Source organism: Myotis nattereri (assembly GCF_964212035.1).
Source record: "Myotis nattereri genome assembly, chromosome: 5".
Taxonomy (NCBI): domain Eukaryota; kingdom Metazoa; phylum Chordata; class Mammalia; order Chiroptera; family Vespertilionidae; genus Myotis; species Myotis nattereri.
In genome coordinates, this window is record NC_138080.1 from 106,669,370 (window position 1) to 106,740,188 (window position 70,819).

Sequence of the window (70,819 nt, forward strand, 5' to 3'; positions counted from 1 at the left end):
GCGGGGAGCGGGCGGGATTTAATCATCCACCAGGGCTGCTGCCTCTGTTGTCGCCACAAGGTGTCGCTGTTGAACACTGGTCTTGCACAGCCCTGTAGACACTTGCGGACTGTAGTAACTCAGCCTGGCTGGTCAGACCCTTCCTGCTGATGTCACAGTTGTGTCTCATCCTTGGCACCAATTTTCAACACTCTTGGGGGCACATCCTATATACTCAGCTCTTCCTTCTAAAGCACCACCCCAAGCCAGGGTGGCTGCACCCAAGAAGCTTTTAGCCACATGAATTCAGCTCTTTCTGTGGACTCAGACGCCCCTTTCTCTACTGGCGAATTCTTCTTCAAGGAGATTACTAGCAGCCCCAGGTCAGGAACCCGCCCCCCCAGCGGCCCTCCCCATCTCCCCCCCCACCCCTCCCACCCCCCGTCCCCTCCAGTGAGATTTCCTAATTTCAAATATCAGCAAGCAGGGCCTGGGGGTTCCAATACCTTTCTTCCTGGATTACCATGGTATATTTCGTTTTGGAAAAAAAAAATCTGTTTAACCCAAATGTAGCCAATTTTTTTTCAATAAAAGCCAGAATTTCTTATTTTTATGTGAAATTCCTAGATCTTAAAAATACTGAAAGAGCCAAAATTTGTCAACTACCAAAAAAACAATCACTATTAATAAATCATTTATTTATGTCATACGAACACACATCGTGTGTGTGTGTGTGTGTGTGTGTGCGTGCGCGCTTTTCCAACTTCTGAAGCCAGTTTTTTCCCTATTATCAATGAGAAAATAAAAATGGCTCTGCAGCAGACAGATCGCGATGTTCCCATCTGAACACAAAAGAGACTCAATGCTCACAGAATACAAACTGAGCCCGATGGTGTGGGGCTCAGACGGGGCCATGCTGCATCTGCTTCAAACAAGACAGAGACAAAGAGATTCAGATGCTACAAAACCTCTAAACCTCCTCCTTGAGTCATGTGAATGGGCGCCACTTTTGTGCTGCCTCCAAAATAAAATGCATTAATATACCCAGTGGCCGCCTTGCCCTTGCTCTTGAGCGATATCCAGAACCCGTTCCGTAATCCGGCTTAGGATCATCCCCGGCGGCCAAGATTCTCCAAGACCCTCCCACAGCCCAGCCCCACCTGGTGGCTCCTCTGGGGCGCATTCTCCCTTACAGCAGCGAGCCAAGTAAACCTACCTTCTGACTATGGTGGTCCCCCTGGTGGCCTTTGACATCAGCATGTCTTCAGCAGCCTTTCATCCCAGTCACTAGAGATGTCCACACCCTTTTTAATGGCTGCCTGGTGGTGCACTGTGGGATGGCAACGTCTAGGTTATTTTCATTTTTTCAATATTCCACATATTTCCCTTATCACGGTGTGTCATCACACTCTGTGACTAGTCTGCTTTACTGTATCACTGTTATCTGTTTGCTGTGTTGTAACTTTGCTTGTTTCCTGTCTTCCCCCGAGGACCATGAGCTCCATGAGGGATCCCACCCCATACCCCAAAGCCTGATACGAGCTCAGTGATCGGTGAACAGAATCAAACGGGGGAAAAAAACACTTGCTCGCCCTAGCTGGTTTGGCTCAGTGGATAGAGCATCGGCCTGCCGGCTCAAGGGTCCCAGGTTTGATTCCGGTCAAGGGCATGTACCTTGGTTGTGGGCACATCCCCAGTGGGGAGTGTGCAAGAGGCAGCTGATCGGTGTTTCTCTCTCATCGATGTTTCTAACTCTCTATCCCTCTCCCTTCCTCTCTGTAAAAAATCAATAAAATATATTTTTTTAAAAAATGCTTGCTCATCACCAAAGGGAAGAACAAGATGAGCAGAGCACCTTGCGCAATCCAGAGCGTGTCTGGATCACTGGCAAAGTCGGGGACACGGGCTCTGGAAGGAAGCCGCAGCCCCCGCGAGAAGGGAGTGAACTGCTGGCCTGGGCTGGCTGGCCGCCTGCACCGGGACTTCTGGGGTCTATGAATAGCCTTCACACAGGGCAGCCCGGCAGCGCTTGAGGTCCTGGGACCAGAACCAGCGATCGACTAATAAGGACAGCAATGTGGTTGGGCCTGGGAGACACCAGCCCTGGGACGGAGGCTTCCCCCAGAGCCCTGGCCGCAGCTCTGAAACAGACTGAGCCGGCATTCGGCCTCGGGGCTCAGGGACCGAGGAGCACTGAGACCTGCCAGGGCTCCCCCCTCTCATAAGCCCAGAGTCCCCTGACTCTGCTGGGAAACAGAACTCAAGAAGAGGTCACTGACAGCTCAGCAGGAGCAGGCCCCTTGTGGAGCTGGATCTGGGGACTCCAGGGCCAGGGCCCGGGATGCTGAGTTTGGGAGGGAAGACTCTCTTTGGAACTGGGCTGGAGTAGACTCTTCCTGGCAAGTCAGGAGCCAGGATTAAAACGTGGGAAAGGGATTTGGAAAAACCTGGGCGCCAGGTTCAGATTTTGAGAGAACTCTTTAAGGAATTCATTAGGAGAAGCAATTTGAAAAACTTTTGAAAGCCTCTTATTTTTTTAAGCCTCCTGTTCAAGCCAGGAAGAGAGAGCTGGACCATGCTGGCACCGGCCTCCAAGCTGCGAGAAATCATGTTTGTCATTTAAGGCCCCGCCCACGGTATTTTGTTTTGGTGGCTGGACCTGCTGGTAAATGATGGAGCTGAGACTCACACCCGGGAGACCTGCCCGTCTGGCCCGGGACACAGGACAGCCCACAGTTATCTTTTGTTGCTTTCCTCCCCCTGCTTGCTCCTCGGTGGAAGTCCCTCTGCTATGCTCCTTAAGGACCCAGTTGGAGGGTGCCATCTGCTTACTCCCAGGACACTTTCTAGCACTTGCCCTGCAGGGACTGGCGGGGAAACTCACATGGGGGCCAACATCGAGAGAACACACTAATTCACGGGGCTATCAGGGGGCCTGGATGCTGAATGGCAGAGAGAGGGTTTAAATTCTTCCCACCCTGTGTGAGCTCACCAGAGCTGGGCAAATGGTGCAGGAGCAGCCAGCTGGGGAGGGCGAGGCAGCAGGGGGCAGGGGCTGGCCTCCCTCCCCACATGCAGGCCTACAGGGCTCTAGGACTCCCCCTCCCCCTCATTTCTCTACCACCAGGCCAGGCACCGCCCCCTCTGCCAGCACCCTGGGAGTGGGAGGGAGCTGCATGGCTTCCTGACGGGTGCAGGTGCAGCTTAGAGGAAGGTCCAGCTGCTCTACCTACAGGTCAAGGTCCCCCAGGAAAGACCCAGGCAGGGTCTGGGCAGAGGAGGGGGAGGCTCAGAACTTCCTTGCTTGGCCCTGTGATACTGTGATTTATAGTAACACTAGAGGCCCGGTGCACAAAATTTGTGCAGGAAGGGGGGGTGTCCCTCAGCCCAGCCTGCACCTTCTCCAATCTGGGATCCCTCTCACAATCCAGGACTGCTGGCTCCCAACCACTCACCTGCCTGCCTGCCTGCCTGATTGCCCTTAACCACTTCTGCCTGTCAGCTTGATCACCCCCTAAACACTCCCCTGCCAGCCTGATCGATGCCTAACTGCTCCCCCTGCTGGCCCGATTGCCCCTAACTGCCCTCCCCTGCTGGCCCGGTCACCCCTAACTTCTCTCCCTTGACAGCCTGGTCGCCCCTAACTGCACTCCCCTGCAGGCCTGGGTCCCCCCAAACTCTCCTCTCCTGCAGGCCTGAGTCTCCCCAAACTGTCCTCCCCTGCTGGTCATCTTGTGTCCACATGGGGGTGGCCATCTTGTGTGTTGGAGTGATGGTCAATTTGCATATTACCTCTTTATTATATAGGATATATATATGTATTTGGTCTTCATCCCTGTTTCTGACTCAGCATCCAAAACCTCGAGAATTTCCTAAGTGTTAAGAGCAAAGAGGTGTCATAACAAGCCCCTTTCAACCACGAAGAATTCATGCTAATGAAGGCACTTTTGGAAAGCCCCCAAGGGTGGGGGTTGCTTGCCAGAGAACCAACCACATGATTTAGAGATTTGGATCTCTCAGTCCCACCGTCTGGCCTCTAGGTCCCAGGGACTGGAGGTTGAACTAACTGTCAATGGCCAATGGCTTAATCAGTTGTGACTTTGTAAAAACAAAAAGAACAGGGTGTGGAGAGCTTTGGGCCGGTGGACATGCGGAGATTTGGGGCGAGGGCATGGAAGCGCCTCACCCTTTCTTATAGCGGGCCTGATGTGTCTCTTCCACCCAGCTGCTCCTTTATGATAAACCAGTGACCTAGTGAGTAAACCTTCCTCTGAGTTCTGTGAGGCGCTCTAGCAAAGTAGTCCAACCGGATGAGGGGTCCTGGGAGCCTCAGATCTGCAGCCGGGTCAGTCAGAAGCAGGGTGGCAATCTGACCTCACCCATGGCATCTGAAGTGGCCGAGGCAGTTGTGTAGGACTGAGTAGCTGTGGGGTCTGGTGCTACCTCCAGGTGGCAAGTGTCAGAATTGAGTGGACCTGTATGGCACCAGCTGATGTCAAAGAATTGCTTGGTGATGTGTGGAAGCACATGGTAGCCATGAAGTAAAAGAGAAGCTGTGAGGAGGCAAGGACTCCCCCAAGCCTCCTAGAAGGACCTCTCTTCCTAGAATCTTCCCCCCTTTACTCCCTTAAGCTCTCCCAAAATTTCCTGTCCGCCCCTGAGCTCCAGGCTCCATCTGGTCTTAGGCAGAGCTTTCAGGTCTTTGAAAGGCCATTGGACTGTGTACTTGACACATGAGCTTAGTGAGCAGCAAGGTCCCCTGGCCACCAAAGAGCAGGGGCAGGGGCGGGAGTCAGAGACATGTTTGGTATGTAGTAATAATAAGATACCCAGCACGACAGGGCGTGGCTTAGACAGATGAAATATTGATGTGATATTACTAAGTGATCATAGTAGCAGACATTTATCGCATTTTTGCACAGTACGAACCACACCCTAAAAGCTTTAACTAAAATATCCTGCTTAATGTTCATAGGAAGCCCAGAGAACAGACGTGATTTCTTTATCTCAGACCAGGAAACAGACTCTGCGTCGTTGGAGGATTTCTCAAGGTCACACACCTAAGTGGATTCACACCCAGATCTGCAGGCTCCAAAGCCACTGATGCCCAGCAAGAGGGAGTCCAACCTAGGAGCCTAAATGCTATAGGCTCACTACAGCACTATAGCACTATCGGCTTATGAGGAAGGCCTGTGTCAGGCCTTCCCCTGGAGTGTGGGCAGGACCTCTGACTTGATTCTAACCAATGGAATACCTCAAGACTAAGTGGCTATCACTTCTGTGATTAGATTACAAACGATTCTGACTTTGGTCTTGCTGGCAGATTCTCTGCCTTGCTGGCTGTGATGAAGCAAGACGCCTTGTTGGGGAGAATCGGGTCCAAAGGGATTGAGGCTGACTTCTAGCCAGTAGTCCCTGAGGAACTCTTGACCCAAAGGAACTGAATTCTGTCGATGCAATAGGCTCACTTCAGTCACTATAATGGAAAAGATGACGTTCAAAAGAGCAGGAGAAGCAGCAGACTAGCGAGAATACACCTCCAGGCAAGCAGGTAAGGCCAAGAGCAAGGAAAGGATGCAGCTTGGAAAGCCCAACAAAGAAAGAGGGGTCAGTGAAGGGAGCACAGGTCCTGGGGTTGTAAGGTGAACGCTCCTCAAATTACCCATTAATCTGTTATAAGGCCAATACAAATGCCATTAGTGCTCGGGAGAAGATCTGAACAAATTAATTAAAATTAATTAGGAAGAAAAAATGAGTAGCCAAGAAAATGTTCAAGAAATGGAATAAGGCAAATATGGGTTGCTCTGTGTCCTTACAGAAACAACAACAAAAACCCCACCCTCTTCCATTAAAAAAATAAATAAATTAAGCTCGCTCTAATGGCTTTGTGTCCCTGGTAACCAAAAATATCCTGATCAAAACAAGTAGCTGATAATATAAGGAAAATACTCAACTCTACTGAGAAACAAAACATTACAAACTACAACACAGAGATATTCATTTTCACCTACCAAACTGGAGAATATTTAACAGATTGTTGTGTGCTCAGCGTTGGTGAGGGGGTGGGAAGAGTACCATTCACACACTGTCGCTGAACGTATACATTTGTTCAAGTTTTGGGAAAGCGTTTATCTACTAGTATTAATCTATTTGCTCTTACATATAGGAATATCACCTTGAAGAATTTCCCAAAGGAAATCTTGGACCAGGCCATAAAGATACAAGGTCAAGGATGATGAAGTTCATGGTTTATATTGGTGAGAAAACTAGAAATACCCCTAGGTGATCAGCAGCAGGAGGCTAGTTACATAAGTGGGACACCACTTCGGACAGGGGCCCAGGACTCCTGGCTCCTGGCAGTCACCCACTGTGTCGGGCCTTCCCCTGGAGTGTGGGCGGGACCTCTGACTTGCTTCTAACCAATGGAATACCTCAAGACTGAGTGGCTATCACTTCTGTGATTAGATTACAAACGGTTCTGACTTTGGTCTTGCTGGCAGATTCTCTGCCTTGCTGGCTGTGATGAAGCAAGACGCCATGTTGGGGAGAATCGGGTCCAAAGGGATTGAGGTTGACTTCTAGCCAATAGTCCCTGAGGAACTCTCAACCCAAAGGAACTGAATCCTGCCGAGGACTAAGTGAACTTGGAAGTGGTCCTTCCTCATGAGCCAACAGAAGAGAAGTCAGCCCTGCCCACGCCTTGCCCAGTGGGAGACCTTGAGCAAAGGACCCAGCGAAGCTCCACCCAGGCTTCTGACTCACAGAAACTTCCAGATAATAACTGTGTGTTGATTTCAGCCACTAGGTTTGTGATAACTAATACAGAAACAATGACACTGTTCAGAAGGATCAAGCTAAATCTCTCTTTGTATCAACACGGGGAAATATCCATGTTACTCTTATGTTTTTTTTTTTAAAAAAAAATAATAAAAACTAGGTGGCAGAATAGTATGTGTGATATAATCCCGTTTTTACAAATAAATGCCTAAAATATTTTTATGCTTCGATAAAAGTCTAGAAAGAGGTATAGATCAAATTATTCATAAGCTTATCTCTGGAAGAAGATTTCAGGAAACTTACCCCATACGGTTTGAATTTTGACAACAAGCGTTATTACTTTTCAAATCAATAAAAAATAAAGTATTTCATTTAGAAAAAAAAATAATAGTTAAAATTCCAAAGAGCCCAACAGAACATCTTGTCATCTGCGGTAGGTGCTACTTAGCGGCAACCCCACACTCCCATGGTAGCCCTCTTCTCCTCTGCCTGCCTTCCACTGAGGAGGCTGGAAGGGTGACGCTGGCGCTGCGCAAGCCTCCCTGGTAGCCAGCGATGGCCACGGGGTAGGTAGGTCTGGGCCAATGAGACATAAGTAGAAACCTGCTTAGGGTTTCCGTCCGCCCCCTTCCTATTTGCCCCCTCAGAGCACCCACCTTGTGGGAAGAGGTCGGAATAAGACCAGGTGACATTGTATGAAAGTGAAGGTGCACTCATCTAAGAGGCTCTGAGCAGGGACATGTGACCCAGCCGAGAACTGACAGCTGAGCTTCCAGAGAAAGCAATACCTACGCTTGGCAGGAGAGACAAGGGGAAGAGTGTCTGAATGGAGGAAAATTAGGGCACAGACCCTCAAGGGCAGCAAACTGGGGACAGGGCCATCCATTCTGCACATCCTACGATTTCCTCCTGGAAGCAGGATGTGTTCAGCAAGGTGGGTGTGTCATGATCTCCCAATGAAAATGTTGGGAAGTCGGCGTTTCCAGGGTTTGCTCGACAGCCCTACAGCCTCTGCACTCAATTTCCTTGTGGTTCTGGTGGCTTTTCCCTCATGGTCACAGCATGGCTGCCTCAGCGGCAGATCAACAGGAGGAAGTCCTGGAGCAGGCAGGCAGGGCAGCACCTAGCCATGCCCCTCTGCCTCTCCGTGGAGGGAAACTTTCCACGCCCCCTAAAGACTTCCCCTTCGTCTCATTGGCCACACTGGGTCACATGACAATGCTTTCTATCACAGACTTTGGGAAAACAAGTATCTGACTCTCCAGCCTTTACAGGGGGTGAAAGGCCAGGAGAAAGGGTGGGAAAGCACTGTGGCCGACACAGCAGCTCTCTCTGCCCCCCGCCGGGACCAGGGCCAAGCTCTTGCCTGAGTCCCAGTCTCACCTCTTGACTCTCATGTCAAAACTCCTTGCCTCCTGGGAACTCCAACTGAGGACCCAGCCAGGCTCCCTGGGGGCCAGCCCAGCATGACTCCTAGACCTGGCTTTTCCTTTATTCTGAGTTACTGGTCTTGAACTTGAGTCCCAGTCTGGGCTGCCTATCAGTCATCAGATTCGCCAGCTGCTCTAAATCATCTTTCCCATCGTTGCTTTAGGAGCTGTGAATAGCTCCTTTCTGTGCATTATTAGCCTTCTCCAGAGAAACAGGACCAATAGGATGTGTGTACAGAGGGAAAGAGGTTTATTTTAAGGAACTGGCTCATGCCCTTAAGGAGGCTGACAAGTCCAAAGTCCACAGGGTGGTCTGTCTGGCCGGAGACCCAGGCTGAATGCATCGTTGCCGACTCCGGTTTCCCGCAGAACAGTCTGTTCCGCCAGTGGAGGGGCCAGGAGGGCCCAGTGCGGAGAGGCAGGGGCTTTGGAGCTGGTATCCTGGTCACGTGAATCCCCCAGGTAGCGGAGGGACCTTGGAGAAACTCTGACTTCTGGGCCCCAGTGTCCTCATCTGTAACCCGGGGGAAATAACAGCATTTACCGTACAGGGCTGTGGTGAGGATGATTTGAAATGAGGCACACACAGGCCCCAGCACAGCACACAGAAGATGGTAGGTAGTTCGACACATCATGTTCCTTCGTATCTTGTGAGCCAGAACTGGGCATCACATCATCTGAAGACACTGAGGAGAGAGCCAAGTCTGGGCTCTGCAGAGGCACCCTGAGGGGCCGGGGGGGGGGGGGGGGGAGGTGTGGGGGCGCACAAACCTGCTGCAACAACAATCTGGGGCACCCAGCCCTGAGGCCTTTCCAATGTCTCTCGGAAGACTCAGAGCACGTGATAGCAGGAAGTCCTGCAGCCCACACACCCCAGCCACAGGCGCATGTGCCCCACCACAGACCCAGAGTCACCCTCCAGAGCCCAGGGCACGGACAAGAAATAGCTGGTGATGAAAACCAGCGGGCTTCCACTGGGATTCTTCGCAGACCACTTTAGAAATGCTATCAATCTCCCCCCCCCCGCCCCCCCCCCCAATTTTAAGCTGTTAACTTGGCCAGGATTACTCACCCAACAAAAGCACGTGTGTGTGTGTGTGTGTGTGTGTGTGTGTGTGTGTGTGTTTTCTATTCTGGTCAAAAAGTGGCTTGGGTTTCCTCAGAATGAGAAGCTTCTTCTGGCTTCCTTCGAAAGATAGTTCTTATCACACATTCAGGGCAAGAGGGAGCTTGAGGCCATCAGAACCCAAGCCCTCTTGCAGGGTGGGGAGCCTATTAGCAATGACTTCTTACATGTGATCCAAGTGCTTAGTAGTTTTCAAAGGTTTTTAGATCTAGTACAGAACCGGAAACTTTCAGAGCTGGAAACGGTCGCCAATGTCATCCCAATCTGTTGGGTGACCAGCTATGAACTGCCTCCGGCAATAACTCCCCTCACGGTGGATGGAGGTGATCACCCCCCATTAAAACCCTCCAGTAGCTCCATTTCATTTCGGATGAAATCCACAGGCCTCACCATGGCCTTGCATCAATACCAACCATGGTCTGCCTCTCCCACACACTCCGCCATGGTGACCTTCTCATGTTCCTCGCCGAGGCCACGCCTGTCCCTACCTTGAGGCATCTGCACTTACTGTTCCTTCTACATGGGTTGCTGCTCCCTTTCTCTTCATATTCCTGACTCAGTCAGAGCCACATGCTCAGAAAAACCTTCCCAACTGTTTTCAAGCCGCCAGTCATCCTCAATTACATGACCCTACTTGCTTTCCTTGCAGCAATTCTGAAATTATAAACTAACTGAAGTTATCTGGCTTATCATTTTCCTCATCCCTCTAGCATGTCAGATCCTGTTCATCACTGTATCTCAGAGTTAACCCAGTGCCTGACACATAGTAGGTCCAATAGACATGTGTTGAGGGAATAAGTGAATTGAATATCCATTTCTTTTTTCATCTGAGTCCCATCCAAACTTTTTAAGGGCGGGCATCACTGTTATATTTATCTCTTGGTCAAGGAAATGGATTCAGAGGGATGAATCGATCCCCTCTAAGGCCCTTTATCTAGTTATCCATTGCTTTGTAACAAATCACCCCAAAAATTACTGGCTTAGAGCAAGGGCATGCCATTTCTCTCAGTACTGTGGGTTGCCTGGGTGCTTCTTCTGCTGGTCTTGCCTGTGCTCACCCATGCGGCTCAGACAGCCGGGCCATCTGGCCACCTGGCCCCATGTGGCCCCTCCTCCCAGCCTTCTTCACAGCCCGGTGGGCTCAGGGCATTGTTCCAAGAGAGTGGGAGCTGAAGCGCCAGGCCCCTCTGAGGCCTAACCTGGGAAGTGGCCCAGCATCCCTTCCACTGGGTTCTATCAGTCAAAGCAAAGCACAGGGCAAGCCCAGGCCAGGGGAGGAGCCGCAGACTCCACTGCTGCCGGGAGGTGCTGTCTGTCGCACTGCACAAGGGCTTGGGCCACACTGTGTGGCCACCTTTGAAAACCTACCACAGCGAGTAAGTGCCGGAACCAGCTTGACTCAGTACGGAAAAACAAAGGGCTGTGATTAGCCGACAACATCGAATGACTCCAGAAACCCAAATAGCCTACAACAAATTTATCTCTCACCCACATTACATGTCCACTGGGGGCGGGGGGCGGGGTTTGGGACTTTGCTCTGGGACCCAAGGTGACAGAGTAGCCTCTCCTGGGACATCGCCTGAACAGAGAAAAGGGACACGGCAAACACTGACTGTCCCAGAGCCTCTGCGCGGAAGTGACACAATCACCCCCACCAACACACCGTCAGACCATCCTCTCTCTGGGAGGGGCACTGAACAGGCATGAACAGTACTCGCCCCCCCCCACCCCCACCCCCCACACACCAGGAGGCCAGGTTCCTCTTCAATCCTTTTAAAAAGCACTCTTTACAGAGCCACATCATCTCCGCTGTTCCGACCGCTGTTCCACGTGCTGCTGTCTCACCTGCTTCCTCCGCCCAGCATGCCCTTCACCGAGACCAAGGTCATGCAGCTTCCCTCCTCCAGGAGACACCTCCCAGCCTTCCCAGCCGCCCAGCCTAAAATCCTGCCATAGACCCCATGCTCATCAGACCACAATCCCTTCATGTCTTTTAAGCCCCCGAATGGTCCAGGCTGTGTCACGTTCTGTGCCTGCCTCCACTCTTCCCTCTGCCTCTACGCCCTTCCCTTCTTCTCCACCCTGTGGCTCCCCTTTTAAGATCTGACTCTAAAATCTCTCCTCTCTGAAGGCAATCATTTTTCCCTCGGTGCCGTCCATCAACTTTTCCTTTTTCTAAACTTCTTTACTATAGCATCATTCATTCACTCATTCAACAACATTTACTGTGTGCCAGGTAGTGCCAGGTGCTGCTCCAGGTTCCAGGGAGACCCCGGGAATAATACACCCAAGGTCGCTTCTCCTTCGGTGCTTACATGCTGGCGCAGTACAGCGACGAGAAGCATATAAACAAGACACTGTTACACAGTGGTAAGTGTTCCCATTGTAATAAGAAGGGATGATATGAAAACGCTGTGGCAAAGGAGGCCTGTGGTAAGATGATCAGGCCTCTGCTGTCTGAGCAGGCGGGGGAAGAGCATTCGCAGCAGGGGGCAGCCAGGGCAAACTGCCTGTGGCATGGTCCAGCTGGGCCTGTCAGGGTACAAGGAGGAAGCCACTGCAGCCAGAAGCACACGGAGGGCGGGAGGCGGAGGTGGCAAGGCAGGAGATCAGAGCGGACAGATCTGGCTGGGGCCCGATCGTGCTGATGGTGATAGGGCTGTCGACTTCATGTTAACTGCAACAGGAAGTCAAAGGAGGGTTTCCGCAGGGGACACTGCTCTGTGAGCTGCAGGCGAGCAAGAGTGGAATCCCCCAGGCCAGCTTGGAGGCTCTTGCTGTGATTCCAAGATGCTGGTGACGTGGATGAGCAGACTACAAGGGCCTCCCCTAGAAGCTGTGACCTCTGAGCTCTAGGGAACCGTGGCCTTAGTCTCCGCACCTCACTCAGCACGTGGCACAGGACTGGGCCCAAAGCGACAGAACGGCCTAGGACGATGTGTCAATCATGAACACGTGCCTGACATTTACATTCAGCTGGATCAGCTCCCTTTCGCTCTCCTTTGTTAAAGCCTCTCCAGAAACTCCCCTCCATGAACCAGGTTCCCCTAGCAACAAGGGAGCAGCCCATTTGGCCGCCCGCCTCTCCACTGGGCTGGTAACCCCGGCTTCACACAGCACCTTGGCCACCGGGCTCCTGCCACCGAGCTCTGCGGGGTTCACACAGCAGCCTAGACATCTTGGTGTGTAAGAGCCAGGTTTCCCCACCTGCGCCTCTGTTTCCTCATCTGCAAGATGGGTGTTATTTTCCCTCCCAGAAGCCCCTTTCCCAAGACCCTCTTCCCTGCCTCTTGCCTCTCCATCCCTCCCTTCAACAAGGGCAAATCTGCTGTTTTCTGAAGTTCCACTGATCCCAGGATGATCCAAGCTTTTCCGGAACACTAGTTCCTTTTCTCTGTTCTAACCTTAATTCCGGGTGGCTGGGAGCCGGGTACCCAAGGTGAGGGGGTGCCGCCCAATCCCATGGTCTATCCCTCCCAGGGCTGGGCCACAGCTGGGAGTTACCGCACAGCTGGATGCGGGGTCCCAGGCCTGGTTGGGGGGAACGTGAGAGAAAGAGTGAGCCCGGGACAGAAAGAAAGAGGAAGGGGGAAGTGTCAGGAGGGAAGGAAAGGGGTCCAGGAGAAAGGAAGAGAGAGTGGATGGGCGGGAGGGAGAGGGAGCCTGCGTGGACGGGAGAAGAGCGGTGCATGCCTGCGCGCTGTGCACGAGCGGGTGGGGAAGGGGAGAGGGAGAGCCAGACTAGGAGAGGAAAAAAGGAAGGCGCGCTGCAGAGCGAGGAGGAGCGAGTGAGGGGCGGAGACCAGGAAGTGGAGCGGGCATGGGGCTTGGGGCTCGGGCCACCCTCTCCGTCCCAGTCAGGGAGCCAGAGAGCGGCGTGCGCGGGTAGAGGAGGCGCGGGCTCCGCAGCAGAGCCACTCGGCTTCAGCAGCACCAGGTAACAGGGCCCCCGCCTCCCCGCGGAGCTGGGTTGGGGCGGGGTCCCGGGCGGGCGCTCGCTGGAGTTTCCCCAGCTCCTCCGGACCCAGAGTTCCAGCGGGCTCTGCTGCTCGCTGGCTGCGCATGACCTTGGCCGGTCCCTCAGCCGGTGAAGCCTCAGTTTCCTCCTCTGTGACCCATGGGGCCCTGCCGCTTCCGCCAAGGGGATGCTGCGAGCGCGGGGATGCAGTCCCGGTGCGCGCCGTGCGCTGGGTCAGGTAGTGTCCCCTCTCCCGCGTGGGCGTGGATCTGCGAAGTCCACTTGCGCTGAAACAGTCCCTGGGCCGGCCGGGTCTGGGTGGAGGCACTGGAGCATGAAGCGACTTTGTGCTTAAGGAAAGCCAGGGGCTGGCCAGAGGTGACGAGAGGGGCCCCTAGCTCTCAGGGATCGTCCTCACCAGCTGCTCCCTGATGCTGGGATGGAGCTGAGGGCAGCGCTCTGGGCAGGGACGCTCCCACCCCCACCCCCCAACATCTGGAAAGGGGTTCGCCAAGCACGTCCCAGTTCGCCTGCTTACTCAGGGCCGCTGACCTTCAGCAAAAGGGCCTCAGTTTCCTCCCCAGGAAAGGGGTATGTGTGCGCCGCTCTGAGATGGCTGGGAGGGTAGGAGGGGGCAGGGCAAGAAGGTCCCTGCAACTGTGGTGTCCCCACCATGGCAGCTGTCACACCTTGGATCAGGGGCCCAGAGTGCAGGTGCCCTTTGCCTCCCGGAGCCCATCGTCATCACCAGGTAGGTCCTCCCTGGTCCCCTTTGCTAGAGACGGTCAGTGGCCCTGCTGGGCATGAAGCAGGACCCAGGGACAGGGGGATAGGAGCCCCCCCAACCCAGACATACATCTGGATGGTTCCCTAAGACGTGAGATCTGTGAGATGCCATTTTACATCCTGTAGAGATTCCTGGTTTCTCTCGGAGCCTCCGTCTCCCGATTTGTCATAGGAAGTTGTGACTTACGAGTTCCCTGTAGGTTATGAAAGGCGATTGGATAGATATATTGATTGTCCTCCCTGACGCTGAGATATGCTGAGAACTGAATAGAAGGAGAAAATGCCATTTCTCTGACAGCTGCCCTGTGCAGGCCTGGGGTGCTACATATACAGCAGTGGCTACAGTCATCTCACCAATCCTGGGAAGTCAGTGCCACTAAAACCCGATTTACAGACAGGAAAGCAAGGCTCAGGGCGTCTGTGATCCACAGAGTCACCTGGTAGGAAGTGCCTGTGCTGGGGGTGGCCTCAGGTCTGCCTGGCCCCAGACAGTCCCACACCAGCCCCAGACATGACTGTGAAAGGTGTCCATCACCAGCTGGGCGCCTGGCAGGTGCCAACCTGAGCAGCACGGATTTCCTGGCCCAGGCCTCATGGAGAAGGCAGGTCTGGTGGCTGGCAGTGGGCCTGGGCGCCTTTGCCAGGTGGCTTTTCCAGGGTCTGAAGGGAAGGAAGGTCACCCCTCAGCACCACACAGGAAGCAGAGACCAGGCTGAGTCACTCCATTCCGCCAACCCTCTTCCTTCCTCAACCACCTTGTCCGGGTTCACCTCGTCCCCATTAACCTTGGCCTCGGCTGCTTCCCCTGGCTTCTCGGCACTTTCTGTTCTCCATCCTCCACGGATGACTAACTGAACTGGCCCTCCCGGTGATGCGTCCAAAGGGGAAATGAAGCCAGCTGCGGTCCATCTCCCCAGTGCACCAGGGAGGGGGACATGGGATTAAGACCCAATCCCAGGGATTAGCTCAGTCCTGGGAGGAGATCCCTGCTGGCTGGTGGGAAAACGGGCGTCCCGTTAGGCTAGAGAGGTTTTCTCTGCCAAAAAATGTTTTAAAAGAAGAAGAGGACATCCAAAGCAAGGACAGGGATATGAACAAAGGCTCTTTCGAATGCAAACAGATTCATCAACAATCAGAAAGCGCCTAAATGTCCAACAAGAGGGGTCAATTAGGTTATGAGACAGCCGTGCTGCTAAGAACGGAGAGTTTTTCATGAATGGATTCATGCTTGTGCATAGGCATGTATATGGCATGGCCACAAATCTGTGGCAAGCACTTTTGAAAAAACACTGGAAGGAAATGAGCCAAAGCCTGTGAACAATGTTTGCCGGCTGGGTGGTGGCATTATGGGAGATTTATTACTTGACTCTTTATAATTCTGAACTTTCCAGACTGTATGCAGTGAGCATACTCTTTAATAATTAGTGGTCATAGAGCTGTCTGGTTTCTAGTGACAATATAACCCACCCGCTCTCACCTCCTCCTCAGCACCCAAGACAGGGCCAGCATATGAACACTTGTCAATTACAGGGCCACCCTCTTGGGTGAGGCCTGGTTGGCCCCTTAGAAGGAAGAGGAATACTAAGTTATTAACATCCATTTGTTCTTACTACGTGCTCACGATAACCCTAAGAGGTAGGTATAACCGATTCTCCATTTTACAGAGAGGAAACCAGGAGCCAAACAAATGCAGCCAGGTGCCCGGGCCAGTGTCACACCCGGTTCAATCCCAGGCCATCTAGATTCAGAGACTACACTTCTAACCAGAGTCAGGAGGGTCAGCAGATTCTAGTAGCTGACATTTAAGCACCCAGCACTGCAGCCCTGCACTGTACAGGCAAAGAAACGGCTCAGCGGTGGCCTCCAAAGTGCCAGGTCTGTGCAGGGTGCAGGGGACCCAGAGGCTCACAGTGCCATCTCTACAGAGGGGTGAGGGGCAGTGGCGTGCCAACAACATCCTCAGGGCTGTGATGGGGGGTGTTTAGGAAACTGTGGGACTTCAGAGGTTGACGGGTGAGGGTTCCCTGGAAGACTGATTATCAGAAATGTTCTAGGACCACCAGGATTCACCAGGTGAGCAAGAGAAGTTAGAGCAGAGGTTCTCCCTGTGGACAGCTTCCCTTCAGGGGACATCTGTCAATGTCTGGAGGTATTTTTGATTGTCACAACCGGGGTGTGTTGGGGGGGGGGGAGGCGGGGTTTGAGTCCAGGGATGCTGCTACACATCCTACCAATGCACAGGACAGACTCCCCACAACGGAGAATAACCCTGTCCAAAGTGCCCACAGCGCCGAGAGACCTGGGTGGGAGGCGAAGGGAGATCCTGACCCGGATCAGAAGTTCAAGGCAGCACAGGTGCTCACGCAGTGCCTCCTGCGGGCCGGGGCCTGGAGCCCGTGACTGTACTACCGGCCGCCTGGCTGCCCTGCTGCCATCCTACCCCGACCAGCGACCAGTGGTCTCTTTTTTAAAAAAAGCATAAAAGCTTTACCGATATAATTCACAGACCATACAATTCACCCATTTGAAGTGTACAAGTAAATTGCTTTTAGAGTTGTGCAACCATCACCACTATCTAATTCCAGAACATTTTTATCGCCCCGAAAAGGAGCTCTGTACACACTGGCTGTCACTCCTGATCCACCCACCCCCTACACCAGTGACGGTGAACCTATGACACACGCGTGTCAGAGGTGACACACGAACTCATTTTTTTGGTTGATTTTTCTTTGTTAAATGGCATTTAACTATATAAAATAAATATCAAAAATATAAGTCTTTGTTTTACTATGGTTGCAAACATAAAAAAATTTCTATATGTGACACGGCACCAGAGCTAAGTTAGGGTTTTTCAAAATGCTGACACGCTGAGCTCAAAAGGTTCGCCATCACTGCCCTACGCCCACCCAGGGCTAGGCAACCGCTGACCTGCTTTCTGTCCCTACTGATGTGCCTCTTCTGGACATTTCCTATCAATGGAATCACATGATGTTCGTTCGCCCTTTAGTGACTGGCTTCTCTCACTTAGCATGATATTGTCAAGATGCTCCCGTATTGTAGCAGTGCCAGTACTTCGTTCCTTCTTATGGCTAAAATCATATTCCTTTGTATGAACACCTCACGTTTTATTTATCCGTGTATCCGCTGAGGGACACTGGGGCTGCCTCCACTCCTCTGGCTGCTGTGGACACTGCGGGTAGGGTTTTGGGAGAACGTGCACCTGCATTTCCTCGGGGAATATACCGGTGAGTGGGGTTGCTGGGGCATATGGGAGCTCCGTTTCACCTTTGAGGAACCGCCGGCCGGTTTTCCAGAGCAGCTGCCATGCCGCCTTCCCTGCAGCAGTGTCTGCGGGTTCCATCTTCTCTGCATCCTCGCCAGTGCTTATCCCCGGCGTGTGGCTCCTCGCCATCCCGGTGGGTGTGAAGTGGTGTCGTTGTGGCGTGGATCTGCATCCTCCTGCTGGCTAATGAGTTTGAACATCTTTTCGGGGGCTCGTGGGCCGTTTGTTATCTTGTTTGTAGAACTATCTATTCTGATCAGAGTCATCTTTTAAAACTCCCGTATTTAGACTGAAGTGCAAACCGTCGGAGGTCTGCAAGGCTGTGCATGATGGGGCGCCGCCCCCGTGGGCCGCATCTCTCCGCACTCGCTCGGCTCTGGCCACACTGGCCTCAGAGCGGCAAGCTGCTCCCGCCTCAGGCCTTTGCATGGGGTCAGTTTAGTGAGGCCTCCCGTCCTCTCAGTCTCAAGTGCCAGCACCCCCAGGCCCTTTCTAGCACCTCTCAAAACCTCTCTCTCTCTCTCTCTCTCAAAATATGTTTTTATTGATTTCAGAGAGGAAGGGAGAGTGTGAGAGAGAAAGAAACATCAATGATGAGAATCATTGATCAGCTTCCTCCTGCACGCCCCGTTCTGGGGATCGAACCTGCAACTGGGCATGTGCCCTTGACCAGAATCGAACCTGGGACCCTTCAGTCCACAGGCCGACGTCCTATCCACTGAGCCAAACCGGCTAGGACTCAAAACTTCTTTTGATCGTGTATTTGTTGTTGTTTTTTGGTTGTTGCTTTTTTACTATCTGATAAGAGCTGGAAGAACTGGGCTCCAGACGTGACTACACCTTTCATCGCTGTGTGAACCTGGGCAAGCCACTGCCCACCTGAGAACCAGGCAGGGGCGTAGCTGACCTCCACTCGGCCAGGGCTTTCCCCACTCCGCCCTTCTTTGATCCCAGCTTCTATGTGACGGCGCTGCCAGGAGGCGTGGGCCTGGCGCCGTGGCAGTGAGAGAAAGGTGGCCAGAGCCAAGTTGGTCGTGCATGGGAGCAGGTGGAGGGGCTGTGACCAGCCGTGGGGACAGTCTCCAGGAGCACACGGCTGCTCTGCCCGGTGCCCCGCCTCCAGGAGCAGCAGCTAGAACTGTCAACAGCTCCAGGAAGGACTGGACACTGGGGCCACTTTCGGCTCCGGAGCTGCAGTTTTCCTGGAGAGCTGGAGAAAGGGGAGTCTGTCCGTGGCCGGGGCACAGAGGGCGGGGTGGCAGGGGGAGAGGAGACGGAGAGGGGCGCCAGAGGGAGGCAGGCCCCACGCCTGGGCCACGTGTTGCTCTGCGGGCTGTGCGTCACGCAAGGTCACACCCACTGAGTCTTTGGAAGTGCTGGGCTGCTGCCTCCCAACAGCCCGATGGCTCGGGGCTCTAGCTGCTCCCACTGCCACAGTCGCAGCATCTGAGGCAGACACCAAGCTGCTGCTCCCTGCAGTTACTCAGAGAGAAGTAGGGGGGCCAGACTACCCAGGTGGCTGGTTCTAGAAGCTTCTTGCTCTTCACCTCCACAGGCCTCTCGACACCCCCACGGGGTGGGGATCGTTATCCCCATTTCACAGGAAGGGAAGGTGGGGCTGACACCGGGCGAACATGGCCTCACTGGTGAGAAGCAGGGCTGTGCCCGGACCAGCCAGCTGCTGTGAAAGCGCTTCTCGTCAGGGGCTGGAGGCCGAGGTGAGGCTGGGTGAGGGGCGGGCTAGGAGGACAGGACTTCTAACCAAACAGCCCCCTCTGGCCCTGCCGACTGTCCAGGGCCATCTGCGAGCAGCCCTGCATGCACTGTGCTTGATGAAGACCGTGTTTCTTCACAGTGCTCATGTCTTCTCCCATCTGGCGGCCTTGGGTGCCTTCTTCACAGGATGGGCGGGACCTGAAGCCCAGTGGTTTTGAAGAAAGATCAGAGAATGGCCATGGGGAGGGCAGTGGCATTTATTGAGGAACCACCACCTTCAGCTCCGTCCCTTTACTTTCACACATCATCTTCCCATTTTGCAGATGGGAAGACTGAGCCTCAGAGAGCTTCCTGACTCCTTTCCACTACCCGGCATTGGCTTCCTGGGTGAGCACAGGGCAGGCAGGCCTACGGGGCCTGAGGTGGGCTTGGGCAGTCGCTAATGTCCCCTGAGCACAGGCCAGTGTGCCTTTCTGACAAGGAGAGGGTGAGGCTGGGCTCTTCGGGCAGCAGGAGCTACAAGGGGTCTCACAGCACTGGCTGCGTTCTCCTGGCACGTATCTTCAGGGTGACTTATTTGAGGGAGAGTGATCCTGGTGGTTACTGTAGCGGTAAAAACAATTCCTTTTTCAATAAATCCAATCACTTTAAAGAAAAATGTTAAGTAAAAAATATAGAATTAGTATCTTATGGGTTTGGCAAAAATCATGGAGGTGGGACGCGAAGGAATGAGGTTTGGGAAACAGGGCATATGAGACAGGCGAGTTGTTGGGAGCTGGAAACTGGGAGCTCTTCCTGACTCTGACCAGCTGTGTGGCCCCGGCCGAGGCATTTGACCTCTCGGTGCCACATCTGCTTTGAGCCCAATTCCCCTTAAGAGCAAGAAGCTTCTCGAACCAGCTACCTGGGTTACACTCTGACGGCTCCACAGAGCTCTCCTGCCGAGCTCGAAATGAGCTGACGCTTTGTGGCTGTGGGGAGGGCAGGAAGGACTGCCTCGGGCAGTGGTCCGCAAACTGCGGCTCGCGAGCCACATGCGGCTCTTTGGCCCCTGGAGTATGGCCACGAAGTTTCAATCGCACTGTACGTGCACGCCTGCACGTGGTATTTTGTGGAAGAGCCACACTCCAGGGGCCGCAGTTTGCCGACCGCTGGCCTAGGGTGACCAGCCGGTATGAATGTTCCTGGCAAGTGTTAGCTGTTTGCTGCGGATGTTAAGGTGACAAGGTGACCCAGCAGCCGCAGGACTTTGGCCTGGAAGAGCAAGCGGTACCTGCTGGAAGGGTGAATCCTTCCTGGGGTGAGGCTGGGGAGCAAGAACAGAGGCAGGCACAGGGCTGGTGGGGCAGCTGAGGGCGGGGTTGGGGGTGGGGGAGGTGGTGCTGGTGATGGTGATGGCGGCAGGGGTGCTGCCACTGAGGGCAGCAATCATGGTGAAGGCAGCAGGGGCAGCGAGGAGGGCTGTGACGATGGCAGGGATGGCGATGGAGTGGGAAGAGTTCAGTGGAGGGTGTGGGCTGCTACAGAGAAGCAGAAACCTGGAGAACAGGGACTTCTCTGGGGCCTCAGAGCTGTTTGGGAACCTACCCTACAAAAACCTCTGCAAACTCACACCACCATACACACCCATGTGCCAGATCTGAAGTACAAAGAGAAAACCACAACACTGCAAGTAGTAAATATTTCCTGGACACCCCAACCTCACACTGTGACAGCGAGGCAATGGCAGCTCATTAGACTAAACAGCTGTTTGCAAGTCACATTTTCTGTGGAATGTGCCTGTATTACAGTGTATTTGTCATGCAGTTGGGTAAGGGCTCCAAAAGAGAGTGTAGGGCTCTGTAGTGTCTTTAAATGGCTGTGGCTGATGGGCAAGTACTGAGAAGACAGCAAGCCCCCCATCACTGGAGGGAAGCGAGGAGAGCAGGGGAGGTTCCTGAATACAAGTGACCACTGCGTCTTGCTTCTGCCCGATCGCTCCCATTTTATTATGTCGGCGGCTCATGACCCCCTCCTTCCTGGCCCCTCCACACACACACACACACACACACACACACACACACACACACTTGCTAGCAGGAACCTTTGAGAGTCTAAGCCAGTGATGGCGAACCTTTGGAGCTCGGCGTGTCAGCATTTTGAAAAACCCTAACTTAACTCTGGTGCCGTGTCACATATAGAAATTTTTTGATATTTGCAACCATAGTAAAACAAAGACTTATATTTTTGATATTTATTTTATATATTTAAATGCCATTTAACAAAGAAAAATCAACCAAAAAAATGAGTTCGTGTGTCACCTCTGACACGCGTATCATAGGTTCGCCATCACTGGTCTAAGCTCATCTCCTCACCTCTCTGCTGAGAAAACTGGGGGCACAGAACTTGTTAGAGGTAATACAACAACTCAGAGTCACACGAGGGACCCCAATCCGGCCCCGGTCCCCAGCACAGTGCCCTTCCCACCGGCCCGTGCCCCCCCCCCCCCCAGCAGTTCTGCCCCCGGGGGGCAGAGATTTGGGCCTCGCGGCAAACATTGGCAGCTGGCTCTCACCTGCCCCAGAAGAACCAAGGCAGCATTTTCTCGTGGCCCAGTCAACCCTGCCCTGGAAACTCCCTCCCAGCCTTTCCCATAGGTGCTGGCAGTGGACTTTGGCCAAGTCACAAAGTACCATAAACCTCCATTTCCTCAGCTACGAAATGGAGATGACTAATGGTGCCCACGTAACAGGGCTGTTGCACAGATTGAAGTACTTTCAAAGTGCCTGACAGATGGAACAGTACATTGTTCCGATGGTAGTTTCCGATGTGCACTTAGTCCACGCAGCAAGTACTGGTATTAACTGAGCCCCTACGCAGTGCCTGTCAGGGCGGAGCTGGCCCTCCGGACACTCACATTCCGTGGGGAGAGGAGAATAGTGAGCGGACAGGGAGCAAGGAAAAGGCCAGGAGAACGTGCTCCACAGAGGGGCCAGCGCTTTGAGGAAAGTGATGGGGGTGGTCACATTCTGGGGGTGAAGGAGAACTGATGTCTATTCACGATACGCACGTCCAGGTCAGCGGCAGACCTCAGGCCGCGCAGGAGCGAGGCGGGTGTGGCCAAGCGCCCACTAAGGCTGGGGATAAAGTCGGAGGTCAGAGGGGTGGGGCGCAGATCCCCAGGGGCCTGTGAGCCGAGGGGAAGGTGGAGCCGGGCAGCACGGGCAGGGCAGAAGCGCCGGGCGCTGGTGGTGGCAGGGAGCAGGGAGGCCAATCGAGAGCTCACAGAGGCCCAGGCAAGAGGCGGCGCTGCTTTGGAGCAGGACCAGGATGCTGGCAGTGGCCGAGGAAAGCAGCCACAGCCGAGACAGACACATTCCCGAGGCAGGAGCCACGGGCCTTGCTGAGGACAGGACGGGGGTCAAGGATGATGCCCTTGTACTCAGCCTGAGCACCCAGGGTCCCCAGCTCGGACCCCCGGGAGCCCGGGCCTCTCTCTCTCACGAGCGGCCTCGACCGGAAGTCCTTTACTGTCTTGCGAGGCTTTTACCAAACGTCTAGCCCACTGCGAGGAAGGAGGTACAAATCTGTAACCACAGAGATGAAAGACCTGCTGATATTGCGAAGGAGGAAGTGCCTGGTGCTGCACGTGCACAGAGAATCCTGCCATTGCTTCGAAACGCCCAGAAGGTGGTTTCTTGCTCTACAGGAAAAGCTAAATGCACACGTTGCCCCGATGACAGAAGTCCCCACGTCCGGGACCCGGCTGAGCTTCCCGACAGGGGCTGCTGCCGGGACTCCTCTGATGCCTCAGCCCCAGGTCGCCAGAACAGGTGACGCGGCCGATTATGGGGCAAAGTGCTGAGAAGTTATGGCTCATGTAGGAGAGGAGCTACCTCCCCTGGGACGCAGGGACCTGTGGTACAGGGGGTGGTGAGCAGGGCTGGCTCAGGCCTACCCCCAGCTGCCACCCCCACCCGATGCACAGCAGGTGAGCAGGGCCAGGGAGCCCCTTCCTGCCTTCCAGTCACATCGCCCTCCATCCGCTCCCACACACACCCTAAACCACACCGTCTCCGCCTCCACGCTTCCACAGGCTCCTGTCTGGAGCCTGCTTGTCCCCATCTTCCCTGAGTTACCTCCTTCCCCTCAAGTATCCCCTCCTCGGGAAGCCTCGGTATCCCCCAGGCCAGGTCCGGCCCCCCATTGCATATGCTGTGCGTCCCCTTTATATACCTCCACACAGCTGCAGTGAATGAGTGTCGCCGCAGTGCGTCTGTCTCCAGGGCATGTCTGCCGCGCTCACCCTGTGACCCCAGAGCCCAGCACAGTGTCTGCACACGTAAGGCACTCAACAAAGCTGGAGTGCGGCTTCAGACAATAACAAAACTAGCGTTTTTATTGTTATAAGATACGGCTGCTCCTGACTTATGATGGAGCGACATCCCAATAAACCATGAAGTTGAAAACACTGCAGCTCGAAATTGCAGTTGCTACTGCAATGGAGGGCGTTGGTGGTTCCCCACCCTCCTGATCAGGGGGCTGGCCCTGTCCGGCACCAGGAGGGAGTGTCACACACGCACCACACGCCGCTAACCAGGAACAGGTCAAAATTCAAAATTCGAAGAATGATTTCTACCGAATGCGTACCTTGCTTTCCAACTCTCTTTACAGTTGAAAGATGGTCAGCTGGGAAGCGTCTGTAACAGCTGTGTAACGTCACCATAAGTAACATGGCCTGCCATGTGCCAGGTCTGGTGTCCATACCTTTACTCTGCAGTTATTTCACAGCCGCCAAGTGAAGGAAGACAGAGTATCACTCCCATTTTACAGATGAGGAAACTGAGGCTCAGAGAGCGTGTAGTAACACCCCAAGGTCACGTGCTGCTAGTGCCAGCACCGGAGTTAGAACCCAGATCCGGCCAATGCCCAAGTCCTTGCTTTCAGCCCCTGGGGCTCCCCTCACTTCTCTCAGCATCAATTTTTGCAGAACATGGACCCAGCCCCCTATTTCTCAGACCACCCGCTGCTCGCCCGGAGGGGCCTCGTGCAGTGTTGCCTGATGAACACCGTTTCTCTTCCTGCTGTAAGCTCTTGCCTAGAAAATCAGACTCATCTTCCAGGCTGCGTGAGAGCCCCAATCAAAGGAGCCAGAACTGCTTCCCCCAACTTGCTGGCTGCTGCACTGTTGCCGGATCCCTGAGGATGGGGCCTGGGGGCAGGCACTTAAAACCCGAGAGGGAACTTCATTTCACCCCCCAGTGAGGAGGGAAGGAGAGTGCTGGACTCGGTTGGGTGAACTTTGATGTGGAGGAGCCCCCAGACTGGTTCTTTTCTAAGTGGCCTCGCCCCTCCTGTTGGCAGACAATATTCCTTTGGTGGCATTTCTTCTGGGATTTTGTGGGTGAGAAGCGGTGAGAGGGGCATTGGGGCATCAGGCAGGCATGATGATGAACTTGGGGGTGCCATGGACCTCTCAGGACCTACAGGTATGGAATGGATAGTGCTCCATTCAGAAGGTCACTGGGAAGTCCAGGTACCGGGGCTGGAGAATAGAAACTTAACAGGTGTGGTTCTCATTGGAAAAAGGAACCACTGCTATTCGGTCATCTCCGGGCCTCCAGCACCTGCAGCCAGCACTTGGCACACTGAAGGCTCTGAAAGAAATGTGAGCTGAATAGGAGAGAGGGGAAGAGAGAACGAAGGAAGGAGGGGGAAGGGAGGGGGCAATGAATTTCTAATTATATGAGACGCCGGTTCATTCGGTTTGGAAAACCCCCAAACATGAACTAAAACGCCGGTTCAATGCCGAAATGCCTATACCGGGCTGTTAAGGAAGCTCAGAGAATACTTTGATCAGAAATAAGGATTCTCAAAGCAATGCCCTTGCTGCCGCCATCTCCGAAGTTAACTGAGCGCAGCAGTGCGAGCCGGTGTCTGTGCTTTTTATGTAATGAAAGGATCTTCCAAAAATAATACCCAGAGGCACAGCTCGGGAGGCCTGGCAGCTGAGCCAGCTGGAGCAGCAGGAGGCGACCGGGAGCCGTGGGCCCACGCCAACGCCGCGGTTACGATTAAATGACGGATTAAATGATGCTTCTCGAGTCCAGAATGCAGAACACTGCAGGCTAGAGCCTGGGAGAGGCTTGCTATGTCATGGGGAGGTGAGATTGCTGCCGAGAGGTTCTGCTGCTGCCTGGATTTCTGCACACTCCCAGGTCCCAGGGGCCGGTCGGGACTGGGGAATCAGGAGCAGCCCCTGTGAAAGGGTCCAGGAACCAAGCAGGGTCCGAGCTTCTCCTGCATCCATCGGGACCGCAGGGTATCACCGCCAGGAGGGAATCGCTGAGATTTCCCCCAGAGGCACTGTGTTCAGCCCCACGGAAGTGATGTTTGCAGTGGGACAGGAGGGAGGGGGGCGGGGGGACGGATGGGAAACCACCCAAATACCCATGATGGGGGGATGACAGAATAAACTGTGGCCAGCCACCCCCCACACACACCTGGCCCCTGGACTGTTATGCGGCCATTAGAAAGATTTTGTGAATTCTGTATCAGCTGACCTGGATGCGGGACCACATATGTTGCCAAATAAGTAAAAACTAGGGAGATGTTTAGAGCAGGTGGTGGGTGGGGCGCGGTGAGCCCACTATGCCAGCAGTCAGTCTGGCCTTCTGCCTGGATCGTGCCACCCAGGAACTAAGAATAGCCTCCACGTTTGTCGATTGTTCGGAAATGGTTGTAAAGAGCTGGAGGAAATATAAGGAAAATACTGTGTGACCTGTGAAACGTATGTGAGACTCAAATGCGAGGGTCCGAGGTAAGGTCTCCCTGGAGTCCAGCGCGCTTCCTCGTGTGCCCGTCGTCTGTGTAGCTGACTTTCCTTCCACGGCACCAGAGGTGACACCGACCGACGGTGCGGGGTGCAGAGGAGAAAATGTTTTCCTGACACAGTTCGTGGCCCCTGGTTTAGGGCGCAGTGACACTCTGTAAAACAACAGCATTGAGCGCTGTTCTCGGCACTGTATCAGCGTGAATTTGTTACATTTGCTTACTTATTCATTCATTCTGTGATTTGTCCACCAGACTCCAATGCCCAGCTGTGGGGCCAGGTGTGGGGAACCAGCACTGAACAAGTCGACGCAGCCCGCCTCCCAGAGCTTGGAGACTGCGTCTAGATCTTTCTTTCTCCAAATAAACAGCCCCTCCCTGTTTGTCTCACACGGGGACAGGTGGTGCAGCCCCTTGCATCCTGACTCCCCTCCACCTCCCACGGCGCATTCTGATTGCCTCAGTGCCTCCAAAGAAGGGCATCCAGACTGGCCCCAGGCCTCCTGGTGCCGTGCAGGGTGGTCAAGGTCGAGAAGATTCATCCTGAATCAGGTCACGCTCTTGGTCTGGTTTCAAAGCACTCAACACCCGGCCTTTGCATTTTCAGCTCCTGCTCTCCAGTGGTCCCAAGAGGGAGATGCAGCAGCCGTGACCCCGGCCTCGTGGATGGGAGCGGCTGTCAGCTATGGAGAAGGATGCGGCCACCTGTCCACATGATCCCTCCTTCATAAAACCTAAGCCACCTCCAGACACATGCCCCAGTGCCTATCTCTATGCAGAACCTGGAGAGACGAGGCCTGCTCCAGGCCCAGGAGGGAGCCAGCTCTGAAGGGGCAAGCTGAGGACTGGAGTTTGAACCACCAGCTTTGCCTCCTCTCTGTTCATGCTCATGCTCTTGCCCAACACCTCCTAGGAGACTGACTTTATTTATTTCTAGAAAAAGCACTGAGTCGATTACTGTAGCCTGCCACAATTGGATACTCCCTTTCGTCTCTGTGGGGCAGCCTGGAGCCCAGTGGCTGACAAAACTGGCACATTGGGGAGCTGGAAGAGAAGCAGCTAGGGGCTGTGGCTGAGGAAGGAGCTCGGGGTCCCAGGATGGAGTCCAACGACACGGCCGCTTCCTCTTGCCTGGACTCTGCTGCGTTCAAGGTCACCGTCAGTGTGGCACTCACCATCCTCATTCTCATCACTATTGCCGGCAACGTGGTTGTCTGCCTGGCCGTGGGCCTGAACCGCCAGCTCCGCAGCCTGACCAACTGCTTCATCGTGTCCCTGGCCATCACCGACCTGCTCCTCGGCCTCCTGGTGATGCCCTTCTCGGCTTTCTACCAGCTCTCCTGCAGGTGGAGCTTCGGCAAGGTCTTCTGCAACATCTACACCAGCCTGGACGTGATGCTCTGCACGGCCTCCATCCTCAACCTCTTCATGATCAGCCTGGACCGGTACTGCGCCGTCACGGACCCCCTGCGCTACCCCGTGCTCATCACCCCGGTCCGGGTTGGCGTCTCCCTGGTCTTGATTTGGGCCGTCTCCATCACCCTGTCCTTTTTGTCTATCCACCTGGGCTGGAACAGCAGGGACGAGACCAGCGGGGTCAACCACACCATCCAGCCCTGCAAAGTCCAGGTCAACTTGGTGTACGGCTTGGTGGACGGGCTGGTCACCTTCTACGTGCCTCTGCTGGTCATGTGCATCACCTACTTCCGCATCTTCAAGATCGCCCGGGAGCAGGCCAAGAGGATCCACCACGTCGGCCCCTGGAAGGCGGCCACCGTCAGGGAACACAAAGCCACGGTAACGCTGGCCACCGTGATGGGGGCCTTCATCGTCTGCTGGTTCCCCTACTTCACCGTGTTTGTCTACCGGGGGCTGAGAGGGGATGACGCCGTCAACAAGACCTTCGAAGCTGTTGTTCTGTGGCTGGGCTACGCCAACTCGGCCCTGAACCCCATCCTGTACGCCGCACTGAACAGGGACTTCCGCACGGCGTACCAGCAGCTCCTGCGCTGTAGGTATGCCAGCTGCAACGCCCACGACGCCTCTCTGAGGTACGACAGCTCTCGGCTCCCCAGGACTCGGAGCCAGGGACCCAGGCAGCAGGAAGAGAAGCCCCTGAAGCTGCAGGTGTGGAGTGGCAGAGAGGTCATGGCACCCCGGGGAGCCACAGACAGGTAACCGCCCTGGCTTCCTCTGTCCAGGACAGGGGCACACGGAGAGGTCCCACTGATGGTGACCATCACGGTGGCCACTGCTCCCAAGGTGCTGGCCCTCTTCATGAGGACTGCGCAAACCTTGGGCCGTGCTATCATGCCCATGGAGGTGAAACTTTTCACCTCCACTTTAAAAGGACCACAACTTGGCCAGGGCCACATGGCTAGGACCTGGACAGAGGCCCACAGCTCCAGAACTTGTGGGCCTTTTGTTCCAGCTACATTGTCCTGACAATCAGAAGTCCTCAGTTTAAGGCCCAACCCTACCACGGACCTAGCAGTCATGAGTGCTCACTCACATGCTGCAGGCAGCCGTCAGGGGGCCGTGCACGAATGCTGGCGCCTGGGGGTGAAATGAGAAGCCCAGCTGCTCCACTGACCTGTATGCATCAGCTCTTACGCTGGGGGCACTCAAGTCAGAGGAGACACAGGACTGGCCCAGCTGGGAAGGCAGGGGCCGGGACTCTGTACCAGAGGTCTTAGGGGAGCACGGAAGGCTTAGGAGCAGGGGGCAGCTCTGTGCTCTAAAAGAGGCTCTAGTTGTCCCCTCAGATGTGGGCGAGAAGGATGAGCCGGGCCAGCAGTGCAGGGGCTGCGTCCCTGGTCTATGAGGGAGGAGAAGAGAACCGTGCAGAATCTAGGCGGCCATGAGAAAATGGGCTTGGGGACGCTGAGTGCTCGGGGTGCAGGAGATTTACGAGGAAGGATGTCCCAGGATCCGTCCCCAAGGAGACTCCAGGCTTAAAAGATAAACGGGATCAGAATGAGACTTAGACAAATCCACGGGTGACCAAGGCAATGCAGGTGTTAAATGGGAAGCGGCACCAGAGGCTTGAGCGGCACGGAGACGCGCTGCGTGGAGAGGGAGGCGTGGGGGCTGTGAGAGGAGTGAGTGACAGGGTGCGGGAGAACACCTGCCGCACAGATGCGCTCAGTGGGCGTCACCTTCCTTTCTCCTCTGCGGACCATGCCTTTGCCCCCAGAATGCCGGTCCCGTTACTGACCCATTCATTCGCCCACAAACACTTATCAGCTTCCCACCGCAGGCTGAGAACTGTGCTGAGCACAGGGATGGCGTCTTGGGCCTTTCCCAGCTCTGGCCTCGCTCACCCTCGCTGGAGCAAGTCCCGGCCTCACTCTGCTCTTCTCATAGAGTGTAGGGCCTGTCCTCATGCACTGCCCTGCTCACCTCCCAGAGTTGCCCGAAGCATGTGTGAGTTAGGGGAGGCCATCGGGCGCTGGGACGGCCATGGATGCAAGTTCATTCTTGAGCACTGTGTCCGTCTCAAGGAAAGCGTGGCTGGGCACCGCAGACCCACATCCTCTGGGATCTGGTCTCTGTGCATCGTTGTGGGGGAAGACTGTCCAACCAGACCCCTGGGCCCCAGGTCCCCTCTGGCCCTTGCAGCCTCCACCCCATCCACTGCTAACCTGCTGCACCCAGCTTCCTCCCAGCCTCCTCCCAGCCTCCCGGCCTCTAGACTCTCCCTCTCAAAGCCATCCTCCAAGCCATCTGCAGGTGCCTCTCCATAATGCAGATCCGGAGCCTTCATGCCCGTCTGTGTCCTGCCACACTCCCTCATTTAGGAAGCAGCCTGAGTGAAAAGTTGATTTAGTTCAAGAACTAAACAAAGAACAAAGCGGGGGGTGTGGACTCTTGGGAAGGCGCCGCCGTGATTCAGTCAGGTCGTGCACACCATTCCCTCCTGATCAGACCTGTGTGCCCTCCGGGCGCATAGGCTGCTCTATCCCTAATCCTTACGGAAACGTTCAGCGAGCACTTCAGAAGAGCTGGCACTCACTGGGCACCACTGGCTGCCGGCTTTACAATCTTGCCATTGTTTCTATGTGTGGTCCTTCTGTCCCCAGCTAAGGGTGCCAAGGGAGATAAGGCAAGATCCCCACCCCACGCCGCCACTCGCGCCGCCTGTAGCTGCTCGGGGTGAAGCCGAGGAGCAGACTGGCCGGGGTTCGTGCAGCACGTGCCAAGGATCCAAACACAGGGCACTGAGCGCCCGGTGAGGCAGCATGTGGCCCAGGCAGTCCGTCCCAGGGAGCGGGCCAGTGAGCTGAGCCCGAACACGGACGGGAAAGACCCGCTCATCCAGGGTGGTGGACCCTTCAGACTCGTCACCTCGTTTCATCCTCCCACGACCCCATGAGTAGGTGCTTGGTTAGTCTCCACTTTACAGATGGGAAAACTGAATCTCAGAAGTTAATTAAATTGCCCAGTGACACAAGCTAGTGGGTTAGCCAAAGCCAAGGTCTGAGCATCAACAGAAACAGCTGCCCCCATTCCAGACAGTCCTGTGGGTGCAGGCACACTGGGAGGTGTGAGTGCCCACCTGCTCTTCTGATCCTCAGGGCCACCGTGGGCGGGGGGCTAGGAGGGCACCGAGGCCAGCTGAGAGGCCTGAGCCACACAGAGCGGCTAGGGAACACCCTGGGGAAGCAGTGACTGGTGGAGGGGTCTGGTGGGGAGGATGGGGAACCAGGTAAGGGGTTTGGGGGAGGCCAAGAATAGATTTTCCCACCAAGGCTGCCAGAACAATCAGGGCCTTGAATGACCCTCCAGAAGGTCAGCTCCCAGCTTCCCTGGTGCCGACAGCATGTCCTTCCTGGTGTCCGTCTACGGACAAAACCCCGTGTTGACCTGACTGAGAATCCTTATCACTTCTAAGGGGGTGGGGCTGTCTGCTGAAGCAAGAATTCCAAGGGACTGATCTGGGCCTGCCCTTGGGGTGGCGGCAGGGTCAGCCAAGGGGAGACTCAGGAGAGAGAGGCCCAGCTGGCCTGTAGCCAGCCAGCAGCCACCTCCCAGCAGGATGCTCTGTCTGCCCCTTCCTGACCCCAACCGGCCTCCTTCACCCACTCTCCCCTCCGCCCGGGACAGCCTCACCTGCCTCCTCTCTGATCCCCAGCCCCAGCCTCTCCCCTGCTCAGAACCTCAGCTTCTACTAGTAGAGGCTGCGTTAGCTTCTGAGGGCTGCTGTAACTAATGACCATGAACCTGGTGGCGGAAAACACAGGAATTCATTCTCTTACAGTTCAGGAGGCCTAGAGCCTGAGATCAAGGTGTTGGCAGGGCTGGCTCCTCCTGGAGGCTCCCATGCAAATCTGTTTCTTTGTTTTTTCCAGCCTCTGGGGGCCACCACATGCCCTGGCTCATGGCCCCTTCCTCCCACGCCCCCAACCTCTTGCCTCCACCCTCACACCTTCTCCTCTGTAGCCAGACTCCCCCCGCCTCCTTCTTACAATAGGGCACCTGTGGCCACACTCAGAGCCTCGAGATAATCCAGGATACCCTCCCCACCCTAAACTCCTTACCCAATCAGATTGCAGAGCCCCTTTCTGCTAATGAGGGTGTGGACCTGTGGGGGTGGAGGGTGTGTTCAGCTACCGCAAGTCCCAGCTCCTTCGCCTGTCACTGGAGGCCCTTCATGATTTGGTCCCTGACCACTTCCTGCCACCACCCAGCCACCCTCCACCCCTCCTGCCCTGAGCGCATTCATTCATGAGCACTCACCAGGGATCTGCTTGCTGTTTGCCTGCAGTTTGGGGCACAGCACTGAGCAGAGCAGAGGCCCATTTCTCTGAAGCATGTTATTCGAGGGTTCTCAAAGCATGGCCCCCAGCCCGCAGCAGGCTTCCAGAGCAGAGCAGCCAGCCTCAGGCCACACCGCCTCATCCGTGGCAGCCAGGACTCGAGCCTAAGCTGTCTGACCCCAAAGCCTGAGCTCTTTCCATGATGAAGTGCTGCCTAGATTTGAAGTTAACCCAGACTCAAAGGTACCAGATGGGGAAACTAAGGCACAGGGGGCTAAGTGACCTATCTGAGGCCCACGGCAAGCTCGGGAGGGGCTGGGAGTGGCCCCGGTATCTCTGGACGGCTGCCCGGACGCTGGGTCCTTCTCCCAGCACTCACTGGCTCTGAGCAATCTCCCCGGCAGGGAGATAATATTCAGACACTCCTGGGTATCAGCAGTCTCCCTCCCTGGGCGTGGCACTTCCCCATTCCTACAGAGCTCAGGCCTGCAGCGGTGATACTCCTGTGCCCAGAGACTAGAGTCGGGGCTCCAGAAAGACCTCAGGAGAAGAGGTACAAAGGGAGGCAAGGGGTCCCCCACCTCTCCCGCCAGCTCTCCTCTCTGTCCGCTCTCCTTCCCTCCGCAGCCAGAGAGAGCATGTCCCCATGTAAATGGGATTACACACCGCCCCTCCAGGTGCCCGTGGAATCAAATATCCGACCACCAAGGCCCTGCACCCCATGGGCCATCTTCCTACCCCTCTTGGCACATCCTACGTGACTAATGGCTGCTCCCCAGACTGAGAGCCAGGCCCATGTCTGTGACGTTCACTGCTGTGTCCCTAACACTGAGCACTGGGCCTGGCATAAGACATTTGTTGAATGAATGAATGAATGAATGAATGAATGAATGAATGTCTTGTTCTAGGTCCCCTAGAGAAGTGAATAATACTGCCCCCACTTTAGAGAGCAGGAAACCAGGTCTCAGAGAGGAGAGTTCCAGGAACCTCGTGGGAGCTCAGAAGTTCCTGGTTCCCCTTTTCTAAACTGGACGTCACAATGGGGCTCCCTCCAAATTGCTGGCATCAGGGGCAGGCCTCCCAGCTGAATCAGTGTCAGAGTCTCAGAGGAGAGAGAGGCCCCTCCCCTCGCCACGTCATAGGCGAGCCCAGGAAGGTGAGGAGACCTGTGTCAAAAGCACAGGAAGTGCTCCGAGCTGGGGTGGGGTCCCCGACAACCCAGACACTGTCCACCAGTCTGCAGGGCCTCTTCGGGCCAGAGGCTGGGCCCAGGGAGGGTGCAGCTGACGTCTGTCCTGCTGTAAGTCCCATCTAGGCAGGCAGACGAGGCCGTGGGAGGGAAAGCAGCAGCTGTTGCTCAGAAAGGAAGTTTCCCATAAGTCACCCCTTTAAGAGCCTGAACTTTCTGACTGGTGTCATCTGGGCTCTAACATAGTCTAACTCTTTGGCACATTGATTCCAGCATTCCTTTGCAGAGGCACCCAGAACAGCTTGCCCCCCTCCCTCCGCTGAGGGGCCCAGCTGCCCCCTGCAGCACGTCCTGCTGGCTCCTTGCTACCTGTGCCCTCCGTGCCTGGTGATGGCACCACAAGGCTGAGGGGTGTTCACCTGCCTCGGCGTGGAAATTAGGGAGCCCGGGATAGTCCTGACCCCACCATAAACTGGTTGGGTGACATTGGGCCAGTCACTGGACAGTCTGAGCGGCAGCCTCCTTACCCATAAACCTATGAGAATTCACTCTGCAGAGTTAGTCGCAAGGATAAAAGGGAGTCAGGGACTCAGGCACGGAGCACAATTCCTGGCACATGGCAGGTCCTTTAACAGACATGATTTTGTTCTTTACCATCCATCTTTCTCCCTCTCCTCTCACTTTGCCTCTTTTTGCTCACTGTCTGTCTTTTATAGAACAGTTTCACTGGGAGGTACTCCACATACTGCACAATTCTCCCACTTCAAGTGTACAAGTCCCCGGCTTTTCGTGCATTCTCGGCGTTGTGCAGCCATCACCACAATGGATTTGAGAACATTTTCACTGCCCACCGCCCCCCCCTCCCAAAGAAACCCGTAGCCTTTAGCTGTCACCCTGCAATCCCTCCTCCCCAGCAGCCTCTAACCTGCTATCTTTCTATCTCTGTAGATCTGCCTGTTCTGGACATTCTTAAACGCCTGCTCTTTCCCACCTGCTCCTTCGAGTGCGTTTGAGGTTCTTTCTTCTCTACTTCCCCTTCCTTCCCGTGTTTCCTCTCTTCTGCTTGGTGTTTTCCTTCCCTCGGTGTCACCCCTCCCCCTCCCTCCATAGTCCCACTTCTCCTTCACCAAGTACTTGGACTTGATGGCAGCTCTTGGCTGTTTGCAGGCCCCGGTGGGCTGCTCTAGGCATGAGGCTATGTCCTGGCCCCCAGGTGCCCACGCCCCCAGTCCCTACCTCCTGCCCTGGTGGCCTCAGAACACCTGCTCCCAGGCCTGCAGGGCCCACACTTCTGCACAGCGCTGGGCAGGGCAGCGGCTCCAACAAGGAGTTAATCCTTTTCATCTTCATCTCTTCAGAGAGTTTGGGGAGTGAGACCCCCCTCTGCCCTGAGAGGGAGTCAGGGGAAGGGGAGCAGAGGGAGAGGAGATGGAAAGCCTTTTATAGCCTCAGAAATCAAGGAGAATAAACCATGACCACCCAGGAGTCACTTGAAAGGCAGAGAAGCCCTCATTTACCCCCAGGTGACTGTGCTTTTGAAGCCAGCCCCATCCTCCTGCTGGCTTCTTGCAGACCCTCAGCCCTGCCCTTTCCCACCTACACTTCCTCCCGGCTCTTCTGACTCAGACCTGCTGGGACCCGCTGTGTGCTGCCTTCCCAGGGGCTGTGATGGGGAGGGAAGGGGAGCTATGCTTTCAGGCCACTGCTAGGCTCTTTGTACCATAAGAAAAGGTGCGCACCAGGTAAACAAACAAGTAGGAGGCCAGTTGTCCTAGGAACCGGCCCCAGGGCACGCAGCTGGCCAGCAGAAGCAACTCTGGGCTTCCATCCCGAAATCCCGGTGCAAGGAGCAGGCTGCCCACATGGAAATTTGAATTCCATGTCATTTTTTCCAGTCACAAAATGCCATTCTTCTAGTCATGCACTCACCCCCACCCTCACACACACCACTTCAAAAAAAAATAGGTGGTGGGCTGGATTTGGTATACAGGCTGTAGTCTGCCAACCCTGGTGTAAAAGAAAGAAATGGGTGCCAATTCCAGCCCCAGCACTTGCTGGCTGTGGCTTCGGGCAGGTGGCTTGCCTTCTCTGAGCCTCAGCTTGCCCATCTGCAAAATGGGAATAAGAATGCCTCTCTGTGAAGACTGCAGAGGGGCTTAGCACCAATTTGTCCAAAGCTGGAGGCCCTGACCCTGAGCCTGTATCCCTCATCTGAAAATGGGGGGCTTGGATCAGTCTCCAGAGAGCATTCCAACACTAATTAGATGTAAATGTTGAACAGGGAGAGAAATGAGGCCAAACCTCCAACTGTGTCTGTGTCAGGAATCATCAGGCAGGGGCCGTGAAGAACGTGTTTTTCATACTAATGAATCGCTCTGAGTGAGGAGGCAAATGCAGTAGAAGGTGTCCTTGTCACGACCTGAGCTGGGAGTGCAGGGACCAGCGGCAGGAGGGGCACAGCCTGGGTGAAGGACGGGGCTGTGCACAGAGCCTGGCCTGGGAGACGGGACCTGGGTTTCTCACGCCCCCTGCAACTAACTGGCTGTGCGGCCTTGAGAAGACGACATCCCTCTCTGAGCCCAGTTGCCTCATCGTCAAAGAGCTAAGCCTTTGGGGAAGTCAATGCCCCTGGAGCAGCTGCAGTGAGTCCCCCAGGCACTCTGCTTCGGTGACACTGTTCATGAAACCCACAAGGGCTGCTTATGGCCACGCGGGGGGACAGGGACGGGTGTGCCTGACCCCACTGGGCATTGCAGGGTGCCCACAGCCCCTGAGGCGCTCCTCGGTGTGAGGACCACTCCCTCCCTACCCCGAGTTAGGAAGGGTGTGTGTGTGTGTGGGGGGGGGGGGGTGTGGGGGAAGGGAGTTTGTCCCAGTTACCAAAGAGGGGCAGATGGCTCTACAGATACCCGTGGGTCTGCTTGTGGGGCTCTGGCCGTGCAGAGGCTGCAGTGGACAGGGAGGGTCGCAGGTTTGGGCACTGAGGCCCATGGAGGGGACTCGGGCCTTCCTCATTCCAGGCTGAGCACACACCATCTAACCTGCACGCAGACAGTCTGCGCGCAGAGGCTCCGTAGGCGGCAAGGCAGTCCCGCCCCCGTGCCTGGGGGACTCAGGGAGCTTCCCTCTCCAGGCTGACTTGGGAGACACAGAATACTTATAAATACTGAGTTACTGTTGAAATGGAACAGCAACATGGAAGGTCAGAGAGAAACCCCCTTCCTGTTGCCAGCGTCCACAATCCCTGACGTCCCAGCACCCCCTCCTGTCTTCATGAGCAGAGGGGGCCTTAATTTGGCAACAAGAAGAGCCACACGTGGAATTTCTAAGCAGGCCATGTGTCTCCTGTTTGGGGGCCACTGAATTTACTGCTTCACATTCACTCAGGCTTTGCATCACTCCCACAGGGTGTGTGGGGGGAGGGGGACGCTAATGGAGGCGCCAGATGAGCAGGGAGGGGTATAAACACGTGTGCCAAGCTCGGACAAGGCAGGTGCGGGGCCAAGAAGGCCAGCAACCCTTCTGAAAGGGGTGATGTCTCAGTTGACTCTGAAGGACACTAGGAATTTTCTTTGCTGAGGGCAGAGGTTGGCGGTGTCATTCCAGGCAAAGGAACAGCATGTGAGGGCTGGGGATGGGGAAAGGACTCGAGGGCCATGGGGAGCCATTCAGTGGCCGGTCTGTTGGGAGAGCTCTGAAGGCAGACCTCCCCATGTTGCGGCCGGGTGACCTTGGGCAAGTACTTCCTCTCTAAAGCTTTGTCCCCATCTAAAAAGTCAAGTTGCTGGTTACAGCCCCTCCCCCGCAGGCTGGGGGAGGACCAAGGACATTAGTGCCTGTACCTGGGCAGAAGCTTAGAGCCCAACCAGGTGTAAGACTCTGTCTCATTCAGCTCGGGCACCCACAGACCACAACGCACATCCTCCAGGTCAGGGAGCTCAGTCAATTTCAGTTATAAACACAGTGACTTAAGAAGCGGAACCCAGTCAATACAAGATCCTCTCGACACGCCCCACCCACTCCCTCGCTCCAGGGCAAGCCAAGTTCCCAGGCTGTCTGGCCCCGCTGCATTCTCTGGACCATTCTCTGGACCACGGTCTGTCCTGCCTGAGACAGCACACACCTGGCACACTGGCCCCTATTCAATGACCAGCTACCTGGTGATGGATGGTAACCGCCATTGCTCTGGGAATGGCTGTGCCTGGGAGTCAGACTGCCTAGAAGCAGACTGATCTTGGGCATGTTACTTAACCTCTCCATGACTCAGTTTCTTCATCTGTAAAATGGGGATGTTACTAGTACCTGCTTCAAAAGGTGGTTGTAAGGATTAAAGGAGGGAATATATACACAGGCCTGAGAACCGTGTCTGACACCAGCCAGTGGCTGGTGGCTGGTGGGGGCATGGGGTGTGAGGAGCCTCCAAATTGTGTGAAATTCTATTGTTCTTTGCCATCCTCCACATTTTTGGTATTTGAAGCATCCCTGCTTTAACATCTCCATGCAGAGAATGTTTTGTTTCTTTCAGATTATTTCCCTAGAAACGAAGTTTCTAGAAACAGAGTTGCTGGTCAGAGGGGAGGGATATTTTAGGCCTTCGTTACACTTTGCCTAATTGTCTTCTGGACAGGCCCCAGGCTTCCCTGCCTCCCTGCCGCCAGCCACAGGGGAAGGACCACTTCCTCGAAGCTGCATCGGGGTGGGTTCTGGAAGTGTTGTGGGTGCTGATGGGGGCAGAGGGTGAAGCGGCCAGGAGAAGGGGCCACTGACATTTAAGAATGGGCGGGGCGGGGGGGGGGCGGGGAGTGGGCAGGGAATAGGAGAAGAGTCTGAAGGGGCTGAGGAGGATCCACCAGAGGGGCAAGACCCACATTCATTCAGGGACAAGAGAGCAAACGATGCGGGCCTGACAGGAAGGGTGACCTACAGCAGAAGGCAGGCCTCCCTGGGCCTCGGTTTCCCTTTCTAGGAAATGGGCGTGACACTTTGCCTGCCTCCCAGGGCTGGTGTGGAATGACAGGAGAAGACGGGGGTGCCTGGGGCACTGTGAGCTCTCCTCCCCCAGCGCCCACTGGTGGGAGCGAGTGCTGGCTTTGCTGTTTCCTTCAGCTTGAAGACATTCCACACTTTCAAAGAGGGGTTGGGAAGCTGGCCATCTCAACTGGAGGCAGCTGAAGGGCTCAAACCAGGACCAGGGAGATCTGAGCGTGACCTCGGTTCCCTGTGTGTTAAAAGGGGAGGGGGAGCAGGGGGCTCTCTCAAAACTCTACGCTTACTTGCTGTGAGTCCTGGGAAAGTGATTGAAATGTTCGGGCTCAGACTCCCTCATCTGTTCGAGATAATAGAATAGCTGTGGGACATGTATCCTCTGGGTGTTGTGAAAGTTAATGCTAAATGCCCAATTCATGAGCCCACTCATCATTTTATGATTCTGCAAACCCAGTTCAACAGCAGGAATTGAGTGACAGGGAGTCAGGGCCTTCACTTCTCTTTTAAGCAACAAGCTCAACATGCTGTAACATGTAAAATGGGCTGTGTGACCTCAGGCAAGTTTCCTAACCTCTCTGTGCCTTAGTTTCCTCCTCCATCAAATAAGGAGAATAATATGTGCATTAACTGAGCTAATATTTACAAAATGCTTAGAGCCGGGCCAGGCATGCGGGTGGCGCTCAGCGGATCGTGGCTGTCATTTAGATGCTCTGGAATTAGTAGGCTTCGGAACTAGCAGATGTGCCACAGAGCTCTGTTCCTCTGACCACCGGCTGTGTGACCTCGGTCAGGCCACTTAACCCCATGAAGGGCCAGTCTCCTCATTTGTAAAGACACGATGGTAGTGCCCACGTGGTAGAGCCGGCACAGAAAATGCTCAACCTGACTGCTGGCTGCGGCCTTAGAGGGGGCACCTGCGGAAACAGCCAGCCCCATGCCCTGCAGCCCAGCTCTCCCCGTGGTGGGTGCACACACTGCTCACCAGAGGGCTCACTCCCTTCCCTCTCCCACCCCGGCACTCACTGCCATGGGCAGGACCATCTCACTGACCCATGTAGTTGTAAATACTTGGAGAAGGGCCAGTCCAGGCCACGAGCTGACACCAAAGCCTTCAGTAGCTCCCCACTCTGCCAAGTCACATGCAAACTCCTCCCTGGGGGCTGTGCTGTTCTGGCTGTGGACTCCCTGCCTGCTCTCTTCTCTGCTGCATCCCAGGCTTCGTGTCCTGTTCTCAGAGCACAACCCACAGCCATGCTGTCCCGCAGCCCCCAAGCACCTCTCTTCAATTTCCACCCAATGCCCTAGGCCAGTGGTTGCCAAACTCATTAGTCAACAGAGCCAAATATCAACAGTACAACGATTGAAATTTCTTTTGAGAGCCAAATTTTAAAATTAAACTATATAGGTAGGTACATTGTTATTAACTTAATTAGGGTACTCCTAAGGCTTAGGAAGAGCCATACTCAAGGGGCCAAAGAGCCACATGTGGCTCACGAGCCGCAGTTTGCCGACCACGGCCCTAGGCCCAACTCAAATGCCACGTGCTCCATGGAGCCTCCCCTGCTCCCTGGGGCAGAAATGGCTTCTGTGACACACAGCCCTGTCCATGCACACCCACTCTTGCACATGCACATACCCACACACTCACGCACACTCACTCATGCACCATTCTCATCCATGAGTCACTTGAGACCAGGGACCCTGCCCTGCCCATCTGCACAGCTCTCAGCTCAGCTCTCAGCTCCACCCTGTCAGACTGTTTAGTCTGGTCCCTGTGAGGGAGCATGCCACGATGGGAAGGGGGTGCACTTGGGAGTAACAGCTGGGGGTTCAAATCTGAGCTTTGCACCTGAGTGACTCCAGGGCATCACTCACCCACCAGAGCCTCAGTTTCCTGGTCTGTGCTCACCTATGCTCACCTTACAGAGCCATCAGGAGGACTCACCAAAAAAAGGATGCAAAACACACCTCGCTCAGGACCTAGCATGTGAGTGCTCAATAAATACTAGTCCTTGCCGATCATTCATTCATTCACCAGCACAATTCACAAACACTGGCTGTGTGCAGGGCCCTTGGGGACTGTTAGAGTCACCGCCAACCCCTCCCTCCATGAGCTCCTAGGCTGGTCCCAGGCTGTGACCCACCAGTGCCCTGGGAGGTCCCCAATCAAGATTCCTCTTAGGAGCCCAAAGCACCCTGACCCGCACCTCAATTTTCCTTGTCATAGGGAGAAAATAAAAAGGGGTTAATGGCTTGTGACTGCTACTGATTGCTTTCAGCTCAGTCCCAGGGAGTTCTGGGGTGCCTTTTCCAGATAAATTTCATCTTATTTGTCACGCACATAACAAAGTACTTGCAGGAAGTTTTCCCAGCTTGCTCTACCCTTGCTACTGAAGGGCAGACAGAGAGCTCCGCCTTATGGACTTACGATTGGCTGATGTCCCTGCCCATCATACCTGCCCTGGCCCACCCCTTCAAAGCAGATGCTGGCCCAGGCAAACCCTGTGTTTACTCCCAGAAAATGAGGAGAAATCCATGAAAAAGCAATTTCTTCCATGAGTAGAGGGGTGACGTTTGAGCATTTGCATACTGGGCAATATGTTGGTTTGTGGTAGGAAACAAAGGTTTATAAAGATAACACTGATCGGACTCTGGGTAACTTGGTGTCCTGACATGTTCACTCATAGCTCATTTTAGAACAACCAGAAATGAGGTCTGGCCTGGAGAAGAGGGCCGCCCAGATTTTGGCAAAAGCCTAAGGTGAGGAAAGGCCTTGGTGGTCCTGGCTGGCTCCCGGGGCAGGAGAGAGCCACCCCTTCACTGTCCTCCACTCCCCCTTCCTCATGGAGGAACCTAGTTCCCAGGGCGCTGGTGAAACTGACCCCATGGTGTGGTGGTTCTCCCGTGTCGTTGGGTACCGGACAAGCCAGGGTTCAGGGATCAGCCCAGACTTCAATACAGTCCCTCAACTGCCAGTTGTTGGTGACTTCCAGGGCACAGCAGCCAATGGCTGTGACCGCTGCAGGAAACGAGGGAGGGGGCAGTAGAGGAGACTCTTAGAATTTCAAACCATTTCCTTCTCCCGTCTCATCTTGTGGCTTCAACAGCCCTTTCCCTGGAATTATCCCCCTTTTACAGATGAGGGGCTTGGGAAGGGAGAGGAAGTTAGCTGAGACCCACACCCAGGAAACCTCACCCTTTCTTCCAATCATCCCAGCACTTGGCTGGCGCCCCGAGGTGTTGGCTGAAATGGCACCGTCCCAAGGGTGGGGGTGGGGGTGGGGGTTCCCGCCCAGGAGGCTCTCCAGGCTAGTAGCATGGGCAGGTGGCTAGGGAAATAAAGCCTGCATGGGACGCATGCACAGGGGTGAAGGCTGCCAGAGACGGCCGGGGGGAGCGCCCTGCTCTGAGGAACTGGGGAAGTCAGAAGACAGAAAATCACTATCTGAACAGATTTATCGGGTTTTTCATTCACTAGTTCACATGACTGAGCACCGACTATAAACCTGGATAGTGGGTAGAAGATGAAAGATCCAGGCCTGCCTTTCGCGTGGGAGACAGACAAAATGACAGTTAACCAAGGAGGTAAGCGCCTCTGCAGAGGGGCCGAGGCTCTGGGCGGGAATCAGACATCCTGGCAGACCTCAGACACGGCTTCCCACAGGAGGTGATGCCTGAACAGAGTCTTGAAACCAGAGCAGCAGTTGAACAGCCAGAAAAATGAATGAATCAATGAGTCCATGAATGAAGGCCTTTGCAGCACTGGGAACAGCAGGTGCCGTGGGGCAAACACAGGAGAGCAGAGTCACGTGTGCACGCGGTGCTTCGCGGGTGTGAGCAGCTGCACTGTCAGTACCACCGGGTGATGCCAGGGCACTGACGTTCATTACCTGTGGACCTTACAGCAGTCCCGTGAGGTTGCTGTTAGTAACATGTCCTAGAGGAGAAAACAGGCTTCTCATAGAGTAGCTCTGAAACTGGGTCCTGACCCCTGCTGGCGAGACATAGTATAACAGCCTCTACATGAAAAGATGAGATTCAGTTCAAAGAACGTTTACTTAGGGTTACTATTAGGCAGGATGCTGTTGACTGCCCGCTGCAGAAGCCAACTAAAGGAAACTGGGATTGGCAGAGAGAAAAAACTGGCTCGTAGACCTGAAGAGACCAGAGCAGCTTCAAGCATGACTGGGTCCAAATACCTAAATGTCATTAGAAATGTGTCTTTCTCCAGCTTTCAACTCAATTTCACACTATGGTGACTTCATTCTCAGGCAGAGTCTCCCCAGGGTGCCACCGACATGCCAAGCTGACATCATACCATGGTAATGGCCCCATGGGAAATATGTCCCTTTCCTACTGCTTCAACACAAGGTTTCAGGCTTCCGTTTCACTGGCTGGGTTGGGCCATGTGTGTACCCGCAGACCCACACCTGGAGCCAGGGCAAAGAATAAGGTCAACCCCACCTCACGCACAGACTATGAGTGGGGAAGTTTGGATCCCAAAGAAAAGTCCAGGCGCTGTTCCCCAGAGGAGCGGAATGGAATGGGGGACGGGGGGGGGGGGGCAGGGGTGAAAGTGACAGGTGTTTACCACAGGCACATATGGAGTGGCAGACACCGTATTCTGTGCTCTCCTAGAATCCCATTAAAATCCCTTAGCTTTAAGTGTCAGGGCTCAGGGCAAAGATGGGCCATGAAGGAGCCAGCAATCTTAAGCCTACCAGAATCTCTAGAAGTGTGTAAGGTCATAGAGTCTACACAATGTGGGAAGCCAGCGCAGTGTCTCATCCCTGTTCTCACTCGGCATGGATGGCAAGCTAAGCAAAGGAGGAGGGACTCCATGCCACTGGACTTAAGTCAAATAGTGTTAAATATGCATGTTACTAAAATTTCATAACAAGGTAAAATTCCATATGGTAAGGAGGAAAAAGAATGAGAAAAACGGCAACGTAAGACAAAGCAAGGAAAAACGGGAAATTTGAGAAAAGGTGGGGCAAATATAAAACTCAAAATCACATTGAAGAAATTTGTCAGGATAGATTAGTAATCGAAGTACCTGTAAATCGAACAAGCTGGCCAATGGAAAAAAAAAAAATGAAGGTCAGGCTTAATGTTTTATATCCAAGCGAGACATAAGGAGACAAACATGTTGAAAGTATAAGGAAGGAAAAATGAGATAAACTAGGCAAATACTAACCAAAATAAATCTGTGTGGCTAAATTCATATCAGACAAGGTGAACAGAAAGCAAAAAGTATCGCTCAAGATTAAGATTGTCATCATATTTTTAGAGATTTAATTCACCAGAAAGATAACTTGCATGTACCATATAAACTGACTTCAAAACTATCTAAAGTAAAATTGACAGAACTACACAGAGAAGTTAATTATTAATGCAATAAACACATAATATTAAGAATGAAAGGGCAATACTATTTAGGATGTTGTAGAGATTAAGAATGGTAAGATCAATTTTATGCCCCAAACAAGAGAAAACTCAGATACTGTGAACAAATTCCTAGCAAAACAGGGCTTGCCAAACCTGACTTGAGGAGAAATAGAAAAACTGACTGGCCCTCTAAGCATTAGAAATAAATTAAATGAATGGAATACCAGCAGCACTTGGCTTTACAAAGCAGTTCCACCCAACACTCAAGGAGTAGCTCATTGCAGTCCTGACAAACTCTATCAGAGGAGAGAAAAAGGGAAACTTGGCCACTTATGTGATGAGGCCACCCTGGTGTAGATTCAAAAGTAAGCATGAGAAAGGAAATGGTAAAAAAACACGAGACAACTCTGATATCCCTCAACAGGGGGTGGATAAACTGGAGTATCTATATATATAAAAGCCTAAGTGACCGTTATGATCAGTCAACCGAACGACTGGTCGACCAGTCACTATGACGCGCACTGACCCACCAGGGGGCAGATGCTCAGTGCAGGAGCTGCCCCCTGGTGGTCAGTGCACTCCCACAGCCAACCTCCTGTGGTCCCTCCCCCGAGCCAGCTGGTCCCTATGGGCCCCAATCAGGGCTGGCTAGACTGGGTGAGACGGCCCCAATCGGCCCTGATCACCAGCCAGGCCGAGGAATCATACCCATGCATGAATTCATGCACTGGGCCTCTAGTATCCACATAATGGGATCCTTCACAACAGTGAAGATGAACCATAGATTCACACATGACACAATCTAATCTCATAAATCTAACATTAAACAACCACCACCACAAAGGTAGCTACAGAAAAAGTCATGAAACATGACCGCATGTCTATAAAAGTAAAAGGCAGCCAGAACAACACCATATATTGTTTAGGGAAACATAAACGTTTGCTGAAACAAGTTGAAGCCTAGTAAAGTTCTATTTCTCAACCTGAGAGGTGGTTACACCTGCATCCATTTAATATTCTTTTGTTTTCTCTAAACCATGTGTATGTGTTTTTATAGTCTCTGGATATATGAATGCACTTCATTTTAAAATATTTAATAATGAAATTGACATGTAACAAAAAGTATGTCTGAGTAGAGGAGTTAGTTGAGATGTTTATTTTGTTTTGTTAATTTCTATGTTCTGTATTTTATCATGAACATGAGATATTTCCATAGTAATCTTATTTTAAGTGATTGTTCAGCCCTTTAGGAGAAGGGAGGTAATTATTTCCTAGCCTAGAGCTAGAAATTATCAAAATTTCTTTGATAATTTTGCTCATTTCAGTGAAAGTCACTTTATCAAAGGCACAGGCTAGGTCTGGAATATTGACCCAAGGGTAGATACCTACCTGCCTGTGTGGTCAAATATACACACTGTAGCATACCTCTGGGCCAGAGATATGACCTTGAGGTCCAGGGAGGCTGGGTGTGCTGGGGGAAGGAGAGCTGGGGCCTCCAGAATTTAAAGGACACATGGGTGTTGGCTGTGGCCGTTGGCTGTGTCCTTGCTCACAAAGCCTTGCAAAGTCAGGCATTCAAATATACAGCTCCCACCTGAGGGGCCCCAAGGGGAAGTTCTCCCTCTCTCCATGCAGGAGGGAGAAGGAACGGTGAGCTTGAGTCCCCAGTGGCTTCACAGATAATGGCTGGAGCTGAGGCAGAATGAGCTTCATGGGACATCCCCAGGAACCAAGAGTGGTCTCAGGGCCAAGGGATGGACAGCTCCTTTGGTTGACAGTGGACAAGGAAAGCTGCCACTCCAGCCGAGGCAGGGACGTGAGAAACGAGGCAGAATTTATGGCCTTAGAGCTGAAGCCAGACCCTGCCCTGCCCTGGAGCTGCAGATCTGCCCAAAAGAATCTCTAGGGACCCCCTGTCAAGCTCGGCTTCTGTTTGAGCCAAGGGTGAGCTGGCATGGCCAGGGACTGCGACAGCACTCTCCAAACAACAGTCGTTTGCAAATCCTCTCTCCGTCCAGCTCATCGCCCTCCCCCACCTGCGTTATACACGCTTAGATGTCTACACCAGCTCTCTGTTTCCACTGAAAGACATTTATGAGAAACCTTTATATCGTCACCATAAATGGAAATGCAGTATCATGTGTGGAAAATGATGCAATAACTCAAAACTGTCATCAGTGTGGCCAGATCCAACTGCTGGTCAAAGCTCTCAGCCTGGGCCGTGCTCTGTTACAAAGGCAGATGCAGGTGCTAGGGGCCGAAACCCGGAGTCTGGCTGAGCCGTTGCCTCCGACCCCACAGGCAATACGGACGAGGAAGGAATCTGAGTGAATGTCGCTGAAGGCAAAGCAGGTCTGCCGCCCACATCCTCGCAGGCGGCTCTGCGTGCCCACAAGTAAGGGAAGTCCTCTGCTTTCCGAAATGTATGTCAAATACTTTGTGGAAAAAACTGTCCTACCAAGCATTTGGCTTACACACCTTCAGTGGCCTCAACTTCCATCAGCTTGGCATTCACTGAGGACCTGCTGAGTGCCAGCCACATTGCAGGGTCTGGAGGGCAAGCATCTTGCCTACGGGGAGCAGACATTCTAATGGAGAGACATGAGAGTTGCTCACAACTGACTTGGATGCCAGGCTGACTAAATCTTTGTGCCACATTCTCCCAACCTTCCCCCAGCTCATGCAAGGCATGCTGTGGGTGTTCAGGAATCCTTTCATTAAGATTCAGAAATACCAAGCTTTAACTGGGCTCCTACTCTGAGCCAGTCTTTAGAACACTTAATCCTTTCAATAATTAGAAAGGTATAAAGGATATATATATGTAAAGGTATATATTCTACATATATAAAAGGCTAATATGCAAAGTCCCCTGGGAGTTTGGGAGACCGGGAGTTCAATCACTCTCTATGACATGTGCTGACCACCAGGGGGCAGCATGGAATGAAGGAAGGCCCCGGCCAGCAGCAGGAAGGCCCAAATCGGCCCTGATCGCTGGCCAGGCCTAGGGACCCTACCCATGCATAAAATTTCATGCACTGAGCCCCTAGTGTTATATATAAAGGCAGTTAACCTCATATACTTCATATGCACAGGGCTTAAGTCATTTGACCAAGGACACACACATGTTAGAAGCAGATTTGGGATTTGGTAGCAGGTGTCTAGAATGCTCCCCCTTGTGGGCTGAGGGAAGAAGTTACCACTGTACATGGGTGGCCGGTGCCCTTCCCACCCCACCCTTCTTGGGGCCTGACATAGGAGAAGCAAAGGCCAGAGGCTAGGGCCTGGCCCCACGGGCCTCGTCTGGCGGTCGCTGCAGCCCTGACCTGTGCTTGTGTCTCCTCAGGAAGCCTGCACTGTCCTGCACCGTGAGCTCCAGCAACCTTCTGAGCTGCTACAAGAGTCTGTGGGGACGTCGGCTCCTCCAGAGACACGGGGGAGGCCCCTCGGAGCAGCCACTGAGGACACCCCCCTCCCAGGCTGCCTAGACCCGGCCCCAGGACACTGAAGATACTGCTCCCGGTCACCAAGATGTGACTCCCGGAGCCCCTAAGGGCCCAGTGGCCCCCAAAGCCACCGAGGAGGCCCCCTCAGTGACTCCCAGAGCACACACTGGGATGCCAGGGTCCACAGGCTCTGTCTGTACTCAGCATTCCCAGAGAGGTGCTCAGGACTTCTCTGAGCCCAAGCTCACAGTGGTGCTGGCCCCGAGTCCTGAGCAGAGATGGGGGGACATGTGGGATGTGTGCACGTGTGTGCACGGATGTGAACGTGCCCTCTGAGCACAGCAGAGAGTGTTGCCATAAAGTACTAGCCTCTCGTTCCCTGTGGGTTCTGCAGGATAAAGGGAGGGAAGGGAAAGGAAGGGAAAGGAGGAAATTAGCCTTCAATGAACACCTACTATATGCAAGGTACTTTGCCTGCATGAGCTCCCATAATCCTTATCACCGGGGACAAGGATCACTGTCCCTACTTTACAGAGGTGGAAACTGAGGCTCAGAGAAGCACAGGGCCTACCCAAGGCCACGCAGCTAGAATGTGCGCCTGGCTCATAGGAGGCACTGGTCAGACAGTTGTTGAAGGAATGAATGAATGAACAAATGAAGGAATGGGAGGAGGGGTGAAAAGCCAGGCCTCGAGCCCATGCTCTCGACACAACACTACACTGCCTCTTGGGGGAGAGGTCAAGGTGTTTCCTTGACTGAGCCCACCCGTGAGGCTCAGACCAGAGCCTGGGGGTCCCTCATGCTGCAGCAGGGGTAGACTTGCTGGGGAAAGTGTGCCGGGCCTCAGGGAGGGAGGGGAAGGATTTGAGGGGATGCAATAGACATGAGTAGAGGAGTTGACTCCCAGCACCCTCTGCTGGGATGCATGACCTTGGCCGTGTCAGGGGACTCCTCTGAGCATCTCTACTCCTCTGTCCTAGGAGGTAAGCTCTCCCGTCCTGTGTATAGAGTGGTGACAGCCGCAGAGAGGTGAGGGTGTCCATAGACTCTCCTCGCAACCACTGCCCCCCTGAGCCCACTCTTCCCCTCATTCCAAGACCCCGTCCTGGTGTCCCCTCCCTGCCCACCATGCCTTCCAGTCCCCCTGCAGCTCCCTGTCCTCTCCCAGCCAACAGTGTGGCTGCTTCCCGAGCCTCGTCTTCTCACGGAGATTTCTCTGCTTCTGTGGCCTCGTCTACACCCTGAAGAATGACCTTCCCCAGAGACTTATCTCTGAGCAGATCTGTATCTGGAGCCCAGACTCCTGGGAGCTTTCCCACTGCTGCCTCCACAGCGTCTCACCCTGAGCATGTCCACAACTACCCTTGACCTTTCTCCCAGCACCGGCTCCTCTCCCGGGGTTCCCCTTCTCAGACTTTGGAGGCCGAGGGTCAGTGCTGGCATCCTCTCCACCTCCCCTGTCATCGCTCCATCCCACCGCCGACCCCTCTGTCAAGACCATGAGATGGCTTCTGGGCTGCCCTCAGCATTCCCCACTCGCCTCCCTCCAGCCCACGCCCCACCCACAGCCCCAGTGCAAATGCAAACTGTCTATCCCATGGCCCACCTTTCGGTCCACGCACAAAGCTGTTTCCACAACTTGAAATGCTTTTCCTGCCCACAATCTCAGCTAACAGCACTTCTGGAGGAAGTCTTCCCTGACCCTCCCTATAGGCCAGGCCTGACGCACACCCCCAGCACTGTCCTGGGAAGCACTGGCGTGGTTGTGATACATGGCTGTCTGTGATTTCCTGGCCCCTGTTCACTCAGGAGGTCATGGGTTCTGCCTGTGTCTGTTTTTGTTGTTGTTTTAATGTTTTTATTTCAGAGAGGAAGGGAGAGGAAGAGAGAGATAGAAACATCAATGATGCGAGAGTCATTGATCAGCTGCCTCCTGCATGCCCCCTATTGGGGATTGAGCCCACAACCTGAACATGTGCCCTGATTGGGAATCAAACCGTGACCTCCTGGTTCATGGCCACTGAGCCCCACAAAGGGCTGCCTGTGTCTGTTGGCCACTGTATGTCTCTAGACCCTAGAAGAAGGTTTGGCACATAGTAGGAGCTTTAAGCAGATTATCCACCAATACACCAGAAGGCATGATTTCCCCCAATAGCTGCAATTATCCAGTCTCTTAACTGGATTCCTTCTGGGATCCCCAGAATCCCCTCCTTGGAAGTTTTCCCCAGAGTCTAAGGCAGGTGGGTCTCTAAGTCATGGCCAAATCATTGGAGGCATAAGACTGGTCTGGCTGATCACAGATACAGCTGGTCAGGGCTGAGGGCAAGGTGTCCACACGCCACCTGTCATCACAGCTACCCCCGCCCTTCTGGAGGCCTCTCGGTGCCTCTGCTGGCTGCAGAAGTGGGGCGCAGGCTGCCTGGAGGAGGAACATCTGTGGCGGCCCCCAAGCCCACAATCTGTGTTCCCATCGTGTTCCAATACAGCTATTGAAATGGATGCTGCCTGGCAGTGTTATTTCTTAACTTCCTGGTGAGGAAATACTCCCCAAACTTCATCTTCTGGTGCATCTGGATTTAGAAAAAGAGTTATGATCAAATGCTGGAGTAAAGGATACCTTGGAAATTGCCCTAAAAAGTGAAGGAGTTCTCAGGAAACTAGGTTTCATCTTAAAACACCACATCAGAAACGACAGACAGGCGGTCGGAAGAAGCTGGCCTTCATGCTGCTCACCTGGTGAGCCAGGTATGTGACGCCGGCGCTCAGTGTCTGTGGAGGGGACTCTCTCTGAAGGTGTCGGCTTCAGAGGGGCCTTTGTTAAGTGGGAGAAAGAGACCGCTTTAAAATGGAAAACCTGTCAGTCAAAGGGGCCTGCAGTGGGGAGCAGGTGGGTGAGGTGCAGGGAAGAAATCAGGTCAAGGAAAATTCATGGATTCTGTGCAAGGACGCATCCCGAAGGCAGCAGTGAAGGGCCTGGAAAATGCAGGACGGGAGCTGACCAGAGTCAAGGTCACAGTTTGATAGCCACACTGTCAGCAGCGAGCAGGGTCCCCTGGGATGGAAGGGACCCTAAAGACACACAGCGATGAATTTGCACGGGGGATGGGGGGTGGAGGGTGGAGACTGTGAGCGGCCACAGGGAAAGCTTACAGGAGCTGGTCTGCCTGAGTTCTAATGTGTTTCAGGAGGGAGGAGACACAGCCGTGGGAGGGGAGACCTGGGAAAGGGAAGCAGCAGATTGATGGAGTCAATAATGATGCTAAGCAGTTCTGTGTCCCCTGAAGTGTAACCCTGGGTGCCATGAATACGGGAGCACTTCTTGGGCACCCAGCCACGACGGGAAGCCTGGGAACCACAATTTCCAGAGTCCTGTTCCAGCAGTTGTAGATTGCACCAGTGGGAAGGGGAAGAGAAGCAAACCATTACTGCTAAGTAAGGCTAAGGGGACGTCGGGAGGAGGGGAAGGGGCAGGACAGGAGAGGGGCCACCACAGGGAGCTGCAGCCGGAAAGCAGGCTGGTCCCATGAGTAAGGGCTCCATCAGGAGGGGCTAAAATGCTGAGGTCTGTGTTCTGAAAAGATCTTTCAGACTCCAGTTTGGGGAATGGACTGGGAAGTAGGGGGAAGAGACAGGCAGAGTAGGTGTGAGCAGCCCCACTGCAGGGGAGGGTCAGCCAACTCTAAACTCTACTGCACACCTTGGCCTCTGTGCTGGGAGCCAAGGAATCGACCTCCCTGCTCTCCAGACAGCGGGCTTGGACCTAAACATTACTGGGGAGTCAGGGAAGGACGGGCACGGGGCCAGTGCTGGGGTCGCCGAGGTCGGAAGCAAGGAGCAGTGTGTGCAGGGCGGGAGGGTGTGGGCCATGCGCTTCTAACGGGAGCTGTTCCTGGCGCACACGGAGCCAGTCTGTGTTTAAGCTCAGGGTAGAGGCGGGGTGGGTGGCCCAGTAGCCCGGATGGAGGGGATCCATTTGGAACCCCATCTGAGCTCAGTGGCTGCAGCTCACCTTCACTTAGCCCACCCCTCCTGGTCCTGGCGGGGCAGGGAGGGTGGGGGGGAGCGAGGGTTATCATCTTCATTGTCCTTTTGAGAGAGCTCTTTCCAGGTCATTCAAGCAGTAAATGACAGCGAGGACACACATCTCCCACCAGAATTCCCAAATCCCATCAGAATTCCAATCATTTCAGTGATAATTCAGGAACCTTCAACAGTCACTACAGCTGCAGAGTGACTAGGAGGAGGCCCCTGCCCCTGCCAGCAGCCCTATGGGGCTCATCATTCATTATTTTGGAGGTCCCTGCAAATGTTGGTGCCATGTCCCTGACCTCCCTACTTGGGGTCACACAGCACAGCATGTTTCTCACGCCCCGAGATGCCACTGTGCAAGCCAGAGGCTTGGCTGGGCCACATCCCTCACTGCCTGGGGCACTGCCAAGGCTCTTGTGCCTGTTGGGCCTGGCAGGAAATGAAGCCCCAGAGGGACGTGCACGCCCACATAAACCTGCCCTTCACTTTCAACTGACATTTACATGTAGGCGCCCCTTGCTGCGCCCAGACATTCCGTCTGCCCCTCCACAGGGGCAGAGGCCGAGTGAACGTAGCCTTCTCCGCCAGGTAGTGGTTTGCACACCCACCAACAAGAGCCTGAACAGGGACATAAAGCACCCAAAGTAAAAAACCCAAGTGGCATAGCCAGGGTTCGAACCCAGAGTCTCTGGTCTCCAAATTCCTATCTTTTTCCTCCTTCATGTTATGAAATTAATTTTTAAGGATTAAGCGACATAAAGATACAGCCTCTCTTCAAAAGTGTGACATTGTGGCACCCATCTGACTTTACTCCCTCCTTGTCGACCTCTCCCCATCTGCTTCCCTAGGGTCTTCCCAGAGGCAGCCATGCTCCCAGGCTGCTGAATGGGATGTGTCCCGTTTTCTTTGGTTGTCAACATGAACGTTACACTGCATCTAAAAAACTGACCTCAACCACTTCTCTCCGAGGTCCACGCACATTGGCACACGAAGGCCCCCTGCATCAGCTGTGGCCACAGAGGGTATTCTGTGGTCTCAGCACCCCACCGTTCCTTTAGCTGTCCCCCTGGCCATGCACATTTAGAAATTATAAGTTGTTTCTAATTTTTAGCTGTTTCAACACTGGTATGCTGATCATATGACAATGCTTCCTTGTGTACGTGTGCAAGTGGATTTTGGTGGTGGAGGTGGTGGTGGTGGTGGTGGTGGTGTGGTGCATGTGTGTGAGTGTGCATGTAGGCATGTGTGGTTAGCATGCCAGCAAGTGTAATTCTGGATGTAGGGTAGCTGTTGCTGAATGGCCCTCCTGAGAGGCGCTGGTTCAAGCTCCCACTAACAGCACCAGAGGTTGGGGGCTGGCTCCCTACAGCCCCATCAGCCCACTTGTGTTTTTCCTGCCTGAGCCTTCTTTCATCCCCTGGAGACTAGAATATTCCTTTGAGAGATGGCCTACCTCCAGTGAGTGTGGGACAGGACATTGAGGCAGAAGAAATTCTCAGAACCCTGCTTGGGCTCACCCCAGGCATTCCATGAGCTCCGCCAAGTCACGCCATCCTCCTGGAGGTCTCTGTGTGGGAAGCCGGCCCTGCCCAAGTCACACAGTTTGGGAGAGGCTGCGTCAACTAACAACAGCCACAGTCGTGCTGTGTAACAAACATCCACGAACCCTCGGCATATGATGGTAACCCTTTATTTAGCCCAAAATCTGTCCCTGCCCTACTTCCTAGAATAGCCCATCACTTCCTCCTGGGTGTGTCCTCTGTCACAGGACACATCTCACGCATCACAGATTCAGACATGTTCAGGGGCCGTAGGAAGTTCACTGGCATGGGTCAACAGAACGAGGCAGATGGCGGTTTATCCCTGCTGCTGGCCTTTGCCCGACCCGGGCTAATGACCAACCCTCTGAGTGCCACTCAGCCAGAGGAGGCTGCAGCAACTCCAAGGCACTGTGATAGTGCTCCATGGGGTGTGGGGCCGGATCCTCCCTTTTTAGGAGAAGCCATAAATCTGGGTTCTATTGGCAACATCGGATGAGCTGACATTTGTAGAGATCTCAGAGAGGTGCCAGGCACAGAGCTGATGCTGTAGAAGTGTTCAAATAGATGGATGAATAGGTGGGTGGTTAGATAGGTAGGTAGGTAGATAGGTAAGTAGCTAGCTTACCAAGCCTTTTCACAGGCCACATGTGACCAGAAGGCTGCCAGTTCTTGGCCTCAGATACAGGAGAAGTGCCCTGTTACCTGGGACAGCCCTTGGAGGAAAGAGTGGGTATGTGGCATGTGGCCTCCCACTCACAGACACACCACTGAGGGTGCCCCCACCCCCTACACTCCCAGCCCTCCCTGCTCCCCCATCCCTCTGGGCAGGGTGGGGAGGGTAGGAGAGGGCAAAGGAGAAAAAGCACAGAGAGAATCACCTTGTCTTCATCATGGTTTCTCTGCTGTACTTAAGAGATTCAAAGAGCCTCCCACTCCTTAGAAAGGGTCTTCAATGTTCCCACCTCCACCACCACCACCTACTGGCAGCACCCTGGATCAGGAGTTGCTATGGCTTTCTTGAGCCCTTAATAGCTTTCCAGTCCCCATTCTCTCCTCCCTAAATATGTCTGGCCACCTCACTGAGCCCCCAAGGGCACCCCAGTGTGAGTGTAACACGGTGTCTGCCTGGCTTTGAAATCCAGCTGTGTGAACAAGTTACTTTCCCTCCTCGCACACCGGTTTCCTCACCCATGAAATGGGGGTAATTACAGCATCTCCCAGGGTTGCTGGAGGACTCGGGAGACTGTGCTGTGAGGTGATTAGAACAATGCAAATAAAGTGCTGGTCCACTGTGACACTCAATAAACGTCAACCAGTCACAGCTAAAACGCAAGTCTGAGCACTCTTCGGCGTAAACACCTGTGTGGCTCCCATCACCTGTGGATAGAGATTGGGCTCCCTGGCTTGGCATTCCCGGCCCTGCCTGACCTAAGCCACGTTATCTCTCCCTGCTCCCGGTTGGACAGAGGTTCCAGCCATGAGACGTACACATCTTACTCTGAATGGCGGTGCATTTTGAGTCTTGTCAGTCCTGAGCCGCCCAAATGCCAATCCCTGGCAGGCTACGCGGTTCCCCAGGCTGGGAAATCTCTCCCATCCTGAGCTCAGTCCAGGACGTGAGACCAAATCAGGGCTGCTCTGGACACCCAGTGTCCCATAGGGCTTTAGGGACAGAGCTCATTCTGAGTTTACTCCCAGCTCTTTTCCCAGGGACCCAGTGTGCATCTGCTGCAGGGGCTGAACCTGACGGCACTGTGAGTGACAGACCAGCCTGCTCCAGCACTTGTCTTCTCATCCTGCGACAGTGGTACTCTGAGCACATTTTTCTTTACGCTATTTTTAACCTAAACTCCTTTCCAAGAAGAGGGTCTTTATCGTTAACTGGGCCCCTTTGTTCTGTGGAGCACCTGGAGGAATCTGAAAATGCTCTCATCTGCATGATGGCAGGAAAACAATGTGGAGTTCCTGAGGCAAGCGTCTGGGGTGGCAGACAGGAGGAGGAGGGATGGGAAGAGAAGAAGGAGACAAGAGCCAGTAAGATGGGGACCTGCACAATCCCAAAATGACACTCTGAGGAAAAGGGATGCCTGGCGTGCGTTTTCTACGGTGTGATGTAAACCCTCCCCACCTCTCCTCCTATAAAAAGGCCTCCAGGAGAGTCCACTGTACTCATGAATATTTTGTAGGAGTGGCTTTTGGGGGGAATGTGGGAAGGGGTGGAGTTTCACATCTGGGTCGACATGGAACTCAATGGAAGGGGCCCTAGAGGAGGCAGGTGTCCAGAGGCAAAGGAGACCAGGAGGGTCGGCGAATTTTAGCCCTTCAGAAAGTCACCAGTTTGGGGAAAGGCTGCGGACTTCCCAGAGGGTGGGGAATCCGTGGGATCAAACCAACCTTGTCCAGCTCTCAAGAGACTGGGAGGCCTCAGATGTCATTTTTTTTACATGGGTTAATAAAATCTACCTTGTAGGTTGCAGTGAGGAGTAAAAAAGTGATTAATAAGAGCATTGGATGGATACATGGAGACACGATTACTTGAGGTGGCTTTTCTTCATGGTTACTCCTCAAGAAAAGTTCTCCACTGAAACACATCCCTAAAGACAGGCCCAGCCCAGGCCAATTTATAGCTTGAGGCAGCCAGCCTGGGTATGGAGCCCTGACACATTGTAGAGATAAACCACAAACATGTTAACTCAGGTTTCCAGAACCACTCTTCTGGCAAAATGCGCACTGACCACTATGTTTGCAACAAAGTAAATGGCACCCTCTTACGGGATTTTTAAAAAATCTCTTGTTGTGCTAACCCTTTTCTGTTTCTTTTCTTAATTGAGATATAACTCATATATCCTAAAATCTACCTTTTAAAAGCAGACAACTCAGTACTTTTTCAGTATATTCACAAAGCGGTGCAAGCTTCACCACTGTCTAATTCCAGAACATTTTCATCTTCGCAAACAGAAACCTCAGACCCACTGGCAGCCACTCCCCCAGCCCCAGGCAACCACTGATCTTTCCATCTCCATGGGTTTGCCTATAGTTTGGACATTTTGCCGTATTCACGTGCAGTCAGGGTAAGCTCGGAGTCCACAGTGGCATCTGCTGAAATTCAGAAACCCAGGTGTTCCTGCTGCTCACCCATAAAATGCGAACTAAAGCTTCTGACTGCGCCTCCCAACGAGCTGTTTGATTTGGAAATGCCCCCGAGGCAGCCTGAGGGAGGAACAGCCACCGCCATAAAATGGGAAATATTTGGCCGAGTATTTTCAGAACACTGACTCCACTGGGGCCAGAGAATGAAGGAGTAAGTGAATTTCTTTCTGTATCTAGTTTTTTATTAACAGAAAAATCCGTTCCCCTGATCCTACGGAATAGATGTTGAACAGAGATGGAAAGACGTAGATCTGGCCCTAACCCGTCTGGCTCAGTGGCTAGAGCGTCAGCCTTCGGACTCAAGGGTCCCAGGTTTGATTCCGGTCAAGGGCATGTACCTTGGTTGTGGGCACGTCCCCAGTAGGGAGTGTGCAGGAGGCAGCTGATCGATGTTTCTCTCTCATCGATGTTTCTAACTCTCTATCCCTCTCCCTTCCTCTCTGTAAAAAAAAAATCAATAAAATATATTTTTTAAAAAAAGAAAAGAAAGACGTAGATCTGAAGGGGAAGCTAAACTATTTACCTGCCTGGGCACCCACGTGCCTAGGTCCAGCCCTGGCCCCAGCAAGGACTTGCTCAGTAAAGCCCTTTCCAATGGTTCAGAAAATGTACCCAAAACTTGGGAATAAGGGTGACAGCATGTCATCCGGGTGTCACATCCGGTGCCGAGACTGTTTGATTCTCTAAGGGCCCATCCCCTTCTCCGATTTCCTATTTACTATTGATTAGGAACCAGACTCTGCAAAGTTCCATGTTAAGTTGTAGAAAATTGATGAGTTGTGAATGATTTTCTTTTGGTCAAGTAGAAATACAAAGGATTTCTGTCCAGTAGGACAGATAACACCAAAGTTTCAGTTCATTGCCCCTGTAGGACACTGGCCAGTCTGTGTGTGACTTAGCGATCTTATTTCAAGATTCTTCCTCCCCAGATATACAACTGACTCTCAGACCCTCTGCCATCCTGCTTATTCCCTCACGAATGGGTTAAATTAACCTCTGTCACATGTTGACCACATACGTGTATGACTCAGGTTTTTAGTCTTTTAAAAAGTGTGCTTTGACAAAATCCTGAGTTTCAAAAACAGCCAGTGAGCAAGGAAGCCCCCTGCTGGCAGGGCCATTCTATCAACCAGACTCTATGAGCACAAGCTTTTCCAAGCCCTGAAAAGATATTTGGGGCCTGGGGGAAAAAATTCAGAGCCTCCAAAACATAAAAAGAAAAATGTAAATTTAAAAAAAGGAATAAATGCTTAGATAAATGTCTACAAAATACAACCTTTTATATGCCTACCAAGTATAACTTGTCAACCATAGCTCATGATTACTTTAAGATTATTTTTAATATGGGACATTCTCAGTGGTCACAACTGATGCAGAGAATCCTTCAAGACAAAAGGAGAAGGAACATTCTGTGTATCAGTTTCACTGACCGCGAGATAGAAATAAAAGTATTTCTTGGGGCCATTCTCTTAAAGAGGCAAGTGGTCCCATCTGGCCTGTTTCCGAGAAGAGATTGACTGTCGTCGCTTACAGAAACCCAGGTCCACCTGCCAAACTCGCCTGGGCTCCCTAGGACCTGGTGGGAGAGGACAGGCACACTTCATGCCCGCCCCTGACTTCCCATATCGCCCAGACACTGTTCCATCGCTCTGTGGTCCCGTGCCATGTTTCAGGGCCACTGGGGTGGGCTGGGGCCTTGACGCAAGTTAGCTGCCCATCTGAGCAACAAGAGACCACCTCACTTTTTGCCCAACCCACCAAACGTCACGGGAAATGTACCAATAGGAGTCTCCTTCTGCCACCAGATGACCACAGTCATCACCTGGTTTGGCTTCACTGAATCCTTCCTGCAGGCTGTGAGGACCTGGCACTAAACAAGACTAAGGACGTCCTGGTTTTGAACACCTTCCAGGTAATCAGTCACTGGTTGGTATCCATGGTAACCCTTCAGGGCAAAAAAGAAGGGGCCCCGTGGGGATTTCAAATCTCCATGTTAACAAGGTCACAGATTATTTTTTTAAAGATCTAAATAATCCAGAAGTATCCATGTGGTCCACTATAGACAGCAAGTGAGGTGTAAAAGCATCACCTGTTTCAAGCACAAGAAACTCTGAACCAGACCAAAATCCCTCTTCCAGGCACAGGGTGGGCATTAAGGCTCCCGTCCTCACTTCTCTGAAACTGTCGTCAGGCCCGTATCACTGTATACAAAGCCAAGTTCTACTGTGGCCCAAAATAAAAGAAGAAAGCAAATACATAAACTGTGAGCCTCAAGGTTTTTACTAAGAAAGACCCTCACCCTCCTTGGCCTCAAAACCCTGAGATCAGAATTCTAGCTGTAGTTCAAGTTCTAAGTGGGCCTTGGGGCTGGTGACTTATTCATTTGTACCTCAGTTTCCCCATCTGTAAAATGGGCCTGGCCATTAGTTTAAGGATCAAGTCAGGATGGAATGAGATAATGAATCTAAAGTGTCCAATACCTATTGAGTGCCTGGTAAACATTTGCTCTAAAAAGTCCCATTTTAAAGTCAATAACTACTTCACATGGCACCAAAAATAGAGAGTAAAGGTTTCCAGGTTTTTAAGAAAACATGACTGGATGTTTGCGGAGGTCCGTCCTGTACAGATATGCTAACCTGGGAGGATTTAGGCCACATGGGATCAGCATATTACGTTTCAGACCCCACCTAAGTGAGTCTATTAGTGCTGAACTCTTTGCAGCTCCCCAGGTGGCATATTACTGCTTACAGAATATTTTTAAATATAAATAGTGATTGGTTTTGATTTTGAAGCCTTTGTATATTCTGGAATCAACTTTTTCTTTTTCTTTTTCTTTTTCTTTTTGTAAAATGCAGGCAAAACCTAGACAAGGAGAAGGTGACAAGCCAGTGAGAAGCAAAGAAAGCCCTGAGCTGGGAGTTATAAATTGCAACATCTCCCACAGCACGAGCATCCGTGGGGTTGTTTAAATATTTAACCCACATTAAATAGACTGTGACTTGCAAAAAATCGGAAGAGACTGAAAACCCTGTATTTGGCAAGATCAGATCCATCCTTCTTCCTCAAACCAGTGGTCTCCGAAAACAAAAGTGACATATCATTATAAGATCATGTACTTGAGTGCTGCACACTGCTGAGCTGACTGCTGGCTTCAGTCCTGCTAACCTTATTGTCCCATGTGCTTACTGCCATGGCAGGCAGCTGTCCGTCATGGCTGCCTTTGTCAGGGAGCACGCTCTCTCGCTCTCTCCTGGCTTCCTCTGTTGTGGAGCCCCATGTGAAGTGCAAACATCTGCATTCCTGAGCCTCCGTGTCCCTGGGTGCAGACATGTGACCAGATCTGCCCCATCAAAGGTAGCAAGCACCTTTGACTGAAACATGAGCTCCGGACAGAAAGCACCGGTATGTCTCAGGCAGCTGTGCATCAGCCTGGTGGGTGGGTGGCCGCCGCCACAAACCCCGGCCACACAGCTCGGCCACGAATCTGTAAGCTCCCTAATAACCCCTGAGCTAATATAGCCCTTCCTGCTTAAAACCCAGCTTCTGGCAAGTAATAGACACTCAGTGAATTCTAATTGAATTGAGAGTCTGTTGAGCCGAAAACTCTGCTGTGTCCGGGGTTTCAGGAACCCGTCTGCTTGGAGAGAACTGTCTGCTTTGAGGTATGACTTCCCCGACGAACTGGGAAGGTAGGGGCTGTGTCCACCAAACCCTTGGTTGCCAGGGCCTGGCAAGCACTTGGCCAGCATGGGCCCCAATGAAGCCTGGACGGTATTATTTAATCCCCTGTAAACCCTCCTGACTCTCTGGGGTTGCTTTTTCGTTCAGGCATATCCTTGGGGGATGGGGCTCACCCATCTGAGAAGGTTGGAACAAGGGGCTCTCCCAGGACCACCCTCAGGCCCAGGCAAGGGGCCCCACTGTGGTTCCTGGGCCTTAGAGAGTCCTGCCCTGGCCCCACAGCTGCACCTCACAGCGTCAGGAGTCCACAGGGCCAAGAGGAAGTGCCCACTAGGAGCCCACCCTCCCTTCTAAACCCCACTTAAGACCCTGGATTTCCTTGGCCCGATGATGCGAAAGCCCAATTCTAGGCCTACGGGGACCTTTCCCCCAGATCCAACCTCCCAAGAGCAGACCGTGCTGGTGATGTGTGCATGGCTGGGCCCAGGGGTGGCGATTTGCAAGGGAGGGATAAGTCTGGAGTTTTAACCCTTGGGCATGTACAAGACCTGGGATGTATGGGATGGATCCCGGGGAAGAAGGGAGTGCGTGGGGAGGGCAGGGGTGGCCCCATGCAAGTTCCCGCTCTCCCTCCCACATGCTCTGGAGCAGAACTCCAAGGAGTCCAAAGACTCCAGATTTGAACCTGATATTCCAGGTAGTTTTTAACATATGCTTTGTCAAGGCCAATGGGTAGAACAGATGTAATTTAGTAGTTTGTCTGTGTACAGTTACCTATTGGTGTATAAGGAATTTCCCCAACACTTAGCAGCTTCAACAGCCTAAACCACATGAACTACCTGACAGTACCTACGGGCGGAAGCCGGGACCCGCTTAGCTGGCTTTTCTGCTCGCAGCCTCAGGAGGCTGTGGTCCGGGTCCACGGTCTCATCTGAATGCTCAACTAGGGAGGGACTGGCTTGCGGGCAGCGTTCTGCTCCTCGCAGGCTGCTCCTTGCATGTGGGCCTCCCCTCCCTGGCAGTTGACTCCATCAAAGCGTGCAAGCCCGAGAGTCCACCAGCAAACCAGAGTCACCATTCTTTGTAACCTTTTGTGAAAGCGACACCCATCACTTTTGTCATATTCTATTGGTTAGAAGCAAGTCAGTAGGCCAGGCCACACTCAAGGGGAGAGCACAAAGCACCCCTTGCCACGCCCCAAATGTCCCACCCTAAGGCTGCAGCAGAACCCAACATGCTTCACTGTGAGCCAAGCCCAGGGCTGTGCGTGCATCGCTCAACCCAAGAGCTCAGCCTCCCCAGGGCACTACCCTGCACCCTGGACAGACGAGCAAAGCCCAATTCAGAGGGAGCGTCTGTGGAGGACAGAAATTACCACCTCCAGTTCCAATTACCAGCTGAGCTAATTGCAAAAGTAATTGCAATTGAAGGGTCTAATTACCAGGCTGGGCCAGAGAAGCGCCTTCTCCCTGCCTTTGGGGAGCCTCCCGCTGCCTCCTGGGGACTGCAAACACGGTGGGAAACCCCTTCTTGAGGGAACAGGTCTGGCCTGTGTCGCAGAGACCAGATGGTCAGAGACAGCTCCCCCTTTCCACCCAGATAGGCTCCCAGCCCTGAGTGACCTCTCCCCTTGCATTTCTGCCCAGCTCTGGACCCTTAACATACTCCTGTGCTACGACCAAACACCAAGAAGTATGAGCGGTGGCCTCCTTGCGCCGGCATCCGGGTCTTGGCCCTCTCCCCTGCCCTTTCCTCCCCCATGTGTCTCTACACCAGGCATGATCAGCCCTGGGGCTCTGTCTCCTCTCAGAACACCCCTCCTGCTGGGTTCCACAACCTGCCTGCAGGAACTGTTCCTGGTACTTCCTGCCATGGCACCCAGGCCTGCAGAGCACACGTGGCCCAGGAAGCCCAGCCCAGCCTGGCCCTGGGTGCGCCCAGCACACGGCACAGCAGGTCTTATAAATCATTGTGAAGAGAATGAAAGTCAAGGAAGGGAGCCACCACGGCGGCCACCCTCCCCTACCTGACAGCAGCGTCAGCTGCCTGCTGCCCCCATCACACCCTCCAACCCCCTCTCCACACCCCAAACTAGCTGTCCTTGGGCCTGGCCACGCGCACACTCAGTGTGGAACCCCCGAAGGCTGGAGCTGGGGCGAGGCTTGCACAGACTCTGGAATCAGGTCCCGATCCCCAGGGTGTGATGGGAAGGGAGTTGGGGTGACTCCAGGTGGGCACACTGTCCTGGGCCCATGGACTCCTTGCTCGTGGGGAGCAGTGCAGCTGGAGGGCCAGGGCAGGGTCTTCCAAAGCATGGGGACCATGGCAGGGTTCCCTCTGCCTGGGTCTGGGGTTTCCCTGGAAGAACGCCTAGTTCTATAGACAACTTTCCAACTCAGGAGTGAGCGGGCCACGGAACCTTTAATGTGGCCTCACTGAAACCACACTTCTCAGCTGGGCCAGCCTGCCTCTCTGCCTCTGTCATTTTATCCCCCTCCCCCACTGCTATGGCTCCTCCTCTGGGGGGGCTGAGCCAGGTTTGGTGGAGCCCCAGCAGCTTACACAATTTGGGGTGGGTCGCCTGAAGGAAAGACCACAAAATGATGATTGCAACACGAAGCACAGAGCCCTGGAAAACGAGGGCCCCTGAACTTTGGACCATTAGCTTCATGGCAGACTCTCCCTTCTGCCTAGCTGTCCCAGCTCCCTTCTGACACTCAGCACCCCCCTTTACCTTTCTGGACCAGCCCTTCCTTGGCCCCTCCCACCACTCCCCATTCCTGCCGGGTTAGGGCTCCCAGGATGCCCTAGACGTGGCCTCAGGGTGCCCACATCTCCCTGCATCGTGGGTGTCTACCTTTAAGCTGGAGGCTCCCTGGGGCATGCACTGTGCTGCGTCATCAGCATTTTGGCCTGGGGCGCACAGGTGTCTTTGGAAACATGCTGAATAAATTAACAAATGAACACTTTTCCAAGAAGATAGCAACCACATGAGCATGGGCTATGGACGGCTGAAACCTCCAGCTGTCCCAAAGCAGGGGCTGCTGCACCAGGACAGTCTCCTCCAGCCCACCCACAGCTACCAGCCTGCAGTTCCCAGCTCCACACTCCCACACCTGGAGGCCAGGCACAGGGAGGCCACCAGGGGGCAGTGCGGACACATGGACACTCCTCCACTGGCAAAGGACTGCCCAGCCCTCAGCCTCTCCCTGCAGAAGGCATCTCCTCCCAGCCCCACCATCCAGCTCCCTGTTTCACAGAAGAAAACCAGGGCTGGGGAGTCAGGCAGATGCGGGATCGAACCCCCGCTCCACCACTTCCATCCTGGCTGTGTGGATTTAGGCAAGTTCATTCCTGTCTCTGAGCCAGTCTTCCAACCGGCAGGGCTTCTGTGATGCCCGAGGGAGTCTCTGGAAATGGGAAACTGCCGAGAGCACGTTGATTATTGGTTAATTCCTAATTAACCAATTGTCTCTGTCCACTGTCTGATTCCCACATGATGACACATTAACCCAGCTTTAGCTTTGGGGAGAAATGATGAAAATGCCAAACCCATAACAAGGTTATAGAAAGCTCTGATTTTGTCTCTATTAAAGACATCATGAGCAGTTCATTGATTTTTTTTTTTTTTAAGGGAAATGAGAGCACACAGGAGCAAACCTTTCTGGGCGCCAATTGAATTAGCAGTTGGGAGACTGCAGGCCCAGCTGAGCAAAACACTGGTCCCTGCCCCTGTGCCTCCTCCTTCCCCTGACCACAGGCCGTGAGGAGACTGATGCCTCTCTGGACCCATGCCGAGCACAGGGGCTAGCACACAGTTGGTGCTCAATTAATGTGCAGCGTGTGGCTCTGAGGAGATTTTGGGAAATCCTTTGTCACCCACCAACCTTAGGTGTGCTATCTGAGACATCAGGGGTCCATGGCTGTGCACCCTGAACCCTGAGGTGGGGGAGATGGGTCCACTGGAAGGTGTCCGTAGCTCACAGAAACGAAGGGCGAGTGGGAGGGCTGTGCTGGGCAAATGCTGGAGCAGCTCTGAGAGCCCAGAGCAGAGCGCCCTTCTGCTCTCTGCCAGGTTGCCACCATGATGAATGGCAAGAGTGAGGAATGACCTCTGCTGGTCTCTGCCCATGATGTGAAACCTCTGGAGTAAGGCCACCCCTGGCCTGGCCTGGAGAACACGAGACCTTGATGGCAGCCCCAGGACAAATCCCAGTACTGGGGGCAGAGCGCAAGCCCCCCAGTGAAGGGGGCAGGGAGGCTGGGTGACCAAAGACCAGTGAAGGTCCATGACACAATCCAATGTAGTTGAGATCAACCAGAACCTTCCATGCTGTTCAGGGCTGGGCCCAGGGTGATGAGAGCTTACTTGGCACTGACTCTGGAGCTGCTGGGCAGAAGAGCTGCGGGTGGCCATCTTGGGGGAACCCCCCTGAGACCATACATGGGGACAGCAGGCTTGAACAATAGCGAGAGATGAGGACAGTGTTTGAGTGTCCGGATCTAGCTATACCTCAAGCCAACATGGGCTTCTCAGTTATGTGAACAAGATCCCTTTGGGGCTTAATCCCCCTCTAGCAGTTGCAACCAAATGAGCGTGGACAAATCCAGCCTTTGGTCTCAGGTTCAGAGGCTGCCTGCAGTTTCTCCCCTTCTCCCCAGTCTTCCCCATCCACCTTTCCGAGTAGTTGTCCTGATTCTCCATACTCCCAGCTCACCTAGTCCTGCCTGAAATGCGCCCCAGAGGATCCCAACCTCTCCAGGTGGCCACCTCACCCAGGTACCTTCCCATGGACCCCTTGACCTTCTCCATCCTTCCACCCTTAAGTAATGAGCTGCCCCCTGGCCACCTGCAGTTGCTAGCACATGACCTTCCATGAATCCGTCAGAACCAGATGCTAAGCTGCAGGAGAGTCAACAGCTGCCAGGGAAAGAGCAGCTTGACTGGCTCTTCACCAAGGGCTGCTGTCCTATCCTTGACAGGACTCCGGAAGTCAGCTCAGGGCTTCTCACCCTGGTGTCCTTTTTGCAGCATCAAGGTCGCTCCCAACAGAGGAGCAATCAAGTCGTCTGTCACATCCCCTAGACACAGAGAATCAGGAAGGGTCCTTGGGATTCCTGGTGCCCTAGCATGCCTCTGCCTGTGGTCATGAGTGTCTACTTAAATGCCTTCAGCGACAAGGAGCTGACCGCTTCTCTGGTAAATCATTCTCTTGCTAGGGAGCAAGGTTCCAGAACCCCCCGAGTACCCAACCTCACCCCAGCTACATGCAAGACCTCAGCCAAGCCTGGGGAGGAAGACGTACAGAGTCCCCATCCTCAGACCTGCTCCTTTCCCTGGAGCCCTAAGAGATCGTCATCCAGGGGAGCAAGGAGGCAGATGGAGGGGTCATGTGGGTCACGGAGTCAGCCAGGCACCCACTCCTCTCCCACGGGCCTCTCACCTGGGCATCCAGGCTGGGGGCGGCCAGAACAGCGCACTCCCAGCGGAGGGACCTATTAGTGCGCCTAGACAAGGACACTGAGCCTGGGAGAGGTGACCTCATACTGGATTCAGCATTGACATGAGTATCCAACACAGGTCTTCCAGGCTTCCAAGGAACGTCTGATCTCCCTGCTACACTGGGCCCCCGACAGGCTCTCAGGAAATGTCTCAGGAAGGAAGGGGAATGGGAAGAAGAGGGAGGAAGGGTTTCTGAGCACCTACTGGGTGCCAGGGCCTTTTACTGACACTTCACTCATCAAAACAGGACGGTGACTGCCCCCGTCCTCAGAGAGGACGTTTGACCCCAAGCCACTCCACACCGCGACTCTCAGCCCTCCCTTCCTCGATAGGAGCGCACATGATAGATGTCCCAGTGACGTTGGCGGCTGCTCCAGCTCTTCCTGCAGAAGGAAGAGGTTACTGCTAAGAGGGAGATGCAATGGAAATTTGGGGGTGGGAGAGGGGGCGCAGTGGTTTCTCCAGATCACAGCCTGAGAATTTTTGAGCCCAGTCACTTCTCCAAGCTGGCTGGGCAAAGCCTCTGTCTGCCCCACACACCCTCCCTTCCAGGAGCCACCCCAGCCCTCCTCCCCAGCCAGTCCGAGCCCTGCAACCTGCCCGGGGCACGGCCTGGCCAGGCATGGTATTTAACAAGGGGCAGGGAGGAGGGTGGTCAGGAACAGCCCACTCGGCTACTTTGTGAACATTTATTATTATTACACACGCCACTTATCGAGTTCCCACCAGGCATGTGGTAAGTTCCAGCTGTGCAAATCAATTCTCTTCTCTCAGCCTGTTTCTTATCTGGAAAATGCATGATTCTAGTGTCTGCCTTAAAAGATTGTAGGAGGACATAAAGGGAATGACGAAGTCTTCAAATAACATTCGCTACTCCTAAGTACACTACTTCTTGACAACAGCATGGTGAGAAGGTACTCTTAGTCCCATTTCACAGATGAGGAAACTGAGGCTCAGGGAGGTGCAGGGCCTGCTCAAGGCCCAGTGGGCAGCATGGGGTGACACCGAGCTCTCGCTTTACCACACATGTGTCTGAATTTCTTAAGCTCCGTGTTCACTCCCACCAGCCTGCCAGGGCCAGGGGCTCTGAGGCGCACCAGGCTTGACCCGCTGTCCAGTGGAGGAAGAGACACATAGACAGTTGCAATCCAGGAGTAGGTGCTGTGATGGACGGAGGGCCTAGGGAGCTGTGGGGAATTGAGGGGGGTCCCAACCCAGCCTAGAGCGCTGGGGAGGCCTCAGGAGCAGTGCCCTCTTAGCCAGCCTAAGGGATGAGGCCTGGATATCGAAACAGCCTCCAAATTCCTCAGGGAAGCAGCTGGTTCAGGGGTGAAGGCAGAGGCTCACAGCCCGGCTCTGCCCCCAGCTGTGCGAGCAGCCGCCTCTCTGAGCCTCAGTTTACCCATCCATATAGCGGAGACTTGGTAACAGTGAGGTTGTGTCGGTGAGAGCACCTGGCACCTGGTAGGAAATTCTAGTTGACGAAGCCCTCTCTCTCCCCCCTCAGTGTCCAAATGCTTGTTGAGCGCCTCCTGCCTACCCGGCCTGGACGCAGGGCTATCATGATCTCATACAGACGAAAATGCTTGGGCTCAAGTTGCTGAAGGAATTTGCCTAAGGTCACAGGGTTTCAGAGTCAACTCTGCAATCCCTGAGGGCTTGCTCTGGGCTCCTCCCTTCAGCGAACCCTCCAAATAGCCCAGAGGACAGTTACTTGCTTCCATTTCACAGATACTGGAATGAAGGATGGGGACCTGCACAAGATCATCCGGGCCCCCTTGATGAGGCTGTGACAAGGGCCCACCTTAAGCTTCTTGGGGACTCCCTGTCCGAGCACCTCTGCCACCAGGTTCCATATATGGCCTTGGACAAAAATTGACACAAGTCACCTGGTTCCCAAAGGGCTTTATAAGTGGACTATGTGATATCTGGGTCCCGTTTTTTGGAGGAAATCAGCTTATCAGAGGGGCAAGTTAGCTCTTGATGGGACAGGAGTGGACAGAGGTTGCTCCTCCACCTGTAAACTAGGAAACAGGAGCACTCCCTGCCTCAGGTAGCAGAGTGCCGCCACCCCCCCGCCCCTACCCCCGGTTTCTCCCTGGGACTGGCCCCACACCTCTGTGACCATAGGCTGTGAAGTTGGGCCAGCATATCACAGTGCCCAGCTGCAGGGTTTGGGCCCAAGTCCCAGGACTCTTGGTGTCTCTAGGGGAAGGGAGGGCTCTTTCAATGGAGCTGTCAAGAGGAGAGGATGGGAGCAAATGTCCGCTCTGCCCAAGAGTGAAGACAACACAGGGGAGAGGAGCCAAGACTCAGACACTGCGTCCCGGCCCTCTGCCTGACTGTCTACATGTAGCCGTGCCCTAGCTAAAGCAGCCCGAGAATACGGAATTACAAAACCCAGTACTCCACACTCTCCTTAAGCCTTTTCCTACGAATAGGTGTCTGACCCTTGCAACAGCAGAACTTGACAAATACAGTAACCCAGAGTGGAGCTATCACAATAGCCGTGAAAAAGATACAAGAAAGCATTAACGTTCTAATAGTAGTAATTAAACAAACAGGAAAACAATCAAATTAAATAAGAGTTTTGCTTATCTAGAAGGCAGTACTTAAGGAGAAATCATTTGTTTAGGGAAGAATAAGGGGAAATGTATGGAGCCTCCTGCAGTCCTGAAGAAGGCGGCTGGGCACTCGGGGCAGAAGCCATCGTGGATGAGTGCTAACTATGTACCAGGTGCTTCTATGACTATGACTGCGTCCCATCCTCAAACACCCGGCACAGCGGGGGTTTCACAAATGAAGAAACGGATGTTCAGAGGAAACAGACCCTTCACCAAGCACACTTAAAATTTGCATTGAGCTCCATCTCATTCTAATTCCAAGGCTATTTGCTCACCAAATAATTCATTCAGCAATCATTTATAAGCACCTACGGAATACCAGACCCTGGGATGGCTCTGTGATCAGTCTGCTGGTCATCATATGACCATCACAGAAGGTCTCCAAAAGTGGAAATCCGCAGGGAAAATAAGGGCCAGCACCAATGGGACAGGGCTCCAGAGTCTGCCTCCAGCCCCAACCACTTCTGGGGTCTCCAAGCACAAGGCGAAGTTCTGGACTGTCTAGCGGTAGAGCCTGGGCATGTTCCTGGGACCAGCACAACTCCTGTCCTTGGAAGTGACATGCCCTCTGTTCTTGAGAAAAGCACTAACAGTCTTTCCTGAAAACCCCTCGACTCTTCCTAACATGAATGAGAAGAAGTCCCTTGCAGATAATTATACAACCTCTACTGGTGCAAATGAAATGCAAATTCCTTGTAAATCCTTTCTTTAAAAAAATTTTTTTGTACTGATTTCTGAGAGGAAGGGAGAGGGGGCGAGAGATACCAACATCAATGATGAGAGATAATCATAGATTGGCTGCCTCCTGCACGTCCCCCACTGGGGATCGAGCCTGCAACCTGGGCATGTGCCCTGACCGGGAATTGAACCATGACCTCTTGGCTCATAGGTCAATGCTCAACCATAGGGGGAAGCTAGTGACTCAGGGCAGAGCAGGACTTGAGCAGACCCCTCCCTCTGCTCCCAGAGGCTGTCCTACCCTGACCTCACCACCCTTCCTGCCAGCACACTGAGAAACTATCCAGCCAGGAGCAGAACTGAGCTCCCAAATAGTCAGTTCTGCTGCAAAAGAAAGCTGTAAGCCCTCCCCCCACTCCTGCCTGGTAGCTGCGGAGCAGGGTTGCAGGGCCTCTAAGGATTAAAGTCACTCACATTCTGCCCTGACATCCTCAGGATATATCGCGGTGCTCTGGGAACACGTCTCCTTAGCCCCATAAATAATGGAGAACCCGTGCGTCCCGTGGCATTTCTGCTGAAATCATCACTCGCTCATACTCTCTGTGCTTCCTGCAGAGCCAAAGGGATTCTTGCAGACTTTTTATAAATTCAGCCTTTAGTTGGAACTAGTTTTTGGATTCAGCTTCCACTGAGCACCTACTCAGTGCCATGCCGCGTTAGACACTGGAGACGCAGCGATGATCTGGACATGGCCCTGCCCTCGCCGAGCTCAGACACTGCTCAGAGAGAGAGGCCCACAGACCATTAGAATTGCCACCATGTACATTTTCACCAGAATTAGGAGGAGAGGGTGAAGGGAAGAAGGGAAGGGTGGTAGGTATGTGCAGACTGGACTGCAGATCTGCACCTGGCGAGGGGGAAGGAATCAAGGCTGGGCCCATTGGGGGGGGGGGGGGGTTAGGGGGGACATCCTGAAGAGAAGGGTGTTCTTGGAAGGGGGCAGGAGTAGATGGTGAGGCAGCCTACCAGATTCTGCTATGAGCCGTGCACTTTCTCTGTCAGCCTCAGGTCTCCAGTCAAGCTATCAAACTCATAAAATCACAAGCGCAATGGTTTCTGTTGGTCTGGAGATGGGAAGGGCACCAAGCAGTGCACACAGCAGCCAGCCTGAGTGACGCACAGACGCAGAGCTGAGGACCGCATGGGAGGAAAGCTGGGGGCGCGCGGAAATCAGGAAGGGGAGAACTGGCACAGGCTCTGGAACTGGGGTTTCTTGGCCATGTTCACCAACACCTTCCATGAGCAGGTGGCCCCAAATGACACCTAGCAGCGTGGTCTTAAAGGCATGATCTAAGCACCCCGCATGGCTGACGCTCCCAACACCACTGGGTATGCGGCTATAATTTCCCTTTTCTGCTTAAAAATACTAGAAATGGCTTATCGGTGACCTCCAGGGTTGGGACAGTGACAAGGCTGGGGGATGGAAGTTGGGCGGTGTGTCTGAGAGGGGTAGGATGCTCACAGAAAGCACGCTCACAGTAGCAGAGGTAGCAGATGTGGTCACACGTGTAGGTAGGTGGTGACCAGGTCACAGAGAGCCTGAATGTGAAGCCAAGCATGGGCTCCAGGAACCAGGAAAGGATTTTAAGCAGGGGAATGGTCGAGGAAGACCCATGTTTGTGGACTCACTCTATTTATTCAAATGTGTTTAAAGCCTAGAAAGAATTCTGCAAGTAGAATGCGAGCCAGACATGTTTTGCAGCATGAAGGTGCTATCCAAGGTACTGACATTCCCAAGAGGACTCTTCAGGAAAGGGAGCTGCCTGGATCTTGTGGGAGGAGATTGGCATGCTGTCGCAGACGCTCGAAATGCCAGCTAGCTCCAGTCCTTGCTTCTGGGCGAATGGAATCGGTGCTGTCAGCCTCTCTGCTCCCGTTGAGGGGGAAGAAAGACTATATGTGTATTGCTGCCCTCTGAAATCAACCTCGGACACACACAAGTCGTCATTTTTTTTTTCTTTTAATGTTTTTATTGATTTTTAGAGAGAGAGGAAGGAAGAGGGATGGAGAGATAAACATCATCGATCATATGCCTCCTGCACACCCCCTACTGGGGATTGAGCCCGCAACCCGGGTGTGTGCCCTGACCAAAATCAAGCCAGGGACCTCTTGGTACATGGGTTCACACTCGACCACTGAGCCAGAGCAGGCTGGCGTGTGCGTGTGTGCGTGCACACACACACACACACACACACAATCTTCTGCCTTGCCTCCACCTGGGGTGATGGAGCAGGGGACTAATAGGACAAATAACAAGCTGTTTGATACTGGAGATGTACAAACAGCCAGAATGATTAGCCCACTCTTACAGGATTGGGCTAATCATTATCGGACACACCGGCATTATTGGCCCTTTGTATCCAAGCCCTTTGTCATGTGATGTTAGATCCCTCTCATTAAAAAATAATAGGGCCACAGCACTGTTTATGCCTGGTTTTCTCTGAGCTGAGATGGCAGCCAAGTACCTGCTCTCTGAAGAGTGTAGTGTTGCTATTAATCACTCGGCATCTTATAAGCTGCATATCAGTGATATTTATTCATCTACGCCTGGGTTTGAAAGACACCTAGGGCCTTCTGGAAGTCAGAGGGCAAACCTCGGACCCCAGCCTGAACAAAGAAGGCCTCTTTGGGACAACCACAGAGACAACAAAAGGCCTGAGACAGATAACTGGCAAACGGGTATCAAAGCTCTAGTCTGCCCTGGAATCGGAGAACCAATGAACCACGCTCCTGCTAGACCTGAAGACCACAGCTTCTTCCAAAAATGAATATGGTGTCTTATGCTTCTTGGGAAAGTTCCTGGATGAACAGAATGATGACACAAACGACCTGCAGTTCCAGCTAGAATTCGTAAGGGATCGGAGAATCAGGCCCAGGAGGAGAAAGGCCCATTTAAAGAGCCTGCTGAAGCGTTAGGTAAATA

The 70,819-nt window shown here is 53.6% G+C and overlaps 1 protein-coding gene across 2 annotated transcripts; it reads left to right on the plus strand.

The window, feature by feature from the left end:
- The first annotated feature begins 13,123 nt into the window (after positions 1 to 13,123).
- HRH2 (histamine receptor H2) lies at positions 13,124 to 49,128 on the plus strand. 2 transcript variants are annotated; one of them, XM_081092946.1, is made up of 3 exons: positions 13,124 to 13,249; positions 26,473 to 28,039; positions 46,531 to 47,279. In XM_081092946.1, exons 2-3 carry the CDS (start codon positions 26,964 to 26,966, stop codon positions 46,670 to 46,672), a joined length of 1,218 nt encoding a protein of 405 aa, XP_080949072.1. In that variant the 5' UTR covers positions 13,124 to 13,249; positions 26,473 to 26,963; the 3' UTR covers positions 46,673 to 47,279. The 2 variants fall into 2 exon arrangements, 1 of the variants encoding a protein (XP_080949072.1); XR_013996089.1 differs by lacking the exon at positions 13,124 to 13,249 and adding an exon at positions 41,278 to 41,384 and having other exon boundaries at positions 26,121 to 28,039; positions 46,531 to 49,128.
- Positions 49,129 to 70,819: the final 21,691 nt, after the last annotated feature.

Coding starts and splice junctions, on each gene's coding strand:
- HRH2 (XM_081092946.1), top strand. CDS start 26,964: ATGGAGTCCAACGACACGGCCGCTTCCTCTTGCCTGGACTCTGCTGCG. Junction 28,040..46,530: donor CCCCGGGGAGCCACAGACAG/GTAACCGCCCTG, acceptor GTGTCTCCTCAG/GAAGCCTGCACTGTCCTGCA.